The 71,835-nt window shown below is 43.9% G+C and overlaps 2 protein-coding genes, 2 non-coding genes and 3 pseudogenes across 6 annotated transcripts; all 7 read right to left on the bottom strand.

Annotated features, from left to right (window-relative positions):
- Positions 1-369: 369 nt before the first annotated feature.
- LOC125346582 lies at positions 370-1,354 on the bottom strand (annotated as a pseudogene).
- A 4,075-nt stretch (positions 1,355-5,429) lies between these two features.
- On the bottom strand, positions 5,430-5,534 carry LOC125347388. Its single transcript, XR_007210176.1, has one exon. It is a non-coding gene; the product is annotated as a U6 spliceosomal RNA (small nuclear RNA).
- Positions 5,535-9,783: 4,249 nt separating this feature from the next.
- LOC125346583 (olfactory receptor 13A1-like) lies at positions 9,784-16,743 on the bottom strand. Of its 3 annotated transcripts, none has more exons than XM_048339279.1 (2): positions 16,558-16,743; positions 9,784-10,715 (listed from the first exon to the last, which is right to left on the bottom strand). In XM_048339279.1, exons 1-2 carry the CDS (start codon positions 16,610-16,612, stop codon positions 9,784-9,786), a joined length of 987 nt encoding a protein of 328 aa, XP_048195236.1. In that variant the 5' UTR covers positions 16,613-16,743. The 3 variants fall into 3 exon arrangements, with proteins under 3 accessions (XP_048195236.1, XP_048195237.1, XP_048195238.1); XM_048339280.1 differs by lacking the exon at positions 16,558-16,743 and adding an exon at positions 11,959-11,972 and having other exon boundaries at positions 9,784-10,705; XM_048339281.1 differs by lacking the exon at positions 16,558-16,743 and having other exon boundaries at positions 9,784-10,716.
- A 21,447-nt stretch (positions 16,744-38,190) lies between these two features.
- LOC125344885 (olfactory receptor 13A1-like) lies at positions 38,191-39,123 on the bottom strand. The gene has a single exon (XM_048337191.1). The coding sequence runs from the start codon at positions 39,115-39,117 to the stop codon at positions 38,191-38,193; it is 927 nt and encodes a 308-aa protein (XP_048193148.1). The 5' UTR covers positions 39,118-39,123.
- A 13,083-nt stretch (positions 39,124-52,206) lies between these two features.
- On the bottom strand, positions 52,207-53,191 carry LOC125344874 (annotated as a pseudogene).
- Positions 53,192-57,263: 4,072 nt separating this feature from the next.
- On the bottom strand, positions 57,264-57,370 carry LOC125347391. The gene has a single exon (XR_007210180.1). It is a non-coding gene; the product is annotated as a U6 spliceosomal RNA (small nuclear RNA).
- A 3,969-nt stretch (positions 57,371-61,339) lies between these two features.
- On the bottom strand, positions 61,340-62,324 carry LOC125344852 (annotated as a pseudogene).
- Positions 62,325-71,835: the final 9,511 nt, after the last annotated feature.

The raw sequence follows: 71,835 nt of genomic DNA, 5'->3' as shown, positions 1-71,835 counted from the left end.
TACTTCTCTGCCACCCAAGTTCTGTGTCATATTCAGATTATCATATCTTCTGTCACAGAGGCCTGCAGTCTGACATCAACATCAGTCTTCCTTCAGCCAGTCTCTGACGTCCAAAATAGTGGGTCTTTGAGGCAGACGTTCTACTGAGTTGGAAGAGGCAGACTTGCTTAATTTCAGCCAACAAAACACCATCACATTACCCAGAAAGGCCAATCCATGGGAAGTGGAGATTCCCAGGAGAATATGCCCTGGAAAGATGTGCTAATTGATTTTTTAATATTTTATTATCATTAAGTAGTTTATGAATGCAATGCATCCTGACTCCTTCAACCTTACCCCTTTCAACATTCTCAGCCTTCCCAAGACAGATTAATTTCTGGAAAAGATGAAAACCTTCTTGAGGGCTGCTTTGACCTCCTTGTTCCTCAAAGTGTAGATGAGGGGGTTGAGGGTGGGGTTGACCATAGAGTACAACACTCCAACTAACTTGCTATTCTCTGCACTGTAGCTGGACACAGGACTTATGTATGCATAGAACACAGCCGTGCAGTACATGCATACCACGATGAGGTGGGAAGAGCAGGTGGAGAAGGCTTTCTGCTTCCCCTCTGAAGATCGCATCCTCAGGATGCTGGAGAGGATGAAGCCATAGGACACAATGATCATGAGGAAGTCAAACCCACCATAAAAAGCATCTGCCAGTGTGATCATGACATTGTTCACATAAGTGGAACTACAGGAGAGACGGAGCAGAGGAGGGATTTCACAGAAGAAATGGGTAATTACATTGGGCCCACAGAAGTTTAGCCGCATCATCAGCCCTGTGTGGATTGCCGTGTTGAAGGCACAGATCACCCAAACTGCAGCAGCAAGCACACTGCAGAATGCCTGGCTCATCATGGTGCTGTAATGCAGGGGGTGGCAGATGGCTACATAGCGGTCATAGGCCATGACCGTGAGCAGCAGTAGCTCTGAAGACAAAGCCCATGTAAGAAAATAAAGCTGGGCCATGCAGCCCCTAAAGGAGATAAAGTTCTTCTCTAACATCAGACCTGCCAATGTCTTGGGCATGATGGCTGAGGTGCAGATGATGTCCATCGTGGCCAAATTGAACAGGAAGAAGTACATGGGAGTGTGGAGGGCAGGGTTGAAGCTGATGGCCACGATGATGAGGGCATTGCCTGTGAGGGCCATGCAGTAGAGGGAGAGGAAAGAGCAGAACAAGAAGATCTGGTATTTGGGGTGCTCTGAGAAGCCTTGGAGGATGAACTCTGTTACCAAAGTCTGGTTGCTCATGGTGCTGGAGTGAGAGGCTTTCAAGAAGTATCAGGAGAATCTCCACCCAGAGTTGCATGAGACATCAGGGCGAGGATGAGAGATGGAAGATGGCCTGAGAAAGGCTGGCATGCTTTATTCATGCATAACAACATGGCATTGATGCTAATGTATGCCTACACTCAGCTTGATTAAAAAGGACATGGAATAGTCATCTGTGGCTCATCCTTGTAGTCCTAGCTACTTGAAAGGCTGACCTGAGGATTGAAGCTCAAAGCTATTCTCCACAGACAGGTCTGGGAGACTCTATCTCGCAATAATGCCTAACTGGAGATGGGCTCAGTAGGTAGAGAGCCAGCTGGGAGTGACAAAGTCATTGAGAATAAGTCCTGTGTTCAACATCCACTAGCATCATTAGAAATAGAGAACACAAACATATCAATACCTTGTAAGCCAAAAAACAAAACAAAAAACGAATCACACCACAAAAGACCAAAATGTGCAATATACACAAAGTACTAGGTAAAATCACAGGCTTTCCATATACTGTTCTTTCCAGGCTCAAGCAAGAGTGCCCTTCTCATGACCAAGAAGGCTCAGCAATCCCTTCTCTGGAGGAGAGCTCCCTCCTTTGTGTCTGTCAGGATTCAGTACAGATTTCTGCCCTAGGCTCTATCACTCACCACTACTGGATGACGTGAGATACACCGGAGTCCAGGTTGATATGTGTGCTTCCAGGGTCTCTGCGTGGTCTTTCTGGAAAGCACCAAAGAGGCTTGTGAAGATGATGCTGAAGAACAGTCTACAACCATTATTCTCTGTGAGCTTTTTAATTACAAGTCATTGCAGTCCATGTTGTTGAAGATAGTCCCATTGTGGGACCTACAGCCTTTGGTTTTCCTTCATTCAAACAAAAACAGGGAGGTGTTTGTTTTAAAGAAATCTGCATTCTTAGTCAAATATCAAGAAATACACTGGCCAGCAAAAATTAAAGGCTTCTACAAGAAGTGCAAAAATCCACGCAGGTCATGTTGCACATCAGTGGTGCAGCTCCTCTTTTACTAAAGGGCACCATGTCCCTGGGACTCAGAGCAAGGAGGCTGTGAGTGTGCAATCCTTTCACATGGATGGAGGAGCCAGCTTCCATCTGTCCTCCCAAAAGGGAGGGCAATGATCAGTCACTTGGTGAACAAGTGCACATAATGTGCTTAGCTCATAACATATGTACTAAAGACATAAATGAAACAATTGGCTCTGTTCAGTGTTGAGTTTGGGATCTGTGCCTTTATTTGCATCCTAATGACAAACTCACAAGGTAATTGCAGTTAAGCTCCAGGGAGACTGAAAACCTAGGGTGGGAAGCTGATTCCAGGTGGGAAAGAACAGAAGTGGCTTTACTCCTCTTAAACCCAGTGCAAGGTGACCCCAGCCATGGTGGTCCATTCCACAGCATTCATGACAACCAGAGCCATGCTACAGCGGCCATGCCTGGGTCAGAAGAGCTGCCCACTCCTTGCCAGTGCCCTTTCTGGCACCAGGAGAATCTACCACCCAGGGAAGACAGACCCAGCCTTTCTCTTAACTCAGCTCTAGAGTCAGGATAACATCAACCAATAAACCTCTGCTGGAATCAAATGGTGTGCACAGATGCTGAGCTCCCATAAGCATTCAGGGAACAGATAACCCTCAGAGAAAGGTGTACTTGCTGTGACTTTCAGGGCAGTGGGCAAGGTTCTCATCTCATCAAGAGTTGGAACTACAAGCAGACTACATGACAGTGACCATGAAACCTCCGATAGACCTCAGTCACTCCTTTGCTCTTCTCAGAAGAACAAAGAACTGTCTCCCCTGAGGTTCCTCAGGCACTGGCTTTAATTCTCATCAAGCTCACAGGATAATTACCAGGGACACAAGTGTAAAGAACAAGATTGCAGATAGCAATGACCAAGCTTAAAGTTGTATTATAGTCTCACAATATACACACAGCCAGGCATGGGGTGTGTAACCACGGTTGTCTTCATTCTTCTCAAACCTCCTGAAGTCCATTTGCAGCACTTAAATAGTGCACGGAGGATGCATTTCATCACCTTTGAAAGACAGCAGTTGGTGCCATCCAATTCCTTGATATAAGATATTTCTGGCTCATGTTGACATTTTTCTAAAAACAGGTTGAGCCTTACATGGAATTTAATTAACTTTTAGTGATCTTACCTTCGTCCAATTTATTGCTCATAAGTGGAATATTATTATTGTTTAAAGTAAAATTATTTAGTAATAGTGAGGAGGTTGAATACTTTATTTTTTTATTATTTAAGGTGTTCAGGATTTTCACAGACATCACATTGTTAATTCATTGTCATTCCCTTTTATATGTTCCTTTTTCCTAATGTAAACTTATTTCAAGAGTACCAAGGTAAAAACTCCAGGCAGGTCAAAATTTCTAATGTTCATCTTTGAAGCTGAATCATGTTTTGATAATTACTTTGTTAGATCGTTCCACTGGTGTTTCAAAAGTGAATTTGTGACTTACCTTAGTCACAGAGTGTATGTGAGAAAGTTCTATTCAAGTCCCAGGATTTGGAATTCCCCTTCACAGTTCTCTGCTGGGTAATTTCTCAGTTGCCCTTTTGAATTATACTCAGTGTCCAGGAAGAGCCAAGAAAAATAAGTATCAACCAAGAATTATTTGATGATTTTTGTGGCTGGAACATGCCACAATACAGTAAACTCTCAGCTCATTTCAGCACACTATTTGCTCTATGATTTCATTTACTTTGCAAACAGTGGTGTATCTAAAAAAAGAATTCTAATATTACTGGCTCCATGTTAAGAAATCTTGATAGGTCTTTGGACAAATCTAGTCAATAAAGCTATAAGCAGATTTTTCTAATTTCATATATTACCCAAGGGAATGAAATATCCTTAGAACATTCATAATTACCCTGGAAACATTTTTCTCCTTTTTGGAGCTGCCGTATGTATGTATGGTCTTGTTCTCTCTGTCAACCACAGTGGAGGTTGGAAACAGCAGGACCATGGGTATGGAATCTGTGACATCATCCATGTAGACACATGAAGGTTTTTGTGCCCAATTTAAGCCAATCATGAAAGGAACTTTTGACTCATCTGTAGCCAGAGTTGTCTTTATCTGTGGGAGACCCTTGGGAGGACTTCACAGATGCTGCTCTAAGTGGACCCTGAAGGAGCAATTAAATTACATCCCTCTACAGGGGACTTGACTGTCCTTGGTGATGGCCCCAAGGCCAGTGCAGGGTAAAGTCCAAACAGGTGACACAGGGTGTAAGCCCCAGGGGTAGTGGGAGACACACCCTTGGTGTACTACAGTGTTTTTATGAAGCTTCTTCACCCAATATGAGACTGAAAAGTGAAAAGCTTAAAGGAATTTTCCCTAAACTGAGGAACAAGACAGGACATACATGTCTTCATGCTTACTCAGAGTAGTGCTTTCCTTCTTAGAAGAGGAATGTGAGTCAAAGAAGTATACACATGGGAATGGAAGCAGTCAGTATTTGCACATCTCATGGTCCTACACATCAGTATTTGCACATCACATGGTCCTTCACTGAAGAGACCCCAAAGCCTCTATCATAGAAGTTGCATATGTGACAAACAGTTTTGGAAACAGTAGGATTGAAAATAATTACTTTTTAATAAATGCCAACCAAAAATTCTGAGAATGAAATCAAGAGAATGATCCCACTCAATAAAAAAAATCTAGGAATAAACTCAACCATGCCTATAAGTTATCTCTATGGTGAAAATTATAAACTACCGAAGAAATTGAGGAAGGCGCTGATGGTTGAAAGACACCCTCCTTTGAAAAGAAGCAGAATTCATTATTACTGAAAGCAATGTACAGACTCAGTGCATTCTCATCAACATTACAATTGTATTCATCACAGAAATAGAAAAACCTATCCTAACATTTTGCTTCCATAAGGAAGCAAAAGTGACCCTATGAGATAAAATAATCCCAAACAAAATGAAAAGAAGCAATGTTGGCGCTACCATAATACCTGACTTCTCATTATATGAAGGGTCCTAGGAACAAACTTGGATGGTACTTGCCAGGTGTTCATAATCCTGCAATCCAGGCTATGTAGTAGGCTGTAGTCTGAGGATCATGTTTTTTTTTTTTAATGGAAAACTTCATGAATTTGTATGTCATCCTTGTGCAGGGGCCATGCTAATCTTTTCTGTATCGTTCCAATTTTAGTATATGTGTTGTCGAAGCAATCATTATTTGAAGCCAAACGTGGCTGGAGGAGTTCATGGGGCTCTTATCTCCAATTAACCAGCAAAAAGTCAGAAATGAAGCTTTGGCTCAAGTGGATAAACAAAATGCAGAATAAGCATAAAGTGGAATATATTTAGTAGCGAGAAGGATTAAAGTTGTGGCGTAGGACAACCTTGAGAACATTAGGCTAAGTGACAGATGCCAACCATGAGGCCCTATGTTACACGATCTTAACTCTCCAAAATATCCAGAATGGACAAATACAGGGAGACTAAATGTACGTTTATTTTTGCCCTGGCTAGAGAGATGACTGTGTCAGTGAAATAGTTACGGATCATAGGATAATGTTCATAAGATATGTAAATGTTACTATAAAATACTGAATCGTACCTTTGAATGTATGGATGGCACACTATGCTATTTACACGTCCACTAAACTTCAAGAAAGAAACCAATCCTATAAGTCAGAGCTTTCCCGAGGAACAAAACTAATAGCTGATACACAGATATAAAAGGGGATTAATTAGATTGGCTTAGATGATTGGAGGCCACGCTGTCCAAAAATGAGTTCTGCACCTTGAAGAACTTTTCAATACAAGAATCGGAGAGCCTCAGGACCTTGGCAGCATCTGAGAGGTGTCCTCCTCCTCCTCCTCCTCCTCCTCCTCCTCCTCCTCCTCCTCCTCCTCCTCCTCCTCCTCCTCCTCCTCCTCCTCCTCCTCCTCTTCTTCCTTCTCCTCCATTTCCTCCTCCTTGTCCTTCTTTTTGGTTGCTTCTGATAATGTCTGAACTCCCACACAAATCTTTTGCCTTCCCAACCAAAGCTCCTTTCCATGCACACTTCATCTTTCAGGGTATGAGGCTCTGTGCCCTGCAACAACAGGAGCCCCTTGTGCCTTTCCCTCTGCATAGCCAGCATAGTTGCTATGTTGATGTAATCTGTTATCAAGTCTTGAATTTCATGACTTTTTTTGTAAATACACTTTCTATAATTTATTCATACATAACCTATTAATTGAACAAAGAGGTTTCCCTGTAATATGTTCGTTCATGCAGAGAATACACTGCTATTACTCTTTCTCATTTTTTCTTTTGTGAAAAAATACTTAACACATGCCATTATTATGTTTTCACACACACATACTGGATGTTTTAACCTCATTGACTGTATTTACCTCTGCTTTGCCATTTCCACCACTGGTCCTTATCCCCCCAAAATTCCTGCTTTCTTTTCCTGTCATTCATTTTTGAAGGATGAGATTCTGTATATGCAAAAATGCACTCTTCAAGTCTTCATAGTGTGTGAATTAAATTTATTTCTTCAAATACATTGTGAAATGTTCAAAATACAAAACAAAGAGGGTGGGCTGGGGATATAGCCTAGTGGCAAGAGTGCCTGCCTCGGATACACGAGGCCCTAGGTTCGATTCCCCAGCACCACATATACAGAAAACGGCCAGAAGCGGCGCTGTGGCTCAAGTGGCCGAGTGCTAGCCTTGAGCGGGAAGAAGCCAGGGACAGTGCTCAGGCCCTGAGTCCAAGGCCCAGGACTGGCCAAAAAAAAAAAAAAAAAAAAAAAAAAGGGTCATAGTGATACCCTTTAAAAAAAAAAAAAAACAAAGAGGAAAGTAAGACAAAACTAGGACAACCAGTCTTCATGAAAAGAAGAAAATCTATCAGTAGACACAGGGAGGCAATGTTGGTAGATTATTGAAACATCTTCACGACCACTGAAATCCTCAAGCTATTATTTATGGGTCCAAATTCCATCAGAAAGAACAATCTGGTCCATGACCATCCACAAGCCATGGCCAGTTAGCCACAACAAAGAAGAACAGAAGCCCATTCACTTATTCTTCATCAAAAACAAGCTCTACTTTCAGCTTCCTCGTGAAGTAGTAAAAAGATGGGTTTGGGGTGAATTCCAGAAGTATAGCTAAATATTTACTTTGGCTTCTGTCATCGCAATGGAGAGAAGAACTTTTCCAGTTCTGTTTTCTAATAGCACAAAGCATATGATCAAATCTTGTCTTTATTATTTCTTACAGGTGATTTTTGTGTCTGCTGTTGTTCAGGAGCAATGGAAGGACAACATTGCCTCCCCAGAACATCTGGTTTCAGCTCAGTCACATCCATGTTCCCCACTCTAGGGCAAGGAGACAGACCAGATCCTCTCCTACAGCAAGCTCAACATGAGAAGTCTCAGACTTTTCTAGGTTTTTACACCACAAATCCACTGCTAAAGGTGGAATTTCTGCCTTCAAGTCAAGGAATAATCCAAAAGTTAGTTTCATCTTGATGGTTAGTGAGAAGAAAAGGGAAGGACAGAAGAAACAGTTTGCATCACAGTTACCATAGGATTCTAGGGAAGATAGATGGGGTAAAATACAAAGTGCAGAATTTAACCATGAAAGAATTCTTCTGTTTGACAACTCACAGATGTTGTGGATGACCACACAACAGGTCACGGGTGTGATTTACAGATCTCTATCTTGAATATTTTTTCACAGTTGTAAAGAGTTTATTCAGTAAAGAGGAAATACTAGCCACTTAAGAGAGTGACCAGTGAGACCCAGAGACCGGTGGTCCCCATTCACAGTAAGTTTAAGTGAAGATGAGAACGACACTTTCACACAGTTGTAAATCGGAAGCACATTTGTCCTCCCTAAGTAAGGGTTGTCTCATGGCCAGAGAACTGGTTATGAGCTTCAGGCAGATCAACAGAACCAGTGTATTGGAGGCTTTCGATAACTACCAACTACAATCAGCCATTTTGGCAGACAGTACTTGGGGATCACCCAGGCAAGGGTGCTTAACTTCAGTCCTCAGAGAGCCAAGAAAGGCATCCTTACTAAAACTGCTACCTCCCAGTAGAAGAGCTTCTGTAATGATGCATATTTATTTATTTATTTATTTTTCCAGTTGTAGGGTTTGAATTTCAGGGCCTGGGTGCTGTCCAAGTCCTTTTTCCATTTGAGCTACAGTGCCATTTTCTGTTTTCGCACTTTAGCGACAGTGTCATTGCTCCCTTTTGCACTTGAGACACAGTGCCATTCCTGCTTTTACTGAGTGGTTTGTTGGAGACAAGAGTTTCATGGACTTTCCTACCGGGCCTGGCTTTGAAACAAGATGCTTATATTTCAGCCTCCTGAATAGCTAGGATTACAGGTGGGAACCAAAGTGTCTGCTGTTACTTAATAGCTATTATTAAGGTGATACATGGAAGCATTATAGTTACATAAGTCAGGTAAAGAGTTCCTTTCTTTTTGTACAATGTCACCCTTTCTCTTGCTCTCAGTTAGGTTTTTCTTCCTGACCCAACCCACAAATTGTATAACTCAGTTTTTACATCGTGTCTAGTGACTACCACTGCTAAATTTGCTCACCCTTTGCCCTTCTGTTTCTGTACCTTGCTCCCATTGCCTATGACATATAAATAAGACAAGGAAAAAATGCAGAACCTGAGCAGCTGTTGCACCTCCATATTGTAGCTTGGCCTTGACCGGGCCCTGAAGCTTCCTGGAAAAACTGCTGAACTTGTCAATGTGAAGCCTGAACAAAATGCAGTCTAAAATAATCAAGGTAGCCAGAGAGACTTCATTTGACCAGAGGTCAGTTAAAGTTAGAATGCTTTAGCCATTGTTTGTAAGACACTTCACTGCCTTGTTTGATAATTGTGCTGAGTGCTGGAAAGGTGTAAACTCCCCAAGCAATAGATCAGCAGTAAATACTTTAAGTGCCAGGTGTTTCACCATGCAATTAAAATATTCAATAATGGGACTCTGAGCAAGTTACTGCTCCAGTAAGTAACTAATGTATACATATCAGGAGGGGACTGACGCCAAAGTTGCTTGCAGTACCCCTCACTAACAGTCCCAAAGTCAATAACAGGAGATGGCTGAAACCAGATGTCTTTTGCAAATTTTGACTAACTGTATTGAGGTTAAGCAACAAAGCCCCAGCTAATCAGGAATAGATAACACACTAACAGTAAAACCAATTACATGTCTTTTAAACTAGAAATCCTCTGGTCTTGTTCGTTTGGCAGTATAAAAGCCCTTGGCTACATCCATGAGGGCACAAGCTCGAGCCTGCTAATAAATGGCTCTTGGCTTTCGCATCGAAATTGGCTTCCCCATGGTCTTTGGGGTAGGCGGTCCTCGAATTTTGGGCATTTCAAAAAGAAAACAAAACCAACAATGAAGACGAAAACCTACCTGTTGCTTCCATTTCCAGCAGTCCAAGATGAGTTAATTTTTGAAGAAAGGGACAAGTTTCCTGAGGGAAGCTTTGACCTCCATGTTCCTCAAAGTGTAGATGAGGGGGTTGAGGGTGGGGCTTGCAATGGTGTACAGTACTCCAGCCACTTTGCTCTTCTCTGCACTGTACCCGGACACAGGACTTATGTATGCATAGAACACAGCTGTGTAATACATGCACACCACGATGAGGTGGGAAGAGCAGGTGGAGAAGGCTTTCTGCTTCCCCTCTGAAGATCGCATCCTCAGGATGCTGGAGATGATGAATCCATAGGACACAATGGTCATGAGGAAGTTCACTATACCATAGAATGCATCTGCCAGTGTGGTCATGACATTGTTCACATAAGTGGAACTACAGGAGAGACGGAGCAGAGGAGGGATTTCACAGAAGAAATGGGTGATGACATTGGGCCCACAGAATTTCAGCCGCACCATCAGCCCTGTGTGGATGGCTGAATTGAAGGCACAGATCGCCCACACTGCAGCAGCAAGCACACTGCAGAATGCTTGACTCATCATGGTGCTGTAATGCAGGGGGTGGCAGATGGCCACATAGCGGTCATAGGCCATGACCGTGAGGAGCAGTAGCTCTGAGGACGCAGACCATGTGAGAAAGTAGAGCTGGGCCATGCAGCCCCTAAAGGAGATAAAGTTCTTCTCTAACATCAGACCTGCCAATGTCTTGGGCATGATGGTTGAGGTGCAGATGATGTCCATTGTGGCCAAATTGAACAGGAAGAAGTACATGGGAGTGTGGAGGGCAGGGTTGAAGCTGATGGCCACGATGATGAGGGCATTGCCTGTGAGGGCCATGCAGTAGAGGGAGAGGAAAGAGCAGAACAAGAAGATCTGGTATTTGGGGTGCTCTGAGAAGCCTTGGAGGATGAATTCTGTTACCAAAGTCTGGTTGCTCATGGTGCTGGAGTGAGAGGCTTTCAAGAAGTATCAGGAGAATCTCTACCCAGAGCTGCATGTGACTTGAGGGCTAGGATGAGAGATGGAAGATGGCCTGAGAAAGTTTACCATGTTTTATGCATACATGAACACATGAGGTGAACATTGAGTAGTTGCTGTAGATTTGTTTAAGGCACATGTAATCCCAGTAAACTCAGAGTCTAAGCTCTGAAAATTGTGGTCTAAAGCCAACCCAAGCAAGAAAGCCTATGAAACCCTTACCTCCCATGTAACTACCCCAAAGTTAGAAGTGGATTTGTGGCTGAAGTGATCTACCACTAACATTGAGCAGAAAAGCTCAGGGATGGCACCCAGGACCTGTGTTCATGCCTCAGGACTGGCACACTGTTAGACACCTGCGCACTCGAGTAAGCATGTATGTACACACTCACCCTGGTCAACACATACACATACATTATCTTCAAGCGAGGTGATGGTGGCTCACACTTGTAAGCCTAGATATTCAGGAATCTGATCTGAAGTTCTCGGATCACAGTGAGAATGGGCAGGAAATCCATGCAACTCTTTCCTCAATTATCTAGCACAACACCAGAATGGAGCTATGGCTCTAGTTGTAGACAGACAGCCTTTAGAGAAAAAGCTAAGAGAGAGTGCCAGTCCCAGAGTTCATGCCCTAGGACTGTCATTTAAAAAACCTTCAAAGTATCTGTGTGGCACTATTTATGACGTAAATATTTTTAAATAATCTATATTCTTAAAGATGAGTTTCCTGTGACATAGGGACATAATGCTATATGGTGTTTTTGAGGTGTCTTAGTGACAAATTTTAAAAGAGTATAAAAAAATTAAAACATTGTGATCAGATTTGCGGGCGTAATGGACATCAGCATATGCATCTTAAGCAAAGTCACCAGGCACATGAGACCAGAGTTTCATGGTGGGGACAGATTGTGGTTGATTTTCCTTTCCCTCCTAGTCAGTGTGATTTCTGTTCTTTCTCTGGAGTGTCCTTTGTGAGATGCATCATGGATTCTCCCTCTAGGAGCCCTTCTACACCCCCAGATCACCAAGGAAGAATCTTTCTCAACAGTTCCTCCTAGAGCTCCCTCTTCTCCAGTTCCTGTCTTCCCACACAGCTTAACCAGTATGATACCATTCGCTTTTTCCTCCACCTCTTCATTTAAAGATAAAAATGAGTAATGATTACTTTTTATTAAGAATTCCACTTCAGGCCAAACTTCAAGACACACATTTCCCATCATAAATGAGGGCTTACACAAAAAGCCCAAACATAACCTCCCAATCAAGTTATGTCACATATTTGTAAGGTACAACTATTCATGTGTGTGTGTGAGAGTGAGTATGTGTGTGTGTACCAATCCAGGCTCTTGCAATTAGGGCTTGGGCACTGTCCTCAAACTTTTGTTCTCAAAGCTAGCATTCTACTCCTTGGGCCATAGCTCCAGTTTCAGCATTTTTGGTGCATAATTGGAGATATGAGTCTCAAAGGCTTTCCTTCCCAGGTTGCCTTCCAACTGTGATCCTCAGATTTCAGCCTCCTGAGCATCGAGGATTACAGGCATAAGCCATCAGTGCAGCTGTTGTTTGACTGAAGGGCACCACATCCTATGCCTTCCAGCCACGTTGGTCCAGTCCATAGCACATATTAGTGGCAAGCCAGAGTCATGCTGCCACAACTGCAAGTGGGGCAGGCAAGCCCATTGTCACTTATGTCCACAGGATGATCGGATGCCATGTGTTGGGCATCAGGAGCCGCCATCACGCTGGAAAGGCAAACCCCGTCCTTGTCACCACTCAGCTTCAGAGACAGATAAGGAGGCACCTCCCATGCATATGCGGTCTGCCCAGGTTCTGAATATAAGAGATTGCAACGGCCATCCACATTTGAAGAATAAATTGCCCTCAGATAAAGGCATACTTGCTGTGACTTCCAGGGCAGTGGGCAGGGTCCTCATCCCATCAAGAGTCAGGACTACAAGCAGATTGCATGACAATGACTGTGAATCCTCTGGTAGACCTCAGCCAGTCATTTGCTCTTCTTAGAAGAACAAAGACCTGTCTCCTGTGAGGTTGTTCAGGCACTGCCTTTAATTCTCATCAAGAACACAGGATAATTACTAGGTGCACAATTAGAAAGAACAAGATTGCAGATAGCAATGACCAAGCTTAAAGTCGTGCTACAGTCACACAACACAGTGGCCCCTGCAACCAGGCATGGGGTGTGTAAACAGAGTTGTCTTCACTCTTCTGAAACCTCCTGCCGTCCATTTGCAGGACCTAAGTAATGCATGGTGGATGCACTTCATCCCCTTTGAAAGACAGCAATACATGCCATCAACATTACCGACACTAAAAGACTCATATCGTTGAGTTTTTCTTAAAGTCAGATTGAATTTTCCTAGAACACAATTTACTTTTAGTGAATCTCATCTTAGATGTAATTTATTCTTCACAGTTTCACAACTGGAATATTATCACTGTTTTTTTTTATTATTATCACGGTTTTAAAGCACGTGAATAAGAGTGGAGAATTTAATCTTTTCATTATTTTATCTTTGAACTAATCCAAGATTTTCACAGACACCATATAATTCAGCTACTATCTATGAAAGAAGTTATTCCTATTATAAACATTTTAGAAACAGAAAATTAAAAATCGTTAGAATAAAAACTTCTAATCCTTGCTTGGTGCTGGTGGCTCCTAGCTACTCAGGAGCCTGAGATCTGAGGATCAAGGTTCAAAGTCAGCCCTGGCAGGAAAATCCATGAGACACTTATCTATAATAAACTACAAAAACAAAAAAACAAACAAAAAACAAACACGGGGCTGGGGATATGGCCTAGTGGCAAGAGTGCTTGCCTTATATACATGATGCCCTGTGTTCGATTCCCCAGCACCACATATACACAAAATGGCCAAAGTGGCGCTGTGGCTCAAGTGGCAGAGTACTAGCCTTGAGCAAGAAGAAGCCAGGGACAGTGCTCAGGCCCTGAGTCCAAGCTCCAGGACTGGCCAAAAACAAACAAACAAACAAACAAAAAACAGTGCAAGCGGAGGTGTGGCTCAGTGGTAGAACACTAATATTAAGCACAAAAGCTCAAGGATTGCTCAAAGGTCCTGAGTTCAAGCCCAGGACTGGCACAATTAAACCACCTGCAAAAGTTTCAATGCTCATTTTTCTGTCTGAAAGATGTTGTCCTGATGACTTTGTTCCTTTTTTTATTGGAATTTTACAAGAGAATCTGTGACTTAGTCACGCACAGAATTAGCGACCAAATCAGAGTCTTGTCCCAAGGTTTTAGAACTTAGTCTACAATTCTCTGCTATTAAATTTTCAGTTCCCCTTCTAGATCTAACATCATCATATGCCCAAAGAGCCACAAAGTAGGATTGTCAGTCAGGAATCAGAATAACATTTATGGTTTTGACATGACAGGTAAACCTTAAACTCCCAGCCCATTTGGGGCACAGCATTTACTCAATTATTTCATTTGCTGATTGAATAGTGATAATGCCTAAGAAGGAATAATATACTATTGCTGGCTTTAGGCTAGCTAAATGAAAGCCAGCAGGCATTTTATACCCATGCTAAGCATACGGAAGCATTAAGTGAACTTCCTCACTTTTTCATATCACACAATGAAGCACAGAATCCTCAGAACAATAACAGCTACCTTGAAAGAATATGATTCTACCGTTGTGGTGCTAGCGCATTTTATGTGTGATCTTCCTCTTTCTGTCAACCACAGCTGAGGATGGAAACACAGGGAGACTCAGTGCAAGCTCCGAGGACATCGGTTCAGACAGACAAAGCTGTCCTTGCCCTATTTAAGTTGATCTTCCAGTTATTTTTGACTCATCTTTGGTAAAAGTTGTCTCTTTCTGTGGGGGACTCTTGGGAGAGGTGTTCACAGCCACTGCTGCTCTAAGTGGACCCTGAAGGAGCAATTAAATTAAGTCCTTTATGCAGGGTGCTGGGCTATCACTGATGATCACACAAAGGCCAGGTCAGGCTAATGTCCAATTAGGTGAAAAGGGGGTATAAGCCCCAGTGGAGAGTGGGCAACATCCTGTCCCAGGCCGGAGGATCTGGGCAGGGCACAACCAGGCTCAGGTGATCATTCACATAGTCCTTACTCTGGACTTTGATGAAAATGGCGGGTCAGAGCTAGCCCTTCTGATCTCTCTTGCCAAGAAGACTAGAGCCATGGGCAAGCACCCTTGTGCTGCCCTCCATGAACCACCTAGACAGCACAGTGTCTGTTTCCCCTCCCTCCACCACACAGCACCCTCTCTATCTCTCTTCTCCTTCCTTTCCACTCTCCCATACCTTCTTCTTGTCCAAATCCCACCCAGATTGAACTCCATCTCCTCAATCAAGCCTTCTTTGTCTCCCTAGAGAAAACGACCATTCTTTTGGCTCAGCCTCTGTTTTAGTCAGTTCTTTGTGGGATTTGGTGGCAATAAAGCAATCTTCATAACCTCATAGACACCAAATCCTATCTGGGCCCAAATGGTAATGGTTGTCTGACCCTTTGTGACATTTTACTCACTAGAATAAGAATAAAATGATTTATCTTGTTACTCTAGCCCCCAATACAGGAAAGGGACTTGGAACTATTTCATTTTCTCTTCCCTCAACATTAGCACAGCATATGCCTGCACAAACACACATTTCTCTTCCGTTAGTTAGCAAGCAAGAACAGGCTAAAAACCAATTACCTATCATTCTAGGGCTATGCCCAAATGTTTTGGGCCCCTCAACCAATAACTTTTTACTTATTCCCCGAGTCACTTGGAAAAGTTTTACATTGAACACTACAGAACAGTATTAGCAATACTCTGTGGTTGAAAACTAGCATAGCAACATATTATCTTTATCACCATATTTCCTACTTTTTTTTGTTTGTCGGGAGTCATATCTTTGACTCCTGAGGGTCCTCATTTAGGGGCATGTATTGGGAGCATAAGACCATGAGCTTTAACTCAACTTTTAACATCTTTACCATGCTTCCCAGATCAGTACAGAAAATTTGCAGTTTTCACTCTTAGTCACAATGGCCATGTATGCGAGGCAAGCACTCTTGCCACTAGGCCATATCCCCAGCCCCTAAATCTTAGCCTTTTAAGTAGCTAGGATTACAGGCATGAACCACAAAAGCCTGGCTAGAATTTCATTCTTTTAATATATACATGTACATATATTTATTCTGAAGGTGATATACAGAGGGGCTACAGTTCCATGAGTTAGGTAAAGAGTATATTTCTTTTTGGACAATGTCACCCTTACTCTCGTTCTCCCAGCTATTCCCTCCCATCCTCACCCACAAGTTGTGTAGTTCATCTTCAACATAGTGTCCAGTGAGTGCTACTGCTGCATTTGAATTTCATTCTCTTTATGGCTGAATAGGATTCCATTGTAAACATATCCACATTTCCTTTATTCATCCATCTGAGATGTTGACAGACACCTCAGGTGATTCCTTATCTTTTGCCACAATTCTTAATGAACTCCTCAAATTAACTCTTTAGTTTATTTAGCCAAAATTTTCTTGTTAATATGCACTCTGAGCCTGTCCTGGACAGCTCAGTGCTGGGCCAGACATCAGCAGATGAACTCCATTGACTTTGGGACTGTCCACAGACCACTCATGGCTCAGGATGAGGAAGGGAGGTGCCTAGGCCCTGGCTGGTACCTGCCAGGCTCAGCCTGATGAAGGTCACCTTCAACTGCCCCTCTGGGCTGGAAGCCCTCCAGTGGGGGCTGTCCTTTACAACTCAAATAGTCTTGCTGATGGTGACTGTGGGTTCCATGGAAGCTTGGCGAGGTGAGGGGAGAGATTCTGATACAGTAAATCCTAATTCAGCCATTAACTTCATCCTCACCTTGAAACCAAAAGATGCCTGGCAGGACAGGGGGCCTTTCTCAGAGGGGATGGGAGGCTGGGTGATTTCAGTTCTCTGCTCTGGGCACAGATGGTTCACATCTGCATGTGGCAATGAGGCTGTGGCCAGACACTGTTGTCAGAAACAGGAAGCTTCCTCCCCACACCCCGTGGTCTGGACCCTTAGCTAGGAACAGTTTCAGAGTGCAGAGTAGCCAAGCCCCTGGTGGGGATGATGGCATACAGGGGTCCTTCCACCATCGTAGCCTATGTCCTTCCAGAATGCTCCCTCTGCAGGGGGGGCTGTCCTGTCTGGCTACCTGAGGGCCACTTCTGCCCCACAGTGTGTTCCGCAGGACAACTGGGGCCACTGGCCATCTTGCACAGACAGAACTGACCCCAGACCCTGTAGGACCTGAGGCAGGTTCTATCTGAACTGTAGGCTGGTGACTAATGGGGAAAAGTCAGCAGGCTCCAGGGCACAGAACTGGGGAGAGGATGACCAGGAGAAGAGGGAGGAGGAAGAGTAGAGGAAGGGTGAATCTCTGGAGGGGTGTCTTCTAAGGATGGGAGAAATGAGAGCTCTCCATGGAGGCAGTCAGTGGTTCAGGCAGGCTCTGATGAGATAAGAGGCCCTATACCCACAAGGCTGGCCATGGAGCTGTGTGAGACAGGATGGCCCTGACTGGAGCATGAAGAGATGGACTCTTATAGCAGGCGCAACACATGGAAGGGATCTGTAGAGGTCTCAGTCCACCTGTGGCTGAGATGAAGATTCCTAATGCCATGGAGGAATGGTGAGAGGGCGGCAAGGGTCACAAAGCCAGAGCATCAGATGAGCTCTGCTGTCTGGGGCTTTACATCCAGCTCCAAAATTACTGGGCCATATGGCCTGGCCCAAACTGCCTCACTCTCTGAGGTTGTTTCTTCATCCTTTAAGGGAAGATAACACCTAGCTTACAGGACCATTGAGCAATCTGAATGGGGCCATGCCTGTGTGGCCTCCTCCCTCCAAGGGTGTAGGTCATCAGCTATGTGCATCAGCCACCTGGCCTTCAAGTCCCAACTCTGGGTGGAATCACAGCCCTGCACTGTGAGCAGCTGGGAATCAGGACAAGTTCTGCACTGTGGCTCACAGATGCCCAGCATAGGATCCATGAGGACAGGTGAGAGGAAGATGCTGAATCTGTGTGCTCAGATCCTTGGCTCATAGCCTAGAAAGTTCCCTTGAGGCCAGGAGGGGTGTGAGTATGCAGAGAGAAGGGGGCCTTTGGGCATTAGCAGAGCAGGCAGAGCAAAGGGAAGTGAGTGTGTGGTCAGAACAACAGGGGAAGTGGCTTTCCTGTGGCTCTGAGGGTCAGGAGGGACTGATGTTAGGAGGGCTGAGTGAGGGGGAGAGAGGGTGCCAGGGCTAGACTAACAGGGAACAAAGGAACTGAGGCAGACACCTTAAATGGGAGGGAAAACTCATGGAAGAGAGGAAGAGACCTAGTAGCTTCTCTAAGGGACAGCAGGCTGACTATTCAGCTCATTGGGGTACAGTGAGAGGAGAATGGGACCCTCTAAAACCCCACCCCCACCCATGCTTTCAGGCACAGAACAAAGGGCCCCCAGTTGCACCTGGGATGAAATCACTAGACTGTTTTCTGCAATCTGAAGGGCTTTTCCACAGCAAAAGTGGGTCAGGCTTGCAAACTGGTCATGCCAAAGGGTTTGCTGGTCTAACTTCATGCTACAGGAACAAGGGAAAATCATAGGTACAAAGTCTGGTGGTCATGGTTCTAGCATCTAAGGGGGCAACTACTGGAAGAATCAGCAGGACAGAAACAGGCTTCCCACGAGGAAGATACCAGGCAGGGTAACAGGAAAATAAAGCCCCAGGGAGATATGTGGGACTAGCAGTCTCCTAGGTTTTTCTGCCCTAGCTGGCTTTGAACCACAGTCCTCTGATCTCAGCCTTCTGAGTAGCTAGGTTTACAAGCCTGAGCCACCAACATCTGGCTGTCCTTCCTTTTAACTATCACTTTCAAAGGAGTGTTTTCAGATAATCTACAAACCTTGAGTGGCTAGGTGTGGTTGTATATGATTGTAATCCCAGCCACTCAAGAGGCCGAGATAGAAGGATCTTGCAGAGTTTCCTCTCTCCAGGAGAGGGTCAGGTGTGTTAGGACAAGGTTGTATTCATTGTCTGTGTGTCCACAACATTAGGTTCTCGTGTGATGTAGTAATTCTGCATGTGGACACTAGAAATGGTGTACACCAGGTGCTGGGTCCATACCACATATGTGAATGGCCACATGGATGTTCCTCCCATTCTATAGATGGAATTGGAGCTTAGAAGTCGAGCAATTCTGGTGTCAGTGAGCAGTCATGCCCCACGACAAGAAGTCACACTTATATGCGACAGCCCAGCATGATAACTCCTGTTCATTCCGGTGGCCATGCCATCATCATCATCATCATTATTTTTATTATATTAATGAATATTATGTTGCTATATGAAGTTGTGATTCTAAAAGTCAGGTTATGAGTACAATGCTTCTTGGTCAATGACACCCCTTCCTTCACTCTCCACCATCCCCTTCTTGCCCCATCTTCAAGTTAGGCAGTCCAATTTTTGTATAATGTACATTGGCTATAATGACTACATTTACCCACCCCACCTCCCTCCCTTCCCCTTCTCCCCACCACTGTCCTCCCCTCCAAACATGAATCTACTTCTTGGTATTCATTCTGATAAAGAGTGCATTTGTTCAGAGACACCTATGGACTCATCCCCTAATTATATCACCCTTTAGTCATTTTGTTCATGTGTATATGCATACAGCCATGTCTATGTTATCACACAATGTTGTATTTTAGACCTAGCTTCCACACATGAGAGAAAACATGCAGTTTGTCTCCCTGACCCTGGTTTACTTCACTTAATATGATTTATTCTAGCGCTATCCATTTCCCTGCAAATGACATATTATTCTTCCTAATGCATGAGTAAAATTCCCTTGTGTATACATATCGCTTTTTCTTGAGCCACTTGTCTCACGTAGGGCATCTATTTTCATGACTTGATTACTGTGGATAATGACAATGACTTTATCATACCCTGACTTGGAGTGACTTAGGTAGATGCCCACAAGTGCTATCGCACGATAGTTCTATGTTTAGTTGTGTGTATGTGTGTGTGTGTGTGTGCATGCACGCACACCTGTCCTGGAGTTTGAACTCAGAGTCTGGGTATTGACCCTGAGCTTTTTCACTCAAGGCCAGCACTCTACCACTTCTGCCTCTTTCAGGTGGTTAAGTAAGAGATAAGAGAGAGGCCTATCTATGGACTTTCCTGCCCAGGCAGGCTTTGAACCACCATCTTCAGATCTCAGCAGCCTGAGTAGCCAATATTACAAGTGTGAGCTACCAACACCTGGCTATATTTAGCTTTCTGAGGAATCTTCAAACTGTGTCTTGAAAGAAGACCTAGACTAAATGCAGGAGACCCAGCCCTGAGCCAGGGAGCCTTGGTAGATGTACTGGGGAGTAATGGGAAGACATGGGAAGGCTTCCTAAGACAAAGGCAGTGTGGGGATGCTGGTCAGACTTAGTGGAAAGGAGGGGGTAGGCTGGCATTTCATATGTAGACAGCATCAGTCCCAAGACAGCTAGGTGCTGGTGGCTCACACCTGTGGGCCTAGCTACTCAGGAGACTGAGATTTCAAGATCCTGGTTCAAAGCCAGCCTGGCCAGGAAAGCTCGTAAGACTTATCTCCAATAAACTAGCAAAGAGCCAAAAGTAGAGGTGTAGTTCAAGTGGTAAAGCACCCTACTTGAGTGAAAAAACTAAAAGACTGGGCCCAGACCCTGTTCAAGCCCTAGTACTGACACAATAAACAAAGCACCAAGACAGGACTCCACACACAAGAAAGAAAGACTGGAGACAGAGAAGAGGCCCATGTGCTGGCCAAGATGCTAGCCAGACACAAGAAGCATGGAGTTCACCAGCCTCAAGTTGGGAGAGGCCTGGTGGCTAATTATATTCATTGCTTTCAATTCTGTATTGAATATATGGTTTCAAGCTTCCCACTAGAGTTATGCATCCCATGATATGATTGACAGGATATGTTCTAAGAAATGTATTGTGAGGCAATTTTGTCTTTGTGCAAGTACCACAGTGTGATGTCACACACGCCTACATAGTGTAGCCTTCTGTATACGCTGGTTATTATATGGCAGGGGTTCTCTTAGGCTGTGAACCCAAACAGTACATCACTGCACTGAATACCATGAGAGCTATATACAATGATGTGTATATATATGTATATATCTTCACATATATACATACATATATACATACATATGTGTATCTAAACACAGAACATGTAATAGTAAAAATACTGTGATAAGATTTATCAGCTTCAATATAATCTCTCTCTCTTGTGTCTTTCTCCCTCCCTCCCTCCCTCTCAAATTGTTCTGGTCTTGGGGCTTCAACTCAGGGTCTAGGTGCTGTCCCTGAGCTTATTTGCTCAAGGCTAGTATTCTACCAATTGAGCTGCAGCTCCCTTACCAGCCTTTCTGGTACTTAATCAGAGATAAGAGTCTCAGGGATTTTCCTGCTCAGGCTGGCTTCTCAACCAGGTTCCTGAGATCTCAATCTCAGAGTAGCGAGTATTACAGGCATGAGTAACCAGCATCTGACTCTGTCAACATTTTAAGAAAGACCAGGCATTCATGAGTCCCTACCCCAGACTCCACTGTTGCTGGGTGGGGTTGGGAGAAGGATTTCTGCAGGACCAAGGAGGCAGCCCACTGGGGAGCATATCTTGGGGGTGGGGGCTAATGAGAAGCTGAGTGGAAGGAGGGGGAAGCTTGGGAGCATAAAAAGAGAGACAGGTAGACTGCTGGGCAGACAAGAGATGGATTGGGGCAAGAGATGAGGAGAGACTGCAGTACAGTAGTTAGGAAGGCCTGGAGTAGAAGGAGAAAAAATGTGACCCAGGAAGCTGGGGACTGGGGAACCAGAGACGGAGGAGTAGGGAGAGGCCGGAGGACAGAGGGAAAAGGACGTTGGAGAAGAAAGAAGGGAGAGTTGTAGAGGTGCCAAACAGGGCCCTTGAAGAGACAGGGAGCAGAGGAAGATGAGGAGGCAGAATGCAGGAGAGAGGTGGGACTGTGAGGGAAGGCTAGTTCTTAAGAGATACTGAGGATGAAAAGAAATACAGTAATGGATTAATATTATCAGTATTATGGTATTAGTAAGACAGAATATATTATTCTAATTTATTCTTTATACAGTGTGTTACATATGATGTATCTTAATATGTTCTTTCTGGATATATAACATATCCTATTTGGGGAGGATCTTTGAGACTTTCATCTCATCTCTAATTACCACCAAAATACTGGGACTGGCTCAAGTGGTAGATTGTTTGGAGTGAAAAGCTAAGGGACAGTGTCCAGACTTGAATTCAAGCGCCAGTACTAATGCAGAAGAAAAAAATTAGTCTTTATTATTCAATGGAATTGTACATTGGGGAAGAAGATATTGGCTATCCATCACCTGGAAGCCATTGTGTGGAAATAATCTTTATTGTGGTTATTCTTACTGGTTTTGGTTCTGATGGTAACATTTTTCAGTGTTTCAATGATACTCATGTGCTATGCAAGTACTTATTCTAAGGTTTCTCTTCTCTACCTTACCTCAAAAGGGCAGCTTGTCTTGATTTACTTTTTATTTTTTGTGTGCTGTTATTGGGGCTTAAATTTGGGGCCTTGTGCTCTCACTTGGCTTTTTCTCTCAAGTTTCATGTTCTGTCACTTGAGCCATGTCTCTACATCTGGCTTTTGCTGGTTTATTGGAAATAAGAGTCTCCTAGACTTTCCTGATCACGTTGGCTTTGAAACATAATCCTCAGATTTCAGTTTCTGGAGTAACTAGGATTACAGGTGTGAGCCAAGGGTGCCTGCTTAATATATTGGTGTGTGTGTGTGTGTGTGTGTGTGTGTGTGTGTGTGTGTGTGTGTGTGTATTGAAGCTTGAATTCAGGACCTGGGTGCTATGTCTTCGTTTTTTAGCTTAAGGCTGGCGCTCTACCACTTGAGTCACAGCTCCCCTTCCAGAGCTTGTCTTTAAGAGATTCTAGCTGCAGGAGGAAGTAACTCAGGGCTGTGCAAGACAGTGTGAAGTAACTTTGCATCAACAGGAACTTTCTCAAAAGCTGACTATTTTCCAAAGTACCTTTTGCACCCAGCTGGTTCCGGTGCAGCACAGTAGCCCTCTTTACCCACTGCTTTGTCAACTCAATGGAAATGTGCTTGCAAATCTCTCCTGAAATTTGCCTCTAGGATTCTTGAGGAGATACTTAATGGCAATGTTATTTGAATGAGTGGCCAGGTGAGAAGACAGCACAGGAAGGGAAGTAAAGAACAGCACACATCTTTTATTTTTCATCCAATGATCCCACGATGGCGACACCAGTGTCTGCTCCAGGGAGGAGCCACCCAGGGTGTGCTGTGCACAGTTTTGAGCACACTGGTGGCTCATGCTTCCAGAGCCTGTGGTATGCAGAGGAGAACAAGCTCCACGGCAGCCTCCTCATAAAGAGGAAGCAGTCTGCCCTCTGCCCTCCTCCCTGAGCTATTGGAGGAGTCCAGTGAACCCTGAAACTAAATGAAAGGGCTGTGGAAATGGCAGTGGGCTACCAACATCCGAAAGCACGCCACATCCACTGCGCTGAGCAGGGGGCTCAGGGCCAGTTCTCAGACTGCAGAAACAAAGCAACAGAAATCATTCTTATGCCCAACAGCTAACTCTTCTTACAGGGAGTCGGCCAGATTAAGAGTCTGCCTAGGTTAGCTAAGTTTCAGGTCTGATTACAGCAAGGTCCTAAGGCTGCAGTGTAGGAATCAGAGTTGGGAATCCAGAAAGGGACTTGACCACAATTTCCTCTCCTAAGGCTGGGCACACTCTGGAATGAAGTCATGAACTTTATGTTGAAATATATGAACCTGTCAGCTGTGTTCCTCACAAATAGTCAATTCTGAGTGATTTTATATGGGTTGACCTAATAATAAGCTAAATGGTGGTGGGAAGGAAGCATGATATAGTATGTATTTTTTGTCTGGTTCAGGAACTACAGGTGGTGGTGGCAGGACACAGATAATCTCTGAGCACCCGCAGTCCCTCCCTCCCTCCCTCCCTCCCTTCCCTCCCTCCCTCCCTCCCTCCCTCCCTGCCTCCCTCCCTCCCTGCCTCCCTCCCTCCCTGCCTCCCTTCCCTCCCTCCCTCCCTCCCTCCCTCCCTCCTCGTGCTGGGTTCCAACTCCGGGTGGGGGGCACTATCCCTAGGTTCATTTGCTCAAGGCTAGCTCTCTGCCAGTTGAGACACATGCCACTTCTGGCTTTTGTTTTCTGTGATTAATTGGAGCTAAGAGTCTTACAGACTTTCCTGTCCAGGCTAGCTTTGAATCGCGATCTTCAGACCTCAGCCTCCTGAGGAGCTAGGACTGCAGGCATGAGCCACTGGTGCCCGGTTCAGGGGCACTTTCTAGGCTCCAGGAATTCGGTAAGACGCTGTGAAGCAGGCTCAGAGAAAGCTTCCCAGCATCTGAGGCTAGCAACCTGTTCACCCAGCCAGCTATTCTCTCCTACACTCACTAGCGCCTTCTTTTCTTTTTTGAGGTCCAAGGCCAGGACTCAAGCTCAGAACCTGATGCTCTGGCTCCCTGGCTAGCGCTCTTTCCCCGGAGCCAGGCTCCCACAGCCCTTAGACCCTAAGGGAGGCTCCCAGGCTCCCAGGCTCCCACCGCCCTCCTGTGACTGCCCTCGGGCGGTGCCTGGCGCTCCAGCCAGCCGCGGTGCCCATATCCGGAGTTGCCTTGGTTCCCCAAATGCTCAGGGTCCGGTTCTCCACCGAGTTCTGACCCCTGGGACCGAGTGTTGCTCCCTGGCGTCCAAAACACCGCGAGTTTCCTAAGACCTCTCTGCGCGGGTTCTCCGGTTATTCGGTTCAGATTCCTTGGGGGCGGCCCGGAACCTCAGGAATGGGCCTGAGCTCCCAGGTCTCCCGGACAGGGAGACACGGACCTGCTCGACAGCGGTGCTGCCTGAGGCTGAAGTCAGGCCGGCGTGGGCCTTGCGCTCCCCGCCATCGAGCAGGGGACGCCCGAGGCAGGGCGCAGGGGACGCGGCCGTGGCCCTGGTCACAGAAGGGGCCTCTGGTGACCGTGGGGCCCTTGCGAAATGGAGAAGTCTGGCGCTTTCTCCTCGCGTGGAGGAGGCGGGACGCCCAGTTGACCCACGGTCCCCGCCGGGTGCCACCTTCCCGGGCGCGGGGCGGGCCTCACTCCCGTGCCGTCGGCCTCGATGGCGCCTCTGGTGCCCACAGCCCAGTTCTGGGGGCGTCGGAACCTGTTCCCGCCTGCCCCGGGCGACCCGGCCGCCCGCCCGCCGCCCGCCGCCGAGCGTCCTCACCGCGCCGCGCTCAAAGTCGTTGTAGAAGGCCTTGTCCAGCAGGTGCTTCTCGCTGCAGCCGGCCGAGCCCACCAGACTGAGGTAGATGTAGTCGTCGGTGCCCGCAAACCACTGGCTGCCGGTAGCCACAGTCACGGTGTAGGAGGGCATAGTGGACCCAGCGGGCGCCTAGGACCCGCGCACCAGTGCCGAGGTACAGGCGCTACAGCTGGCGGCTCCAGCCCCGAAGCCCCTCAACTCCTAACTCCACCCACTCATGGCTCCACCCAGGCCGCGTCCCGAACCCCACCTTCTTTCATAAGCACACCCACTCATGGCTTCCCCTGCCTCTCTGCTCCTTAGCCTTGGCCCTAGAGCCAGGCCCCTGATCTCCAGCTTCAGTCTGCAGGGCTGCACCCTGCTTCGACTAGCCGGGGTCCTGTATTCTACGTCCAGTCATAGGTATCTACGGCAGCATAGGTATCTTAGCAGCCCCGGCCCGGCAACCTAGCTCTCATCCCCTTAATTCCTGCCCTCATTAGACAATCTCTTACTCATCACCTTTGCCTCGCTTCTGTCTGCCTCCGCTTCCCTCAGTGCCAGGCTCCTGCAAGGCGCTGGGACTGGGCTCTGAGGTCCCCAAGAAGATTATCTGTAGCCCCAGCCCTCACCAAGTTCCCATGGTTAGTGGAGGGCTTAGGCACCACATTTGCTCTTACACAGATAAATTGGAGCAGGGGCACTCTGGATGTCTGAGGACTGGGAGGAGGGTGAGGAGGAACCTGCCTGCGCAGGCTGGAAGTCTTCCTGGAGGAGGACACCTGAGCTGATGCTGATACTTAGGATGAATGAATTTGGAACACAGAGTTCTGTCTTCCTTCTTCAGTGGCTGAGTTGAGCTTCTCTCTGGAGACAGCTGCGGGTGGAGGCACTGAGGCAGGACAGTCCCTTCTGCGCTATGGTCGGTGGAGAAATAGAGACAGGGAAGAACCCCTGATGGGAACCTCTGGAGGATTTGGGCGCTCCTGAGGAGTGGTGAGGGGGTGGAGGAAAGGAGCTAGTCTTGTTTGAAGATGGTAGGGGAATGGACAATGGATAGGCGTCCTCTGGAATTTAGAGCCTTTCTTTTTCATTAAAAAAATTTTTATTTTTGCCATCCTGAGGCTTGAACTCAGGGCTTGTGTGCTGTCCCAGAGCCTCTTTGTGCTCAAGGCTAGCATTCTACCACTTGAGCCACAGCATTACTTCCAGCTTTCTTTTTTCTGAGTAGTTTACTGGAGGTAAGAGTCTCCCTGCCTGGGCTGGTTTTGAACTGAAATCCTCAGATTTTAGCATCATGAGCAGGCTAAGCTCCTGAGGATTATAAGCTTGAGCCACTGGTACTTGATGATTTATTATTTTTAAGTAGTTGTACAGAGGTGTACAGAGTTTCAGTTCAACAAACCACTTTATGAGGGTATTGCTCTGTGTGTGTGTTTGTGTGTGTGTATGCCAGTCCTGGGGCTTGAACTTGGGGTCTGGATGCTGTTCCTGAGCATTTTTGCTCCAGGCTGGCACTCTACCACTTGAGCCACAACTCCACTTCCTACCTTTTGGTGCTTAATTGGAGATAAAATTTGCATAGACTTTCCTACCTGGGCTGACTTCATCACAATCTTAAGATTTCAGCCTCCTGAGTAGTTAGGATTACAGACATGAGCCACCACACCTGGAAAGCTTTGCTAGTTGTTTTCACAGAATGCACATTCTGTGAGAGGCAGTGGGTCTGTAATCTATGTATCACACTTCGTACACTAGATCTAGTGAATGGGGTACTAGGAACCAAGCATAGGAGCCCCATTTTGGAGAGCCGGGACCCCATCTGGTGGCAAATTTGGCTTCCTACTCCACTGGCCAGGACATAGCCAGGGCAGAGGCTGACCATGCCCTTCTGCCACTGCACATGAGATGAAAGCAGATTCCAGTGGGACTGACTTTATTCATCAACAGGCAAACACCAAGCAACCACCAGGAAACCAAGAAGAGCCGCTGTGGTGAACAAAAGAAGCTCGGGGATAGCGTCTAGGCTCTGGGTTCAAGCCCTGCCACCAACAAAAAAATAAAATAAAAATCAAGCGCCAAAGGGGTTTTCTGGGGATTAGATTCTAAGATAGGAAAATCTCTGGGTACATTTGTGGTAGATCAAGTGAAGGCTGCCTTTGAGTGCACAGAGGCTCTGGCACTCAATTGTGCCAAAGAAAACACATGCTCCAGAAGGTAAAGCTATAGGATTGCCCCTTATAAGGAAACTGGAAGAGAAAGGAATAGGCCAGACTCTATCTCAACAGGTAAGGACTGTTTACTGAGGCACAGTGAGTGCAACCTTCGTGTGGATTGGAGGTTGTGCGAGGAGGTGGAGCTGGAGTTAGGCTTTTATGGGGTCTGTCAGGTTGCTGGAGGGCTCACAGGTGCCAAGAATAAACCACCAGAGGTCGCTGGAGGGCTTACAGGTACTGGGAATAAATCACCTTCCTATTGGGAAACACCATCTACATCAGCCGTTCCTAGATGCAGGAGCCTGAGACCAACTGGAACCACCTAAACTTGTAGAACAAGTGGTGTGCTCACTACTACCACTGACCAATTGCCTTTTGCCTCTGCCACATAAACCCTGCCTGAGCCAGGCCCAGGTGCGACCTTTCTGATCCTGACCAGAGGGGCGCCTGGGAGCGTACCCCAATTAACTCTCTTTCAATCACCTCTACTTCTCTCTGCATGCTCTCTCCTCGCCTAGAACCTCTCAGGGTCTGAGCAAGGAGACAGAAATTATCAAGGAAGCTATTAGGGCTAGTGGAGGTGGGGACTTTTAGTTGGGACCAAAATGGAAGGTTGACAGTCAGGCTTATGTTGGATTGCTCTTCCTGCCTCAAGCAAGTCTGTGTATACCTGGGGTTTTGCCTGAAATTCATATGCACCTAGGATAATAGGGTAGGGGTCCTTTTTCATATCCAATCTTTAGATACATAGATCAGGCCAAGAGGGAGAGGTAAGGCCTTCACCCCTTAAACCTAAAAACGAAATGGCTAGTCAGGCTCCTGGTAGCTTACACCTGAAATCCTAGTTACTCCTGAGGCTGAGATATGAGGTGTTTAGAAGCCAGCTGGAGTAAGAAAGTCTGCATGTTACATGGAAATTCAATCAAGACAGAGAGAAGCACATTTTGAGAGGTCTAATTGGGAGTCTTTATTCGAAAGCCAGCAACTGCGAACAGACTCAAGTCCCAAAGAACCTGCAGCCCCAAATGTAGCGAGCACAAAGCTTATAAAAGCAAGACCACAAGATTGGGGTGGGGAACTAAACCTAACAAAAGTGTTATACATAAGCAAAGCAAACTATCTAGGGGAATAATCACGGGGCAATCAATGGCCAGTTATCTGGGGGGGAACAATCAAGGGCAAGTATTTCCTGGAGCTAAACAACATGACACTTCTGCAATTGGAACAATAACCCATTTCACCTCTAGGGTTTTGGGAACTGAGTGAAAGTCCCTACCATCTGTTAAGACACCTAGATGGCAGTGAGGACAAGACGGCATTACTTAGACTCGGTATCCATATTTTGTTCCCTACTGGTTTCATATACATAGAGTCAAATCATTGATTCTTTAGTGAGAGGGCTGTATTGGGCACTTAGGAGCAAGAATTTAGCTGAGTTAATATGATTTTGAACAGAGTTTACAAAGCAATTGAGAAGACATGAACCTATGGTTAGAGAAGTAGAATTAAAGGCCCCATGGCTGCAGATATCAGAGATGTTAGCCTTTGGGATCAAATAGACAATTTTTTTGGAACCAGTTCTGGGAATTTGCTAACCTTTGCTTTATTGTTTCTATGTTTTTTTTTTTTTTTTTGGCCAGTCCTGGGCCTTGGACTCAGGGCCTGAGCACTGTCCCTGGCTTCTTCCCGCTCAAGGCTAGCACTCTGCCATTTGAGCCACAGCGCCCCTTCTGGCCGTTTTCTGTATATGTGGTGCTGGGGAATCGAACCTAGGGCCTCGTGTATCCGAGGCAGGCACTCTTGCCACTAGGCTATATCCCCAGCCCCTGTTTCTATGTTTTGTCTCACCAGAGAGATGCTTTCTTGTATTCAACCTTTTGACTAGCATTAAAACCATGTTTCTTCTAAGGCTGCATGGAATCCCCCCTTCAGCTTTTGCTTTGGCTGACTCCAACTGCAACCTGAGGAGTCTCCAGAGCTAAAGTTGGCTCTGTATGACTGATACCCATGTGGTCAGGATGCTTTCTGTGGAAAGCAAGTGAAAGGTGTGGGGAACCCCCCTTTTTTTTGAGTCCCTAGAAACAGCAGGCTTAGACAAGGTAGTGGGCCTAGGGAAGGGCAAACCTAAGCCAAATAACACATGCCCAAAGCAGCTTGACCTAGAGCTGCTTGACCATGGCAAAAGAAAGGAATGAGGAAGACCACTCAGTTTATGGGAAGATCCAAGAAGAGAAAGATTTAAGGCTAATTAAGACCAGTCACATCCAGAACCAAGAATTGTATTGCTTTGATTCCTTTGTTTACTGGAGTTTACAGGAATTGTAATCACTAACAGCAGTTCTGCTTTTGTATGTCTGCCTGCTTGCTTTGCCTAACTTGCCAGACCACCTGCGAGTAGTACATGTGATTTTTGCCTTTAAAAGCCCAGCCCTATTTTGCGCCCCCTCCCGCCCCCCCCCCCCCCCCGGGCAGCAGACGCTGTGCACAGCTAAATAAAGACTCCTAGTCCAATTGACTGAGTGCTGGTGACTATTGTCATGGGTTTGAGACCCATCTGGGTATCTGGTATACAACAGTTTCAGCTAACACATCACCAGCAATCCTTTCCCAGGTCAGGGTGGGTAGGCTTCACAAAGCTATGTACCCCAGAAAGAATGTCACACAAAGAAGGCTCTGGGGAGGAGCTGAAAGAAAAAGGGTGAAGGGTCAGTGCAAAGCAAAAAATCTTAGCTTCAGCAGATCTGAAGTGGTGCTTGCCTTTAATCCTTGAGCCCGCAGGTTTTAGTCATATGTGGTGGATCCAGGCAGAGATCCAGTCTACTTTTGCCATGGTTGGAATGGTCAGGATTGTTAGAATTTTTTGGGGCCAGTCCTGGGGCTTGGACTCAGGGCCTGAGCACTGTCCCTGGCTTCTTTTTGCTCAAGGCTAGTACTCTGCCACTTGAGCCACAGCGCCACTTCTGGCTGTTTTCTGTATATGTGGTGCTGGGGAATTGAACCCAGGGCTTTATGTATATGAGGCAAGCACTCTTGCCACTAGGCCATATCCCCAGCCCAGGATTGTTGGATTTTTAAAGTAGCTAGCCTGTAAAGGAGAACGCCACGCGGTCATCAGGCAGGAGAGAAAAGTTTATTCTGCTGACCTGCTCCCAAGTTCAAGGTGCATGAGGTAGGCAAGAGAGTGAGCCACCCTGGGGGGGGGGGGCCGGGATGCCTTATGTAGGGCAGGGATGGGGAGGTGTGGCCAGGATGTGATCTCAGGGAAGGGGGAGGCAATCGCCTCCAGGTATGGGAGTTGTCTAGGTAAAGCATGGAGACAATCAGGTGGGGGCACCTGCATGTGGCCCTCAGGGAGAGGACCTTACAAGGATGATGTTGTAGGGTCCCTTCCAGGTGGGAGTAAGGCTGTCTTTGATGGACTTCTTAACTCAAACCAAGATTCCAGGTTGGAAGGGATAGGCTGGATCTAGATTGGGCAGTGGTAGTGTCTCCCAGACCTGCTTATGCACCTCCCACTGAGTTGCCTCTAAGTTCTGCAGAAACTGAAGTAAGGAAGCATTATTAAGTTAACTTAAGGTGGGGGTCTGGCTTCAGTGAAATCTATCTCCCACAGCTTCTGCTGGCCCTTACTAATGGGGGCGGCATTTTACCCTCTTCTGTGTTGATGTGTATACAAGCAGAGCATCTCTTTCACAATGTCTGCACGGGCATGTAATAGCAAAAGCGTATATTTAGAATCTGCACAGATATTTATTAAGACCTCTTTACATGAGTGTATGAGACCTCTTAGGCCCAAATGGCCAGTGTCCAGAAGAGTTTCTTGATCTACTAACACTCTAGCCTTACCCTCTTTCTCGGACCAGATGAATTCATGTGGTTGGTGCCAGATCAAAATTCACTGCCAGTTAAGACCTTGAGCATATACTGGGGGCTGGGACTTTTGTTAATTCTGAACTCTTCCCCACTTGACAGCCCTAGCATTTTACTACCCACTATATCATGTGAGTGATACGCAAGGGTGGATGTTCCTGCCCAGTTACAAAGTACACAGGTATGAGCATGAGATAGGCATGCTTATAAACTATTTTCTGATGATCCCCCCAGCTCTGATTACTGTTGAAGGGACAAGCACAAGTGACTCCATTCAGGATCTGACACCACTCCCATTTATCTGAACAGTTATTTTTCAAACTGCCTCTGGATGGTCACTCATCTCCACATCACCAGGACAAGCGTTGTCCTGGTAGGTGTCTTCTTTTTGCTTGGATAATGTCCCAAGTTGGCACGTTTGTTCCTTGCTGGGATGGTGTGTCCCAGTTGGTTGAATCACATGTTGGAGAGGGGTGACCGACAAGTAAAATGAGAGTCTTTGCTGATAACCCCTTTTATTTCCAATTGAAACAACAAGGAAATCAATAGCAATAGTTCTTAAGCAGGGCTATGTGGAATTTATTAAGCATCAAGATTAAATCTGGTAGACTTTTAGGAGCCATCTGTCCCTTTGTGGGCCTGATTGTAATTGCTATAGAAAATTAAACCTGTAAAGGTAAAACTCAATAGTAGTCATGATGAAAGTTTTGAAACAGAAATTGATTAAATAATCTAGTGAATTTTTAACTCAATATAGCATTTTAGGCTATTAATTAAGATAGAAACCATTGATACTAGGTCAAACCCAGGGTAGTCTTAATTTCTCCAATTGAAACATCTGTGAGCACCATTTGCTTTCAGCAGAGGTTTATTGGTTGATGTTATCCTGACTCTAGAGCTGAGTTAAGAGAAAGGTTGGATCTGTGTTCCCTGGGTGGTAGATTCTCCTGGTGCCAGAAAGGGCACTGGCAAGGAGTGGGCAGCTCTTCTGCCCCAGGCATGGCTGCTGTAGTGTGGCTCTGGTTGTCATGAATGCTGTGGAATGGACCACCATGGCTGGGGTCACCTTGCACTGGGTGTAAGAGGAGTAAAGCCACTTCTGTTCCTTTCCACCTGGAATCAGCTTCCCACCCTAGGTTTTCAGTCTCCATGGCGCTTAACTGCAATTACCTTGTGAGTTTGTCATTAGGATGCAAATAAAGGCACAGATCCCAAACTCAACACTGAACAGAGCCAATTGTTTCATTTATGTCTTTAGTACATATGTTATGAGCTAAGCACATTATGTGCACTTGTTCACCAAGAGACTGATCATTGCCCTCCCTTTTGGGAGGACAGATGGAAGCTGGCTCCTCCATCCATGTGAAAGTATTGCACACTCACAGCCTCCTTGCTCTGTGTCCCAGGGACATGGTGCCCTTTAGTAAAAGAGGAGCTGCACCACTGATGTGCAACATGACCAGCGTGGATTTTTGCACTTCTTGTAGAAGCCTTTAATTTTTGCTGGCCAGTGCATTTCTTGATATTTGTCTAATAGTGCAGATTTCTTTAAAATAAGCACCTCCCTTATTTTGTTTGAATGAAGGACAACCAAAGGCAGTAGGTCCCACAATGGACCTACCTTCAACAATATGGACTGCAATGACTTATAATTAAAAACCTCACAGAGGATAACGGTTGTAGACTGTTCTTCAGCATCATCTTCACAAGCTGCTTTGGTGCTTTCCAGAAAGACCACTCAGAGACCCTGGAGGCACACATATCAACCTGGAGTCTGGTGTGTCTCACTTCATCTAGTAGTGGTGAGTGATAAAGCCTAGGGCAGAAATCTGTACTGAATCCTGACAGACGCAAAGGAGGGAGCACTCCTCCAGAGAAGGGGTTGCTGAGCCTTCTGGGTCATGAGAAGGGCACTCTTGCTTGAGCCTGGAAAGAACAGTATATGGAAAGCCTGTGATTTTACCTAGTACTTTGTGTATATTGCACATTTTGGTCTTTTGTGGTGTGATTTGTTTTTTGTTTTGTTTTTTGGCTTACAAGGTATTGATATGTTTGTGTTCTCTATTTCTAATGATGCTAGTGGATGTTGAACACAGGACTTATTCTCAATGGCTTTGTCACTCCCAGCTGGCTCTCTACCTACTGAGCCCATCTCCAGTTAGGCATTATTTCGAGATAGAGTCTCCCAGACCTGTCTGTGGAGAATAGCTTTGAGCTTCAATCCTCAGCTCAACCTTTCGAGTAGCATGCCAGAAAGGCCACGCAGAGATCCCGGAAGCACACATATCAACCTGGAGTCAGGTAGATCTCACCTGAGCCAGTAGTGGTGAGTGGTGAGTGGTGGGGCCTAGGGCAGAAATCTGTACTGAATCCTGACAGACACAAAGGAGGAAGACTTGAAAGGAAGATTCTGGGCCAGAAAACTTCCCATCTCCATCAATCCAGTGGTCAGGGTTATTTATGATTTTGTAATGTTTTAGGGGGATTTTAATAATTTACTTCTTAAATGATTAAAGTGTTTGGTATAAATTTTAACACAAAATGTGCTCAGTGTGGTAGGGTACTAAGTCTTCTTTGGTCAATAGCAACCTCTTTAAAATATGCCCTTTATATGCTTTATAAACAGAAAAGAAAACACAATGTACAGAAAATGGTCAATCTTGCTTTATCACAAACCCACTAGTAGAAAGCCCTCAGCACTTCTCTTCTTCCCTCCCTGAGCTGCAGCAAACACCATTCATACTGCTTAGAGAAGTGGTTTCATCAGTCTACTTCCCAAAGACAAATTTCAGCATGGATTTTTAGCAAAGCAATTTCTATAAAATGAATTATTTAATGCCTCTACTTTCAACATACATTGTGTACTTCTAAACATCCATAGAACCAGATATTCCAAATAAGGACTTAATTGTCCACTACGTATACAGTAGTGTTGAATAAACCCCACACATATAACAATGGAGGTAAGGGAAAGACTAGATCTAAGTAAGCTACCATGCTCTCACAGCTATCCTGGAGCCTAACCAGGTGATGGGGGCTCTTCAACTGGGTTCAAAGGCCTAGAATGAGACCAGTCATCCTTTGAATTGCAGATATACCATGTTGTTTAGACCCAGAAAGGATATGTAAACAATCAGTCTCACCTCCCAGTTGTGCCTGAATTCCTAGAGGCAGGGGCGGAGACTTGAATGCTAGGTTATTGGATCTGTCAGTCCTGTGTCTTGAACTTGGGAGGCTCTGGAGTTTCCTGTGACCCTGCCTCCTGACCTGACTCTGTTTTAGGGTCAAACCAGCTCAGACGCTATTATGCCAAGGCCTGGTGTGCTGTGTCCTGTCTCCTGTCTCTACTCTGGTCAACATTCACTTCAGCTCCCCATTGAATTGTTTGCATTGTTTTTCTGCTCTTTCTTTATCCTCCTGCCCTTTGGCTCTGTTTCCTGACAGTGTAAGTGCATTTTTGGGACTGCAGGTCTTTGTGACAATAGTCTGCTTGCAGATGCCAGCCTTTTAATAAAGACACCCAGTTCAACCTCTCAAAATGTGGCTTCACTGTATCTCACTGACTGGAATCACCCTTACAACTTTATCTGAAAGTGTCTGCGAAGTGGGAGCATCTAGCCCAGAGCCTTTTATTTCTTCAACTCCTCCTCAGTATCACATTGGTACGGGTATTACAATATTGCTAAAGTCCTTTTCAGAAGATGGCCTTTCTATGACTTTTAACACAAAGAGGATAGCAGATGTTAGTTTACTAACTACTTTTGTCATATGTGGCAACCCCTTTAATATTTAGAGAATGAAAGCAACCATCCCACAAGACCACACAGACACAATCAGGTACAGCTAGAGGAGTTTTATTGTCAGCACCACCTCCCTCACCAGAAAAGGGAGAAATGATGCCAGTTCTTTGTTCAGGAGTGATTTTATAGTCAGGGGATTACAGGTAAGAACTTTTATTAGGGGGCAGGAAGTATTCTGCTGCATACCCAGCTGAATGCTAATAGTCAGGGTGGTGTTTTCTGATTGCAACAGTTAGGCCAGATGTAGCTGGGGCCAGAGATATGAATAGAGATTACACATTACAAAATTAGGAATCGTTTGCCTAGTCTATATATAATATACACTGTACAAAGTATAGCAAAGTTAAACAAAATGTACATGACCTATAGGGGAAGGGATAAGCTGAAATTTTCTCTCACACAGTAACATTCCTTTGCAGCAGTTCCTTTTCAGGCACCTTCCTCAATCCAATGAAGAAGTGCGGCCAGCACACTGCTCACAGAGGCGCTTTAACAGCTCAATTCCCCACATTTTGCAAAGCTATTTACAGCATTGCTCTACTTCTACTTCTAAGTACACCAGCACATATAAGTGTGTAGGACTGGTCATTTCATAGGTGAACCTGTCTGCTGTTCTCACAGTCCTGGTGAATACAATTGCACATGCAGCATTGGTTATTATCCAAGATGTCTTCACCTCGGTATTTTGGCTCTGGGCTGTTCTCTCAATTCCTCTTGCTGCCTTCCAATGAATGGACAAGCACAGGCACACATAGTGCTTATAGACAGCTGAGCAAATTCATACTTGAATGTCATTTACAAGCTTCCTATGAATTTCACGCCACGTATACAAAATGTGCTACCATTATTAACTACTTTGTCATACACTGGCAACCTCTTGAACATCAAGAAAGACTAGGTTAAGTCAGTTCACCTCTGTATTCACTAGGATCTAAGAAAGTAGAACAAAATGGGCCCGGTGTCTCTTCATTGTAAGCATTGGCATAGCCCTCTTTGCATTTCTTCCTCCCAGAACCAGGTCACAAGGACCAGCCTGCAACTCAAGGAGTCCACCCCTCCCCCCAAAGTACATTCCATGGGAATTTCACAAAAAGGAATTTATAGACAGTTTCATTTCCTACTCCTTCTTTAAAAATACACCAGGCACTTCAGAACATGAAAGGTGCTTAGCACAGTCAACTCTGTACAGCAAGAAGGTGAGATGCAAGAGCGATGGGTGCCTGGGGGTCCCCTGAGGGGTCCCCTCCTCTTCCCTCCCAGATGGACCCATCCTCTTCACTCTTAAATGGGTCCCCTCCTCTTCTCTCCCCACGCTGTCCCCTCCTTTTCCTTCCCACACAGGTCGTTTCCTCTTCCCTCCCAAATGGGCCCCCTCCTCTTCTTTACCCACGTGGTCCCCTCCTCTTCCTTCTCCACGCAGGACCCCTACTCTTCCTTCCCACTTGGGTGTCCTCCTCTTTCCTCCCATGTAGTCCTCTCATGTTTCCTCCCACGGGAGTCCTTCCTTCCTTCCCCATGTGGATCACCTCATCTTCTTTCCCCACATGGATTCCTCCTCTTCCCTCCCCAAGCAGGTGCCCTTGTCTTCCTTCCCAAGCTGTCCCCTCCTCCTCCTTCCTCATGCAGGTCTCCAAACTCAACTGGATGGCATGGGGCCTACAATGGTGGTGTGAGCCTGCAGGGCCACCCACCTTCTCCATCCTCCATCTCCCAGAGTCCTCGATGTGCTCACGGCCACCCAAGGGTGCCAAGGCCTGGGCAGTTTGTGGAGCCATGGTCTAGGGCCCAGCAAGGCCGGGCCAGGCTCACCCTCCCACCTGGGGCTGAGCAGGAACTCCAGTGGTGTTTTCAAGTAGCACAAAGTGCACAGTCAACATGAGTCTTTATTAAAGGTGATTTTTGAGCCTGCTGTTGTTCAGGAACAATGGTAGGACAGCATTGCCTCCCCAGAACAACTGGCTACAGCCAATCAAATCCAAGTTCCCAATTCTAGGGCAAGGAAGCAGACAAGATCCTCACTGACAGCAAACTCAACATGAGAAGTCTCAGACTTTTCTAGGTTCACTGAGCACACATAAGGGATACCTGTGTTGGATTTTTTACTTTCAAGAAATAGTTGCCAAACTGTGTTTTACCTTGAGTTTTGGTGAGAAGACAGAAAACCATAAGAAACAGCATGCATTACAAACTGCAACAAGTTTTGAAGTTAAATAACCTCTAGAGATGTGATTCCAAGTATACAATGGGTAGAATTTTTGCTAGACACCTAGAATCACCCAAAAGCTATTCAGTGTACATGTGTCTCTGTGTGCCTATCTCTGTGTGTGTGTGTGTATGTATACATATGTGTGCTTGAGTGTATGTTTGTGCTGGTCCTGAGGCTTGTACTAAGTGTTGGTGAGCGGTCCTTGAGCTTTTTTGCTCAAGGCTAGATTTCTACAGCTTAAAACACGGCTCCTTTCTGCATTTTTTGATTGTTAATAGGAGGTAAGAGTATTAAGAAATTTCCCACCCAGGCAGCTTTTGAACCACGCTCCTCAGAATACAGCCTCCTGACTAGGTAGGATTACATGGGTGAGCCACTACTACCCAGGTCTGAAAGCTATTCATTAACAGATTTCCAAAGGCTTTGAGGCTCATACATCCTGCCTAAATACTTCCAAACCCATGCATTTAAATTCTAAGTGTGATTTCCAGATTTGTGTCTGGGAGGCTTTGATGGAAAAAGAAAGATTAGACTACTTATACAGATATAAGCCTTAAATATGGCCAAAGCCAGCCTCAACTTACACATGTGGACACCCACAGGAGCACGCACACCTGCACACACACAATCTTACTTCTCTGCCACCCAAGTTCTGTGTCACATTCAGATTATCATATCTTCTGTCACAGAGGCCTGCAGTCTGACATCAACATCAGTCTTCCTTCAGCCAGTCTCTGACGTCCAAAATAGTAGGTCTTTGAGGCAGACGTTCTACTGAGTTGGAAGAGGCAGACTTGCTTAATTTCAGGCAACAAAACACCATCACATTACCCAGGAAGGCCAATCCATAGGAAGTGGAGATTCCCAGGAGAATATGCCCTGGAAAGATGTGCTAATTTATTTTTTAATATTTTATTATCATTAAGTAGTTTATGAATGCAATGCATCCTGACTCCTTCAACCTTACCCCTTTCAACATTCTCAGCCATCCCAAGACAGACTAATTTCTGGAAAAGATGAAAACCTTCTTGAGGGCTGCTTTGACCTCCTTGTTCCTCAAAGTGTAGATGAGGGGGTTGAGGGTAGGGCTGACCATAGAGTACAACACTCCAACTAACTTGCTATTCTCTGCACTGTAGCTGGACACAGGACTTATGTATGCATAGAACACAGCCGTGCAGTACATGCATACCACGATGAGGTGGGAAGAGCAGGTGGAGAAGGCTTTCTGCTTCCCCTCTGAAGATCGCATCCTCAGGATGCTGGAGAGGATGAAGCCATAGGACACAATGATCATGAGGAAGTCAAACCCACCATAAAAAGCATCTGCCAGTGTGGTCATGACATTGTTCACATAAGTGGAACTACAGGAGAGACGGAGCAGAGGAGGGATTTCACAGAAGAAATGGGTAATTACATTGGGCCCACAGAAGTTTAGCTGCACCATCAGCCCTGTGTGGATGGCCGAATTGAAGGCACAGATCACCCAAACTGCAGCAGCAAGCACACTGCAGAATGCCTGGCTCATCATGGTGCTGTAATGCAGGGGGTGGCAGATGGCTACATAGCGGTCATAGGCCATGACCGTGAGCAGCAGTAGCTCTGAAGACAAAGCCCATGTAAGAAAATAAAGCTGGGCCATGCAGCCCCTAAAGGAGATGGAGTTCTTCTCTAACATCAGACCTGCCAATGTCTTGGGCATGATGGCTGAGGTGCAGATGATGTCCATCGTGGCCAAATTGAACAGGAAGAAGTACATGGGAGTGTGGAGGGCAGGGTTGAAGCTGATGGCCACAATGATGAGGGCATTGCCTGTGAGGGCCATGCAGTAGAGGGAGAGGAAAGAGCAGAACAAGAAGATCTGGTATTCTGGGTGCTCTGAGAAGCCTTGGAGGATGAACTCTGTTACCAAGGTCTGGTTGCTCATGGTGCTGGAGTGAGAGGTTTTCAAGAAGTATCAGGAGAATCTCCACCCAGAGTTGCATTAGACATCAGGGCGAGGATGAGAGATGGAAGATGGCCTGAGAAAGGCTGGCATGCTTTATTCATGCATAACAACATGGCATTGATGCTAATGTACGCCTACACTCAGCTTGATTAAAAAGGACATGGAATAGGCATCTGTGGCTCATCCTTGTAGTCCTAGCTACTCGATAGGCTGAGCTGAGGATTGAAGCTCAAAGCTATTCTCCACAGACAGGTCTGGGAGACTCTATCTCCAAATAATGCCTAACTGGAGATGGGCTCAGTAGGTAGAGAGCCAGCTGGGAGTGACAAAGCCATTGAGAATAAGTCCTGTGTTCAACATCCACTAGCATCATTAGAAATAGAGAACACAAACATATCAATACCTTGTAAGCCAAAAAACAAAACAAAAAACAAATCACACCACAAAAAGACAAAAATGTGCAATATACACAAAGTGCTAGGTAAAATCACAGGCTTTCCATATACTGTTCTTTCCAGGCTCAAGCAAGAGTGCCCTTCTCATGACCCAGAAGGCTCAGCAACCCCTTCTCTGGAGGAGCGCTCCCTCCTTTGCGTCTGTCAGGATTCAGTACAGATTTCTGCCCTAGGCTTTATCACTCACCACTACTGGATGAAGTGAGATACATGAGACTCCAGGTTGATATGTGTGCTTCCAGGGTCTCTGCGTGGTCTTTCTGGAAAGCACCAAAGCAGCTTGTGAAGATGATGCTGAAGAACAGTCTACAACCGTTATTCTCTGTGAGCTTTTTAATTACAAGGCATTGCAGTCCATATTGTTGAAGGTAGGCCCATTGTGGGACCTACTGCCTTTGGTTGTCCTTCATTCAAACAAAATAAGGGAGGTGCTTATTTTAAAGAAATCTGCACTCTTAGTCAAATATCAAGAAATGCACTGGCCAGCAAAAATTAAAGGCTTCTACAAGAAGTGCAAAAATCCACGCTGGTCATGTTGTACATCAGTGGTGCAGCTCCTCTTTTATTAAAGGGCACCATGTCCCTGGGACTCAGAGCAAGGAGGCTGTGAGTGTGCCATCCTTCCACATGGATGGAGGAGCCAGCTTCCATCTGTCCTCCCAAAAGGGAGGGCAATGATCAGTCACTTGGTGAACAAGTGCATATAATGTGCTTAGCTCATAACATATGTACTAAAGACATAAATGAAACAATTGGCTCTGTTCAGTGTTGAGTTTGGGATCTGTGCCTTTATTTGCATCCTAATGACAAACTCACAAGGTAATTGAAGTTAAGCGCCAGGGAGACTGAAAACCTAGGGTGGGAAGCTGATTCCAGGTGGAAAGGAAGAGAAGTGGCTTTACTCCTCTCACACCCAGTGCAAGGTGACCCCAGCCATGGTGGTCCATTCCACAGTATTCATGACAACCAGAGCCAAGCTACAGCAGCCATGCCTGGGGCAGAAGAGCTGCCCACTCCTTGCCAGTGCCCTTTCTGGCACCAGGAGAATCTACCACCCAGGAAACACAGACTCAGCCTTTCTCTTAACTCAGCTCTAGAGTCAGGATAATATCAACCAATAAACCTGTGCTGGAATCAAATGGTGTGCACAGATGCTGAGCTCCCATAAGCATTCAGGGAAGAGATAACCCTCAGGGAAAGGTGTACTTACTGTGACTTCCAGGGCAGTGGGCAAGGTTATCCTCTCATCATGAGTTGGGACTACAAGCAGACTGTATGACAGTGACCATGAAACCTCCGATAGACCTCAGTCACTCCTTTGCTCTTCTCAGAAGAACAAAGAACTGTCTCCTCTGAGGTTCCTCAGGCACTGGCTTTAAATTCTACAAATTCAATGCAATACCCATTAATATCCCAACACCATTTTTTGATGAAATAGAGGAAGCAAACCAGAAATTCATATGGAATAATAAAAGACCTAGAATAGCAAACACAATCCTAAGCAGAAAGAACAGTGCTGGAGAAATTACAATACCCAACTTCAAGCTGTATTATAAAGCTATAGTAATGAGAACAGGTTGGTATTGGCACCGACCGGAACAGGCCTGAAGACCAATGGAACAGAATTGAAGACCCGGGAATGAACCCACAGAACTACGCCTACTTAATCTTTGATAAAGGGGCTAAAACAATAGTTTGGAAGAAAGATAGCCTCTTTAACAAATTGTGCTGGAAAAACTGGCTCAACACATGCAACAAACTAAAACTAGATCCTTATATATCACCCTGCACCAAAATCAATTCCAAATGGATTAAAGACCTTGAAATCAAAACAGACACCCTGAAAACACTAAAGGAAGGAGTAGGAGAAACACTTGGGCTCCTTGGTGCAGGACGGAACTTCCTTAACAAAGACCCAGAAAGGCTACAAATCAAAGAACGGTTGGACAAATGGGACTGCATCAAACTGCAGAGCTTCTGCATGGCAAAAGACATAGCTTGCAAGATAATCAGAAAGCCCACAGGCTGGGAGAAGATCTTTACCGGCCATTCAACAGACAAAGGGCTCATATCTAAAATATATGCAGAACTAAAAAAATTACCTTCCTCCAAAACAAAACCGCAAAGAACTAATAGCCCACTCAACAAGTGGGCTAAAGACCTACAAAGAGACTTCTCTGATGAGGAAATGAGAATGGCCAAGAGACATATGAAAAAGTGCTCTACATCACTGGCCATAAGGGAAATGCAAATCAAAACAACATTGAGATTCCATCTCACCCCAGTAAGAATGTCATATATCAAGAAAACCAACAATAACAGTTGTTGGAGGGGATGTGGCCAAAAGGGAACCCTACTTCATTGTTGGTGGGAATGTAAACTGGTTCAGCCACTCTGGCAAGCAGTATGGAGATTCCTCAGAAGGCTAAATGTAGTACTCCCCTATGACCCAGCAACCCCACTTTTGGGTATTTATCCAAAAAACCACAAACAAAATCACAGTAAAGCCATCAGCACAACAATGTTCATTGCAGCGCAATTTGTCATAGCGAGAATCTGGAACCAACCCAGATGCCCCTCTGTAGACGAATGGATCAGGAAAATGTGGTACATATACACAATGGAATTTTATGCCTCTATCAGAAAGAATGACATTGCCCCATTTGTAAGGAAATGGAAGGACTTGGAAAAAAATTATACTAAGTGAAGTGAGCCAGACCCAAAGAAACATGGACTCTATGGTCTCCCTTACTGGGAATAATTAGCACAGGTCTAGGCAAGTCACAGCAGAGGATGACAAGAGCCCAATAGCTATACCCTTATGATCACATAAGATGATGCTAAGTGAAATGAACTCCATTTTCTGGAAATGATTGTTATATCACAGTTGTAACTACTTTCAACATCCCATGCATATCTGTAGTTTCTACTATTGATGATGTTCGTGTATCACCTTCTTGTGATTGTATCTACACTATCTCTGTAATCTTATCTGAGTGTATGGGAAACAGTGTGTACTGGTTTAGAATTAGGAAATTAAAAGGGAATACCAAAATAACAAAGGGTAAAATAAGAGAAGCAACAACAAAAGCAATACTTGCAAAACTGTTTGGTGTAAGTGAACTGAACACCTCAGGGGGGGAAAGGGGGAGGGGGAGGGGGTATGAGGGACAAGGTAAAAAACAGTACAAGAAATGTATCCAATGCCTAACGTATGAAACTGTAACCTCTCTGTACATCAGCTTTATAATAAAAACTTAAAAAAAAATTCTAATCCTTGCTTGGTGCTGGTGGCTCACACCTGTAATCAGGAGCCTGAGATCTGTGGATCAAGGTTCAAAGTCAGCCCAGACAGGAAAATCTATGAGACTCCTATCTATAATAAACTACAAAAACAAAAAACAAACAAACACGGGACTGGGGATATGGCCTAGTGGAAAGAGTGCTTGCCTTATATTCATGAGGCCCTGTGTTCAATTCCCCAGCACCACATATACACAAAATGGCCAGAAGTGGCGCTGTGGCTCAAATGGCAGAGTACTAGCCTTGAGCAAGAAGAAGCCAGGGACAGTGCTCAGGCCCTGAGTCCAAGCCCCAGGACTGGCCAAAAACAAACAAACAAACAAAAAAACAGTGCAAGCGGAGGTGTTGCTCAGTGGTAGAACACTAATATTGAGCACAAAAGCTCAAGGATTGCTCAAAGGTCCTGAGTTCAAGCCCAGGACTGGCACAATTAAACCACCTGCAAAAGTTTCAATGCTCATTTTTCTGTCTGAAAGATGTTGTACTGATGACTTTGTTCCTTTTTTTTATTGGAATTTTACAAGAGAATCACACACAGTATTAGGGACCAAATCAGAGTCTTGTCCCAAGGGTTTAGAACTCAGTCTACAATTCTCTGCTATTAAATTTTCAGTTACCCTTCTAGATCTAACATCATCATATGCCCAAAGAGCCACAAAGTAGGATTGTCAGTCAGGAATCAGAATAACATTTATGGTTTTGACATGACAGGTAAACCTTAAACTCCCAGCCCATTTGGGGCACAGCATTTACTCAATTATTTCATTTGCTGATTGAATAGTGATAATGCCTAAGAAGGAATAATATACTATTGCTGGCTTTAGGCTAGCTAAATGAAAGCCAGCAGGCATTTTATACCCATGCTAAGCATACGGAAGCATTAACAGAACTTCCTCACTTTTTCATATCACACAATGAAGCACAGAATCCTCAGAACAATAACAGCTACCTTGAAAGAATATGATTCTACCATTGTGGTGCTAGCGCATTTTATGTGTGATCTTCCTCTTTCTGTCAACCACAGCTGAGGATGGAAACACGAGGAGACTCAGTGCAAGCTCCGAGGACATCGGTTTAGACAGACAAAGCTTTCCCTGCCCTATTTAAGTTGATCTTCCAGTTATTTTTGACTCATCTTTGGTAAAAGTTGTCTCTTTCTGTGGGGGACTCTTGGGAGAGGTGTTCACAGCCACTGCTGCTCTAAGTGGACCCTGAAGGAGCAATTAAATTAAGTCCTTTATGCAGGGTGCTGGGCTATCACTGATGATCACACAAAGGCCAGGTCAGGCTAATGTCCAATTAGGTGAAAAGGGGGTATAAGCCCCAGTGGAGAGTGGGGGACATCCTGTCCCAGGCCGGAGGATCTGGGCAGGGCACACCCAGGCTCAGGTGATCATTCACATAGTCCTTACTCTGGACTTTGATGAAAATGGCGGGTCAGAGCTAGCCCTTCTGATCTCTCTTGCCAAGAAGACTAGAGCCATGGGCAAGCACCCTTGTGCTGCCCTCCATGAACCACCCAGACAGCACAGTGTCTGTTTCCCCTCCCTCCACCACACAGCACCCTCTCTATCTCTCTTCTCCTTCCTTTCCACTCTCTCATACCTTCTTCTTGTCCAAATCCCACCCAGATTGAACTCCATCTCCTCAATCAAGCCTTCTTTGTCTCCCTAGAGAAAACGACCATTCTTTTGGCTCAGCCTCTGTTTTAGTCAGTTCTTTGTGGGATTTGGTGGCAATAAAGCAATCTTCATAGCCCCCAAATCCTATCTGGGCCCAAATGGCAATGGCTGTCTGACCCTTTGTGACATTTTACTCACTAAGAATAAGAATAAAATGATTTATCTGAATGATTTAACTGAATACTAAATGATTTAACTGAATACACCAACTATACTTAATACACATTTAGAGAATATTTCACTGACCATCATCAGAATATCTGTTCTTCTCAGCAGCACATGGAACATTACTCAAAGTAGACCACATTTTAGGTCACAAATAAAATCTGTACAAGTCAACAATATTAAATTATTCCCTGCATTCTCTCAGTCCACAATGGAGTAAAATTAGAGCTCAATACCAAAAGCCACAATAGAAAATCCTGTAACTCATAGAGACTGTAAAACACATTGTTGAATCACCAGTGGGCCATTGAAGAGATCAGAAAGGAAATTTCAATGTTTATGATATTTAACAAAAATAAACACACAAAATGCCAGCTTCTATGGAGCACCAAAAAGGCAGTATTCAGAGGAAAATTTATATTTCTGAATATCAGCAAGTTGGAGACATCTAAAATCCACAATTTAATTATACACCTTAAGCTCCTTGGAAAAGAACAATAAGCCAAACCCCAATCCAGTGGATGGAAACAAATAATTAAAATCAAGTTAGAGTTAAATGAACTAGAGCTCCCCCCCTCACACAAACCCCATAGTAAGGATCACACAAAAAAAGAGTTGGTTCTTTGAAAAAATTAACAAAATTGACAGGTCCTTAACAAAGGTGACCAAAAGAAAGAAGAGAACACACACAAAGAAATTAAATCAAGGGGCTGGGGATATGGCCTAGTGGCAAGAGTGCTTGCCTAGTATACATGAGGCCCTAGGTTCGATTCCCCAGCACCACATATACAGAAAATGGCCAGAAGTGGCGCTGTGGCTCAAGTGGCAGAGTGCTAGCCTTGAGCAAGAAGAAGCCAGGGACAGTGCTCAGGCCCTGAGTCCAAGGCCCAGGACTGGCCAAAAAAAAAAAAAAAAAAAAAAAAAAAAAGAAATTAAATCAGAGATGAGAATGGGGACATAATGACAAATAAGACTGAGAAAATTATATGGAATACTTTGCAAACCTTTATCCTAACAATTTCAAGAATCTGGACGAAATGGAAGAATTTCTAGCAAATATTGGTATGCCCAAACTAAACCAAGAAGATTTAAACCAACTAAACAGACCTATATCAAGTATTGAAATAGAAATGGCAATAAAAGGCCTCCCATCCATGAAAAGCCTAGGACCAGTCGGATTCACTGCTGAATTCTATAAGGCCTTCCAAGGATAACTCACTCTAATACTCCTCAAACTCTTTGATGATATCGAAAGGGAAAGATGAATGCCAAACCCGTCGTATGAGGCCAGGATAACCCTCATCCCCAAACTAGATAGGGACCCATCAAAGAAAGAGAACTACAGACCCACTTCTTTGATGAACATCGATGCAAAACTTCTCAATAAAATTCTTTGCAACTGACTTCAACAACTAATCAAAAAATCATAGCGCATGATCAAACAGGATTTATTTCAGGGATGCAAAGCTGGTTCAATATATACAAGTCAATGTAATTCACCTCATCAATAGGAGGCAGGACAAAAACCACATGATCATCTTAATAGAAGCATGAAAAGCATTTGACAAGCTCCAACACCCATTTATGATGAAAGCTCTGGAGAAACTAGGAATCCGTGGAGTATCCCTCAATATAACAAAGGCTGTGTATGACAAACCTACGGCCAGTTATACTTAATGGTGAAATGTTAAAGCCATTTTCTCTAAAATCAGGAACAAGACAAGGATGACTACTCACTCCTCTCCTCTTCAATATCATATTGGAATTCTTACACAGAGCAATAAGTAAACATAAAGAGGACCCAAATAGGAAAAGGAGAAGTAAAACTCTCTCTCTTTGCAGACAACATGATCCTGTATTAAAGAACCCCAAAGACTCCTCTCCCAAATTACTTGAGCTGATCCCAAATTTTGGCAAAGTAATAGGATATAAAATTAACTCTCAAAAAGCAATGGCTGTTCTGTATGCCAACAATGACAAGAGGGAGGCTGAAACAAAGAAAAGCAACTCCTTTTGTAATAGCCTCAAAAAAATAAATACCTAGGATTGAACTTAACCAAAGATGTGAAGAAACTATGATGAAAACTTTAAATACCTGCAAAAGGAAATTAAAGCAGATTTAAGGAAGCAGAAAAACCTTTGATTGGCCCCTGGATTAATGTCTGAAATGGCAACACTGCCAAAATCTATCTGCTAATTCAATGCAATACCCATCAATATCCCCAAACCATTGATTAATGGACTAGAAGAAGCAATCCAAAAATTCATACGGAATAACAGAAGATCCAAATAGCAAAAACAACCCTTAGCAGAAAGAACAGTGCTGGAGGAATATCAATACCAAACTTCTGTTGCAACACCCTGATTATAAAAAACAAACAAACAGTGTGGTTCTGGCACATGAATAGGCCTGAGGACCAGTGGAATAGAATTAAAGGCCTAGAAGTGAACCCACAATCATATGGCTCCCTAGTCTCTGATAAGGGAGCCAAATAGACAGGATGGTAGAAAGACAGCCTCTTTAAGAAATGGTGCTAGCAGAAGTGGCTACACATGTGCAGAAAATTGACATTGGATCCTTATATATCCTGCACCAGAATCAACTCCAAATGGATCAAAGACCTCAATGTAAAAATCAGATAACCTGAAAGTGTTACAGGAAGGAATTGGGGGGAAACTATGGCTCCTTGGCACAGTCCAAACTTTCTTTTTCTTTTTTTTTTATAAGCCTAAGGAATTATCTTTAAATATATATATGTATATATATATGTATATATATGAATGAACAGGGAAGAATGGAACCCAGCTACTCAGTAACACTGGCTAATATATTGGATTTTTTAGAATTCCAGCTATGTACTATTCACAAGAAGCATATCTAAAGCAAAGTAACATGGAAAGGCTGTGAGAAACCCTATACTTGTTTTCTCAGTTATCCATTGCAAAGTAACCAGCCAGTTCATTGCGTTAGACACCTTTGGATGACAACCAGTTCCTAATGCAGTGGGTGTTGATATGACTAGCATTCAGCTGGGCAAGTCTGTGTTCTCCCAGGTCAACGCCTGCAGTCAGCTAAGATGGCTTGGCACGGTTGCTGGCTCTTGGCCCCCTTCTCTACATGGCCACTCATCCTCCATCCGCTAGTCCAGGCTTCTTGCACACGGTGGCAGCAGTGTAGCAGATAATTCAGCCTTTGAGAGAACTCCTGAGGTCCAGTCTCCAGCTGAGGTAGCAGCATTAGGCCAAACTTTCTTAATAAAGACCCAGGAACACAACAACTCAAAGGAAGGTTGGATAAAGGAGTTTAAACTGCAGAGCTTCTGCATGGCAAAGCAAGATAAAAAGAAAGCCCACAGATTGGGAGATCTTCAGTAGCTATACAACAGATAAGGGCCTCATATCTATAGTATAGTTAGAGCTCAAAAAGTTAAATCCCTAAAGAACAAATCCTCAAAGAACAACTGCCCCATTAGTAAGCGAACTTAAAGGAGACTTCTCTGAACAGGAAATAAGAACAGGTAATAGACTGAAGACATGTTCGACATCTCTTGCCATAAAAAAAGGCAAACCAAACTACATTGAGAGTAAACATTACCCCAGTTAGAATGGCCATTATTAAGAAAACTACTTACAATAGATGCTGGCAGAGATGTGGACAAAAGGGAATTCTACTACACTGTTGTAAACTTTACACTGAGTGTAAACTTGTTCAACAATTCTGGAAAATACTATGGAGGTTCTTCCAAAGGCTGAACATAGAGCTCCCCTATGGCCTAGCAATCCCACTTCTGGACATTTCCCAAAAAAATCACATACAGGCCATAGTAAAGCTACCAGCACAACTATGTACAATGCACCATTATTTACAATAGCCAAGATATGGAGTCAAATTTTACACTTCCATCAGAAAGAATGAATTCTCCCCATTCACAAGTAAGTGGAAAGACTTGGAAAAAAAATCATATTAAGTGAAGGAAGCCAGATCCAAAGAAATACCGGCTGCCTAGTGTTCCTCATTTGTAATAATTAATAATAATGTCTAGAAAAGTTCTAGCAAGAATTACAATAGCTCATTAGCTATGTACATATGACCTTATACAACAATGCTAATTGAAATTAACTACAAGATATAGCAACAAGAGGTTCTTTTCCTTAGTGTACTGCATGCCTTTTTTTTCCCCGTTTTTCCCCTTTGGTTTACCCTCTGTTGTCACTGTTTTTTATTTCTGTACCCTTCGTATTGTATATAAGTTTATCTGATTTAGGGATGCGAAGGGGAATAATAGAAATCGTGAGACAAAGGACAAAGGGTTAACGAATGCAACAGTGATACTCACAAGATACTACATTGGAAATGAACTTTACATCTTGGGGGGAGGGGAGTCATGGGAGGGAAAGTGGGAGAAAAGAAGGGAGGAGGTAAAAATGATCAAGAAGAATTCTACTCATTTCCTAACTCATGTAACTGTAATCCTTCTGTGCATCATTTTACAAGGGGAAAAAAAAAGAAAAACTAGACACATCAGAAAAAATAAAGCAACACATGCTAAGCAGTTTCTAAGCTCATTAGTAGGTCTATGGAATACCATTTAAATATTAACAAGAAAGTATGTTTCCACTGAAATTTGTACATGCCTGTGGTACAGCACAACCACATACAACAATGGCTGTAATCAATGTCTAAGTCTGAACACACTTTTCCCTGAAGGCTGCTGCTTTCTCTCCTCTGCTGCCAGCCTCTAATTAAGTCCTGATTCCATTGCACTCATGTGGGCCAGTTCTACATCCAGGTGCTCACAAGTTAGTTACTCCACTTGTGACACTTTTTATCATGCACTGCCACTCAGAACATCTATAAAGATTAGATGGGATGAAATAATGAACTTTGAACATAGATACAGTTTTTTTTTATTTTTTTTTTTTTTACTAAAAATGCACATGTAGACTAATGGCTCTAACTGAAATCTGTTTTGCAGATGTGGAGATACTAGCTAAGAGCCTCTTCCTCACTCCCTCTTATCCCTCTCTACCACCACAGACAATACCTCCAAGATAAGGACTTAATATTCAGTTCACTATCACAAGACAGTTTTTCCTACATACTAAGTAAAGGACATTTATGTAGGGACTATTTTCTACTATGTTCTCTTGGCATTAGGACTTACCCTTAATATTTAGCAATATTAGTCAAATACACACATAGAGCAAAGTCTAGGCAACATGAGCCACCTGGACAGGCACAGATATCCCACTCTTCATACCTTCCTCCCCACCCACCCCTGCCACCACCCAGAAACACACAGCCTCTGACATGTCAACCATTTCTTCCACAAATACAACCACAAAGGATACTTCAAGGAAATTCATAATGTTAGCCTTTTACTTATACAAAGTTGTGAACATTCAGGTATCCGGAAAGACTAGATGCTTCCTTCAACATGCAGTCCCCTTCTTTCCTCCCCTGTAGGCAGGGAGGGAACCAGAGCAGTGGCACGTGTTATACAAGGGGGCATCCAGGGCTTGGTGGGCACCTGGCTGCCCTCCACCAGTCCCTGCTGGCACCAGCCCAGCCCAAGTAGGTGCCAACCTTCCCACCTGCTACGTCCGGGCTCCGCTCTCCTTCCAGGCCTATCAGGGCCTTGGCAGGCCCTTATGGCCAGTGGGCTCTCCCGCTCTAGGGAAGGGTGGTCACCCCAAACTCGACTGGCTAGCTTGTGGCCAAAAATGGTGGTGTGAACTGGCAGGGCCGCCCACCTTCTCCATCCTCCATCCCTTGAGGCCTCGCTGTGCCCACGCCACCCAAGGGTGCCATGGCCTGTGCAGCTTGTGGAGCCATGGTCTAGGGCCCAGCAAGGCCAGGCCAGGCTCACCTTCCCACCTGGGGCTGAGCAGGAACTCCAGTGGTGTTTTCAAGTAGCACAAAATGCACAGTCAACATGAGTCTTTATTAAAGGTGATTTGTGAGCCTCCTGTTGTTCAGGAACAATGGAAGGACAACATTGTATCCCCAGAACAACTGGTTACAACTCAGTCACATCCACATTCCCCACTCTAGGGCAAGGAGGCAGACCAGATCCTCACCAACAGCAAACACAACATGAGAAGTCTCAGACTTTTCTAGGTTCATTGAGCATACAAGGGACACCTGTGCTGGATTTTTTACTTTCAAGTCAAGAAATAATTCCCAAACTGTGTTTCACCTTGAGTTTTGGTGAGAAGACAGAAAATCATAAGAAAGCATGCATTACAAACTGCAACAAGTTTTGACGTTAAATAGCTTCTAGAGATGGTGATTCAAAGTTTACAATGGTTAGAATTTTTCCTAGACACCTAGAGACACCCAAAAGCAATTCTGTGTGTAATGTGTGTGCATGTCTCTCTCTCTCTGTGCCTATCTCTGTGGGTGTATGTATGCATGTGTGTGCTTGTGTGTGTGTTTGTGCTGGTCCTGAGGTGTGTAGTAAGGGTTGATGAATGGTCCGTGACCTTTTTTGCTCAAGGCTAGATTTCCAAAGCTTAAAACACTGCTCCTTTCTGCAATTTTTGATTGTTAATTGGAGGTAAGAGTATTAAGAACTTTCTCACCGGGGCTGGGGATATGGCCTAGTGGCAAGAGTGCCTGCCTCATATACATGAGGCCCTGGGTTCGATTCCCCAGCACCACATATACAGAAAATGGCCAGAAGTGCCACTGTGGCTCAAGTGGCAGAGTGCTAGCCTTGAGCAAAAAGGAAGCCAGGGACAGTGCTCAGGCTGTGAGTCCAAGGCTCAGGACTGGCCGAAAAAAAAAAAAAGAACTTTCTCACCAATGCAGCTTTTGATCCACGCTCCTCAGAATATAGCCTCCTGACTAGCTAGGATTACATGGGTGAGCCACTACTACCCAGGTCTGAAAGTCTAACAGATTTCCAAATGCCCTGAGATTTATACTTTGCAAGCCCATGCATTTAAATTCAAGGTGTGATTCCAGATTTGCATCTGGGAGGCTTTGATGGAAAAATAAAGATTAGACTACTTATATAGATATAAGCCTTAAATATGGCCAGCATCAACTTACACATGTGCACACCCACACAAGCACGTGCACATGCACACACACAATCTTACTTCTCTGTCACCCAAGTTCTGTGTCACATTCAGATAATCAGATCTGTCACAAAGGCCTGCAGTCTGACATCAACATCAGTCTTCCTTCAGCCAGTCTCTGATGTCCACAATTGTGGGTCTTCAAGGCAGATGTTCTACTGAGTTGGAAGAGGCAGACTTGCTAAATTTCAGCCAAGAAAATACCATCACATTACCCAGGAAGGCCAATCCATGGGAAGTGGAGTTTCCCAGGAGAAGATACTCTGGAAAGATGTGCTAATTTTTTTTTAAGTATTTTTACCATTAAGTAGTTTATGAATACAGTGCATCCTGACCAATGTCACCCCTTTTAACGTTCTCAGCCATGCCAAGACAGATTAATTTCTGGAAAAGATGAAAACTTTCCTGAGGGCTGCTTTGACCTCCTTGTTCCTCAAAGTGTAGATGAGGGGGTTGAGGGTAGGACTCACCATGGAGTACAGCACTCCAACTAACTTGCTATTCTCTGCACTGTAGCTGGACACAGGACTTATGTATGCATAGAACACAGCCGTGTAGTACATGCATACCACGATGAGGTGGGAGGAGCAGGTGGAGAAGGCTTTCTGCTTCCCCTCTGAAGATCGCATCCTCAGGATGCTGGAGAGGATGAAGCCATAGGACACAATGATCATGAGGAAGTCAAACCCACTATAAAAAGCATCTGCCAGTGTGGTCATGACATTGTTCACATAAGTGGAACTACAGGAGAGACGGAGCAGAGGAGGGATTTCACAGAAGAAATGGGTAATTACATTGGGCCCACAGAAGTTTAGCCGCACCATCAGCCCCGTATTTATGGCTGAGTTGAAGGCACAGATCACCCAAACTGCAGCAGCAAGCACACTGCAGAATGCCTGACTCATCATGGTGCTGTAATGCAGGGGGTGGCAGATGGCCACATAGCGGTCATAGGCCATGACCGTGAGCAGCAGCAGCTCTGAAGACAAAGCCCATGTAAGAAAATAAAGCTGGGCCATGCAGCCCCTAAAGGAGATGGAGTTCTTCTCTAACATCAGACCTCCCAATGTCTTGGGCACGATGGCTGAGGTGCAGATGATGTCCATTGTGGCCAAATTGAACAGGAAGAAGTACATGGGAGTGTGGAGGGCAGGGTTGAAGCTGATGGCCACAATGATGAGGGCATTGCCTGTGAGGGCCATGCAGTAGAGGGAGAGGAAAGAGCAGAACAAGAAGATCTGGTATTCGGGGTGCTCTGAGAAGCCTTGGAGGATGAACTCTGTTACCAAGGTCTGGTTGCTCATGGTGCTGGAGTGAGAGGCTTTCAAGAAGTATCAGGAGAATCTCTACCCAGAGTTGCATGAGACATCAGGGCTAGGATGAGAGATGGAAGATGGCCTGGGAAAGGCTGGCATGCTTTATTCATGCATAACAACATGGCATTGATGCTAATGTACGCCTACACTCAGCTTGATTAAAAAGGACATGGAATAGTCATCTGTGGCTCATCCTTGTAGTCGTAGCTACTCGAAAGGCTGAGCTGAGGATTGAAGCTCAAAGCTATTCTCCACAGACAGGTCTGGGAGACTATCTCCAAATAATGCCTAACTGGAGATGGGCTCAGTAGGTAGAGAGCCAGCTGGGAGTGACAAAGCCATTGAGAATAAGTCCTGTGCTCAACATCCACTAGCATCATTAGAAATAGAGAACACAAACATATCAATACCTTGTAAGCCAAAAAACAAAACAAAAAACAAATCACACCACAAAAAGACAAAAATGTGCAATATACACAAAGTGCTAGGTAAAATCACAGGCTTTCCATATACTGTTCTTTCCAGGCTCAAGCAAGAGTGCCCTTCTCATGACCCAGAAGGCTCAGCAACCCCTTCTCTGGAGGAGCGCTCCCTCCTTTGCGTCTGTCAGGATTCAGTACAGATTTCTGCCCTAGGCTTTATCACTCACCACTACTGGATGAAGTGAGATACATGAGACTCCAGGTTGATATGTGTGCTTCCAGGGTCTCTGCGTGGTCTTTCTGGAAAGCACCAAAGAGGCTTGTGAAGATGATGCTGAAGAACAGTCTACAACCGTTATTCTCTGTGAGCTTTTTAATTACAAGGCATTGCAGTCCATATTGTTGAAGGTAGGTCCATTGTGGGACCTACTGCCTTTGGTTGTCCTTCATTCAAACAAAATCAGGGAGGTGCTTATTTTAAAGAAATCTGCACTCTTAGTCAAATATCAAGAAATGCACTGGCCAGCAAAAATTAAAGGCTTCTACAAGAAGTGCAAAAATCCACCCAGTTCATGTTGCACATCAGTGGTGCAGCTCCTCTTTTATTAAAGGGCACCATGTCCCTGGGACTCAGAGCAAGGAGGCTGTGAGTGTGCAATCCTTCCACATGGATGGAGGAGCCAGCTTCCATCTGTCCTCCCAAAAGGGAGGGCAATGATCAGTCTCTTGGTGAACAAGTGCACATAATGTGCTTAGCTCATAACATATGTACTAAAGACATAAATGAAACAATTGGCTCTGTTCAGTGTTGAGTTTGGGATCTGTGCCTTTATTTGCATCCTAATGACAAACTCACAAGGTAATTGAAGTTAAGCTCCAGGGAGACTGAAAACCTAGGGTGGGAAGCTGATTGCAGGTGGGAAGGAACAGAAGTGGCTTTACTCCTCTTACACCCAGTGCAAGGTGACCCCAGCCATGGTGCTCCATTCCACAGCATTCATGACAACCAGAGTCACGCTACAGCGGCCATGCCTGGATCAGAAGAGCTGCCCACTCCTTGCCAGTGCCCTTTCTGGCACCAGGAGAATCTACCACCCAGGGAACACAGATCCAGCCTTTCTCTTAACTCAGCTCTAGAGTCAGGATAACATCAACCAATAAACCTGTGCTGGAATCAAATGGTGTGCACAGATGCTGAGCTCCCATAAGCATTCAGGGAAGAGATAACCCTCAGAGAAAGGTGTACTTACTGTGACTTCCAGGGCAGTGGGCTAGGTTCTCATCTCATCAAGAGATGGGACTACAAGCAGACTGCATGACAGTGACCATGAAACCTCCGATAGACCTCAGTCACTCCTTTGCTCTTCTCAGAAGAACAAAGAACTGTCTCCTCTGAGGTTCTTCAGGCACTGGCTTTAATTCTCATCAAGCGCACAGGATAATTACCGGGACCACAAGTGGAAAGAACAAGATTGCAGATAGCAATGACCAAGCTTAAAGTTGTATTATAGTCTCACAATATACACACAGCCCGGCATGGGGTGTGTAACCGCGGTTATCTTCCCTCTTCTCAAACTTCCTGAAGTCCACTTGCAGCACTTAAATAGTGCACGGAGGATGCATTTCATCACCTTTGAAAGACAGCAGTTGGTGCCATCCAATTCCTTGATATGAGATTTTTCTGGCTCATGTTGACATTTTTCTAAAAACAGGTTGAGCCTTACATGGAATTTAATTAACTTTTAGTGATCTTACCTTAGTCCAATTTATTGCTCATAAGTGGAATATTATTACTGTTTAAAGTAAAATTATTTAGTAGTAGTGAGGAGGTTGAATACTTTATTTTTTTTATTATTTAAGGTGTTCAGGATTTTCACAGACATCACATTGTTAATTCATTGTCATTCCCTTTTATATGTTCCTTTTTCCTAATGTAAACTTATTTCAAGAGTACCAAGCTAAAAACTCCAGGCATGTCAAAATTTCTAAGGTTCATCTTGAAGCTGAACCATGTTTTGATAATTACTTTGTTAGATCGTTCCACTGGTGTTTCAAAAGTGAATTTGTGACTTACCTTAGTCACAGAGTGTATGTGAGAAAGTTCTATTCAAGTCCCAGGATTTGGAATTCCCCTTCACAGTTCTCTGCTGGGTAATTTCTCAGTTGCCTTTTTGAATTATACTCAGTGTCCAAGAAGAGCCAAGAAAAATAAGTATCAACCAAGAACTGTTTGATGATTTTTGTGGCTGGAACATGCCACAAAACAGTAAACTCTCAGTTCATTTCATCACACTATTTGCTTTATGATTTCATTTACTTTGCAAACAGTGGTGTATCTAAAAAAAGAATTCTAATATTACTGGCTCCATGTTAAGAAATCTTGATAGGTCTTTGGACAAATCTAGTCAATAAAGTTATAAGGAGATTTTTCTAATTTCATACATTACCCAAGGGAATGAAATATCCTTAGAACATTCATAATTACCCTGGAAACATTTTTCTCCTTTTTGGAGCTGCCGTATGTATGTATGGTCTTGTTCTCTCTGTCAACCACAGTGGAGGTTGGAAACAGCAGGACCATGGGTATGGAATCTGTGACATCATCCATGTAGACACATGAAGGTTTTTGTGCCCAATTTAAGCCAATCATGAAAGGAACTTTTGACTCATCTGTAGCCAGAGTTGTCCTTATCTGTGGGAGACCCTTGGGAGGACTTCACAGATGCTGCTCTAAGTGGACCCCGAAGGAGCAATTAAATTACATCCCTCTACAGGGGACTTGACTGTCCTTGGTGATGGCCCCAAGGCCAGTGCAGGGTAAAGTCCAAACAGGTGACACAGGGTGTAAGCCCCAGGGGTAGTGGGAGACACACCCTTGGTGTACTACAGTGTTTTTATGAAACTTCTTCACCCAATATGAGACTGAAAGGTGAAAAGCTTAAAGGCATTTTCCCTAAACTGAGGAACAAGACAGGACATACATGTCTTCATGCTTACTCAGAGTAGTGCTTTCCTTCTTAGAAGAGGAATGTGAGTCAAAGAAGTATACACATGGGAATGGAAGCAGTCAGTATTTGCACATCTCATGGTCCTACACATCAGTATTTGCACATCACATGGTCCTTCACTGAAGAGACCCCAAAGCCTCTATCATAGAAGTTGCATATGTGACAAACAGTTTTGGAAACAGTAGGATTGCAAATAATTACTTTTTAAATAAATGCCAACCAAAAATTCTGAGAATGAAATAAAGAGAATGATCCCACTCAATAAAAAAACTAGGAATAAACTCAACCATGCCTATAAGTTATCTCTATGGTGAAAATTATAAACTACCGAAGAAATTGAGGAAGGCGCTGATGGTTGAAAGACACCCTCCTTTGAAAAGAAGCAGAATTCATTATTACTGAAAGCAATGTACAGACTCAGTGCATTCTCATCAACATTACAATTGTATTCATCACAGAATAGAAAAACCTATCCTAATATTTTGCTTCCATAAGGAAGCAAAAGTGACCCTATGAGATAAAATAATCCCAAACAAAATGAAAAGAAGCAATGTTGGCGCTACCATAATACCTGACTTCTCATTATATGAAGGGTCCTAGGAACAAACTTGGATGGTACTTGCAAGGTGTTCATAATCCTGCAATCCTGGCTATGTAGTAGGCTGTAGTCTGAGGATCATGTTTTTTTTTTTTAATGGAAAACTTCATGAATTTGTATGTCATCCTTGTGCAGGGGCCATGCTAATCTTTTCTGTATCGTTCCAATTTTAGTATATGTGTTGTCGAAGCGATCATTATTTGAAGCCAAACGTGGCTGGAGGAGTTCATGGGGCTCTTATCTCCAATTAACCAGCAAAAAGTCAGAAATGAAGCTTTGGCTCAAGTGGATAAACACAATGCAGAATAAGCATAAAGTGGAATATATTTAGTAGCGAGAAGGATTAAAGTTGTGGCGTAGGACAACCTTGAGAACATTAGGCTAAGTGACAGATGCCAACCATGAGGCCCTATGTTACACGATCTTAACTCTCCAAAATATCCAGAATGGACAAATACAGGGAGACTAAATGTATGTTTATTTTTGCCCTGGCTAGAGAGATGACTGTGTCAGTGAAATAGTTACGGATCATAGGATAATGTTTATAAGATATGTAAATGTTACTATAAAATACTGAATCGTACCTTTGGATGTATGGATGGCACACTATGCTATTTACACGTCCACTAAACTTCAAGAAAGAAACCAATCCTATAAGTCAGAGCTTTCCCGAGGAACAAAACTAATAGCTGATACACAGATATAAAAGGGGATTAATTAGATTGGCTTAGATGATTGGAGGCCACGCTGTCCAAAAATGAGTTCTGCACCTTGAAGAACTTTTCAATACAAGAATCGGAGAGCCTCAGGCCCTTGGCAGCATCTGAGAGGTGTCCTCCTCCTTCTCCTCCTCCTCCTCCTCTTCCTCCTTCTCCTCCATTTCCTCCTCCTTGTCCTTCTTTTTGGTTGCTTCTGATAATGTGTGGAGTCCAACACAAACCTTTTGCCTTCTGAACCAAAGCTCCTATGTACGCACATTTCATCTGTGAGGGTCTGAGGCTCTGTGCCCTGCAACAACAGGAGCCCCTTGTGCCTTTCCCTCTGCATAGCCAGCATAGTTGCTATGTTGATGTAATCTGTTATCAAGTCTTGAATTTCATGACTTTTTTTGTAAATATACTTTCTATAATTTATTCATACATAACCTATTAATTGAACAAAGAGGTTTCCCTGTAATATGTTCGTTCATGCAGAGAATACACTGCTATTACTCTTTCTCATTTTTTCTTTTGTGAAAAAATACTTAACACATGCCATTATTATGTTTTCACACACACATACTGGATGTTTTAACCTCATTGACTGTATTTACCTCTGCTTTGCCATTTCCACCACTGGTCCTTATCCCCCCAAAATTCCTGCTTTCTTTTCCTGTCATTCATTTTTGAAGGATGAGATTCTGTATATGCAAAAATGCACTCTTCAAGTCTTCATAGTGTGTGAATTAAATTTATTTCTTCAAATACATTGTGAAATGTTCAAAATACAAAACAAAGAGGAAAGTAAGACAAAACTAGGACAACCAGTCTTCATGAAAAGAAGAAAATCTATCAGTAGACACAGGGAGGCAATGTTGGTAGATTATTGAAACATCTTCACGACCACTGAAATCCTCAAGCTATTATTTATGGGTCCAAATTCCATCAGAAAGAACAATCTGGTCCATGACCATCCACAAGCCATGGCCAGTTAGCCACAACAAAGAAGAACAGAAGCCCATTCACTTATTCTTCATCAAAAACAAGCTCTATTTTCAGCTTCCTCGTGAAGTAGTAAAAAGATGGGTTTGGGGTGAATTCCAGAAGTATAGCTAAATATTTACTTTGGCTTCTGTCATCGCAATGGAGAGAAGAACTTTTCCAGTTCTGTTTTCTAATAGCACAAAGCATATGATCAAATCTTGTCTTTATTATTTCTTACAGGTGATTTTTGTGTCTGCTGTTGTTCAGGAGCAATGGAAGGACAACATTGCCTCCCCAGAACATCTGGTTTCAGCTCAGTCACATCCATGTTCCCCACTCTAGGGCAAGGAGACAGACCAGATCCTCTCCTACAGCAAGCTCAACATGAGAAGTCTCAGACTTTTCTAGGTTCTTACACCACAAATCCACTGCTAAAGGTGGAATTTCTGCCTTCATGTCAAGGAATAATCCAAAAGTTAGTTTCATCTTGATGGTTAGTGAGAAGAAAAGGGAAGGACAGAAGAAACAGTTTGCATCACAGTTACCATAGGATTCTAGGGAAGATAGATGGGGTAAAATACAAAGTGCAGTATTTAACCATGAAAGAATTCTTCTGTTTGACAACTCACAGATGTTGTGGATGACCACACAACAGGTCATGGGTGTGATTTACAGATCTCTATCTTGAATATTTTTTCACAGTTTTAAAGAGTTTATTCAGTAAAGAGGAAATACTGGCCACTTAAGAGAGTGACCAGTGAGACCCAGAGACCGGTGGTCCTCATTCACTGTAAGTTTAAGTGAAGATGAGAATGACACTTTCACACAGTTGTAAATCGGAAGCACATTTGTCCTCCCTAAGTAAGGGTTGTCTCATGGCCAGAGAACTGGTTATGAGCTTCAGGCAGATCAACAGAACCAGTGTATTGGAGGCTTTCGATAACTACCAACTACAATCAGCCATTTTGGCAGACAGTACTTGGGGATCACCCAGGCAAGGGTGCTTAACTTCAGTCCTCAGAGAGCCAAGAAAGGCATCCTTACTAAAACTGCTACCTCCCAGTAGAAGAGCTTCTGTAATGATGCATATTTATTTATTTATTTATTTTTCCAGTTGTAGGGTTTGAATTTCAGGGCCTGGGTGCTGTCCAAGCCCTTTTTCCATTTGAGCTACAGTGCCATTTTCTGTTTTCGCACTTTAGCGACAGTGTCATTGCTCCCTTTTGCACTTGAGACACACTGCCATTCCTGCTTTTACTGAGTGGTTTGTTGGAGACAAGAGTTTCATGGACTTTCTTACCGGGCCTGGCTTTGAAACAAGATGCTTATATTTCAGCCTCCTGAATAGCTAGGATTACAGGTGGGAACCAAAGTGTCTGCTGTTACTTAATAGCTATTATTTTTATTGCTATTATTAAGGTGATACATGGAGGCATTATAGTTACATAAGTCAGGTAAAGAGTTCCTTTCTTTTTTTACAATGTCACCCTTTCTCTTGCTCTCAGTTAGGTTTTTCTTCCTGACCCAACCCACAAATTGTATAACTCAGTTTTTACATCGTGTCTAGTGACTACCACTGCTAAATTTGCTCACCCTTTGCCCTTCTGTTTCTGTACCTTGCTCCCATTGCCTATGACATATAAATAAGACAAGGAAAAAATGCAGAACCTGAGCAGCTGTTGCACCTCCATATTGTAGCTTGGCCTTGACCGGGCCCTGAAGCTTCCTGGAAAAACTGCCGAACTTGTCAATGTGAAGCCTGAACAAAATGCAGTCTAAAATAATCAAGGTAGCCAGAGAGACTTCATTTGACCAGAGGTCAGTTAAAGTTAGAATGCTTTAGCCATTGTTTGTAAGACACTTCACTGCCTTGTTTGATAATTGTGCTGTGTGCTGGAAAGGTGTAAACAACCCCCTTCTTGCAGTAAACTCCCCAAGCAACAGATCAGCAGTAAGTACTTTAAGTGCCAGGTGTTTCACCATGCAATTAAGATATTCAATAATGGGACTCTGAGCAAGTTACTGCTCCAGTAAGTAACTAATGTATACATATCAGGAGGGGACTGACACCAAAGTTGCTTGCAGTACCCCTCACTAACAGTCCCAAAGTCAATAACAGGAGATGGCTGAAACCAGATGTCTTTTGCAAATTTTGACTAACTGTATTGAGGTTAATCAACAAAGCCCCAGCTAATCAGGAATAGATAACACACTAACGGTAAAACCAATTACATGTCTTTTAAACTAGAAATCCTCTGGTCTTGTTCGTTTGGCAGTATAAAAGCCCTTGGCTACATCCATGAGGGCGAAGGTACAAGCTCGAGCCTGCTAATAAATGGCTCTTGGTTTTCGAATTGAAATTGGCTTCCCCATGGTCTTTGGGGGGGGCGGTCCTCGAATTTTGGGCATTTCAAAAAGAAAACAAAACCAACAATGAAGACTAAAACCTACCTGTTGCTTCCATTTCCAGGAGTCCAAGATGTGTTAATTTTTGAAGAAAGGGACAAGTTTCCTGAGGGAAGCTTTGACCTCCATGTTCCTCAAAGTGTAGATGAGGGGGTTGAGGGTGGGGCTTGCAATGGTGTACAGCACTCCAGCCACTTTGCTCTTCTCTGCACTGTACCCGGACACAGGACTTATGTAGGCATAGAACACAGCTGTGTAATACATGCACACCACGATGAGGTGGGAAGAGCAGGTGGAGAAGGCTTTCTGCTTCCCCTCTGAAGATCGCATCCTCAGGATGCTGGAGATGATGAATCCATAGGACACAATGGTCATGAGGAAGTTCACTATACCATAGAATGCATCTGCCAGTGTGGTCATGACATTGTTCACATAAGTGGAACTACAGGAGAGACGGAGCAGAGGAGGGATTTCACAGAAGAAATGGGTGATGACATTGGGCCCACAGAATTTCAGCCGCACCATCAGCCCTGTGTGGATGGCTGAATTGAAGGCACAGATCGCCCACACTGCAGCAGCAAGCACACTGCAGAATGCTTGACTCATCATGGTGCTGTAATGCAGGGGGTGGCAGATGGCCACATAGCGGTCATAGGCCATGACCGTGAGGAGCAGCAGCTCTGAGGACGCAGACCATGTGAGAAAGTAGAGCTGGGCCATGCAGCCCCTAAAGGAGATAAAGTTCTTCTCTAACATCAGACCTGCCAATGTCTTGGGCATGATGGTTGAGGTGCAGATGATGTCCATTGTGGCCAAATTGAACAGGAAGAAGTACATGGGAGTGTGGAGGGCAGGGTTGAAGCTGATGGCCACGATGATGAGGGCATTGCCTGTGAGGGCCATGCAGTAGAGGGAGAGGAAAGAGCAGAACAAGAAGATCTGGTATTTGGGGTGCTCTGAGAAGCCTTGGAGGATGAATTCTGTTACCAAAGTCTGGTTGCTCATGGTGCTGGAGTGAGAGGCTTTCAAGAAGTATCAGGAGAATCTCTACCCAGAGCTGCATGTGACTTGAGGGCTAGGATGAGAGATGGAAGATGGCCTGAGAAAGTTTACCATGTTTTATGCATACATGAACACATGAGGTGAACACTGAGTAGTTGCTGTAGATTTGTTTAAGGCACATATAATCCCAGTAAACTCAGAGTCTAAGCTCTGAAAATTGTGGTCTGAAGCCAACCCAAGCAAGAAAGCCTATGAAACCCTAACCTCCCATGTAACTACCCCAAAGTTTGAAGTGGATTTGTGGCTGAAGTGATCTACCACTAACATTGAGCAGAAAAGCTCAGGGATGGCACCCAGGACCTGTGTTCATGCCTCAGGACTGGCACACTGTTAGACACCTGCGCACTCGAGTAAGCATGTATGTACACACTCACCCTGGTCAACACATACACATACATTATCTTCAAGCCAGGTGATGGTGGCTCACACTTGTAATCCTAGATATTCAGGAATCTGATCTGAAGTTCTCGGATCACAGTGAGAATGGGCAGGAAATCCATGCAACTCTTTTCCTCAATTATCTAGCACAACACCAGAATGGAGCTATGGCTCCAGTTGTAGACAGACAGCCTTTAGAGAAAAAGCTAAGAGAGAGTGCCAGTCCCAGAGTTCATGCCCTAGGACTGTCATTTTAAAAAACCTTCAAAGTATCTGTGTGGCACTATTTATGACGTAAATATCTTTAAATAATCTATATTCTTAAAGATGAGTTTCCTGTGACATAGGGACATAATGCTATATGGTGTTTTTGAGGTGTCTTAGTGACAAATTTTAAAAGAGTATAAAAAAATTAAAACATTGTGATCAGATTTGCGGGCGTAATGGACATCAGCATATGCATCTTAAGCAAAGTCACCAGGCACATGAGACCAGAGTTTCATGGTGGGGACAGATTGTGGTTGATTTTCCTTTCCCTCCTAGTCAGTGTGCTTTCTGTTCTTTCTCTGGAGTGTCCTTTGTGAGATGCATCATGGATTCTCCCTCTAGGAGCCCTTCTACACCCCCAGATCACCAAGGAAGAATCTTTCTCAACAGTTCCTCCTAGAGCTCCCTCTTCTCCAGTTCCTGTCTTCCCACACAGCTTAACCAGTATGATACCATTCGCTTTTTCCTCCACCTCTTCATTTAAAGATAAAAATGAGTAATGATTACTTTTTATTAAGAATTCCACTTCAGGCCAAACTTCAAGACACACATTTCCCATCATAAATGAGGGCTTACACAAAAAGCCCAAACATAACCTTCCAATCAAGTTATGTCACATATTTGTAAGGTACAACTATTCATGTGTGTGTGTGTGTGTGTGTGTACCAATCCAGGCTCTTGCAATTAGGGCTTGGGCACTGTCCTCAAACTTTTGTTCTCAAAGCTAGCATTCTACTCCTTGGGCCATAGCTCCAGTTTCAGCATTTTTGGTGCATAATTGGAGATATGAGTCTCAAAGGCTTTCCTTCCCAGGTTGCCTTCCAACTGTGATCCTCAGATTTCAGCCTCCTGAGCATCGAGGATTACAGGCATAAGCCATCAGTGCAGCTGTTGTTTGACTGAAGGACACCACATCCTATGCCTTCCAGCCACGTTGGTCCAGTCTATAGCACATATTAGTGGCAAGCCAGATTCATGCTGCCACAACTGCAAGTGGGGCAGGCAAGCCCATTGTCACTTATGTCCACAGGACGATCGGATGCCACGTGCTGGGCATCAGGAGCCGCCATCACGCTGGAAAGGCAAACCCCGTCCTTGTCACCACTCAGCTTCAGAGACAGATAAGGAGGCACCTCCCATGCATATGCGGTCTGCCCAGGTTCTGAATATAAGAGATTGCAACGGCCATCCACATTTGAAGAATAAATTGCCCTCAGATAAAGGCATACTTGCTGTGACTTCCAGGGCAGTGGGCAGGGTCCTCATCCCATCAAGAGTCAGGACTACAAGCAGATTGCATGACAATGACCGTGAATCCTCTGGTAGACCTCAGCCAGTCATTTGCTCTTCTTAGAAGAACAAAGACCTGTCTCCTGTGAGGTTGCTCAGGCACTGCCTTTAATTCTCATCAAGCTCACAGGATAATTACTAGGTGCACAAGTAGAAAGAACAAGATTGCAGATAGCAATGACCAAGCTTAAAGTCGTGCTACAGTCACACAACACAGTGGCCCCTGCAACCAGGCATGGGGTGTGTAAACAGAGTTGTCTTCACTCTTCTGAAACCTCCTGCCGTCCATTTGCAGGACCTAAGTAATGTATAGTGGATGCACTTCATCCCCTTTGAAAGACAGCAATACATGCCATCAACATTACCGACACTAAATGACTCATATCGTTGAGTTTTTCTTAAAGTCAGATTGAATTTTCCTAGAACACAATTTACTTTTAGTGAATCTCATCTTAGATGTAATTTATTCTTCACAGTTTCACAACTGGAATATTATCACTGTTTTTTTTATTATTATCACGGTTTTAAAGCACGTGAATAAGAGTGGAGAATTTAATCTTTTCATTATTTTATCTTTGAACTAATTCAAGATTTTCACAGACACCATATAATTCAGCTACTATCTATGAAAGAAGTTATTCCTATTATAAACATTTTAGAAACAGAAAACTAAAAATCGTTAGAATAAAAAATTCTAATCCTTGCTTGGTGCTGGTGGCTCACACCTGTAATCCTAGCTACTGAGGAGCCTGAGATCTGAGGACCAAGGTTCAAAGTCAGCCCAGGCAGGAAAATCCATGAGACTCTTATCTATAATAAACCACAAAAACAAAAATCAAACAAAAAAAAAAAAACAGTGCAAGCGGAGCTGTGGCTCAGTGGTAGAACACTAATATTGAGCACAAAAGCTCAAGGATTGCTCAAAGGTCCTGAGTTCAAGCCCAGGACTGGCACAATTAAACCACCTGCAAAAGTTTCAATGCTCATCTTTCTGTCTGAAAGATGTTGTCCTGATGACTTTGTTCCTTTTTTTATTGGAATTTTACAAGAGAATCTGTGACTTAGTCACGCACAGAATTAGCGACCAAATCAGAGTCTTGTCCCAAGGTTTTAGAACTCAGTCTACAATTCTCTGCTATTAAATTTTCAGTTACCCTTCTAGATCTAACATCATCATATGCCCAAAGAGCCACAAAGTAGGATTGTCAGTCAGGAATCAGAATAACATTTATGGTTTTGACATGACAGGTAAACCTTAAACTCCCAGCCCATTTGGGGCACAGCATTTACTCAATTATTTCATTTGCTGATTGAATAGTGATAATGCCTAAGAAGGAATAATATACTATTGCTGGCTTTAGGCTAGCTAAATGAAAGCCAGCAGGCATTTTATACCCATGCTAAGCATACGGAAGCATTAACAGAACTTCCTCACTTTTTCATATCACACAATGAAGCACAGAATCCTCAGAACAATAACAGCTACCTTGAAAGAATATGATTCTACCGTTGTGGTGCTAGCACATTTTATGTGTGATCTTCCTCTTTCTGTCAACCACAGCTGAGGATGGAAACACGAGGAGACTCAGTGCAAGCTCCGAGGACATCGGTTTAGACAGACAAAGCTGTCCTTGCCCTATTTAAGTTGATCTTCCAGGAATTTTGACTCATCTTTCTTAAAAGTTGTCTCTTTCTGTGGGGGACTCTTGGGAGAGGTGTTCACAGCCACTGCTGCTCTAAGTGCACCCTGAAGGAGCAATTAAATTAAGTCCTTTATGCAGGGTGCTGGGCTATCACTGATGATCACACAAAGGCCAGGTCAGGCTAATGTCCAATTAGGTGAAAAGGGGGTATAAGCCCCAGTGGAGAGTGGGGGACATCCTGTCCCAGGCCGGAGGATCTGGGCAGGGCACAACCAGGCTCAGGTGCTCAATCACATAGTCCTTACTCTGGACTTTGATGAAAATGGCGGGTCAGAGCTAGCCCTTCTGATCTCTCTTGCCAAGAAGACTAGAGCCATGGGCAAGCACCCTTGTGCTGCCCTCCATGAACCACCTAGACAGCACAGTGTCTGTTTCCCCTCCCTCCACCACACAGCACCCTCTCTATCTCTCTTCTCCTTCCTTTCCACTCTTCCATACCTTCTTCTTGTCCAAATCCCACCCAGATTGAACTCCATCTCCTCAATCAAGCCTTCTTTGTCTCCCTAGAGAAAACGACCATTCTTTTGGCTCAGCCTCTGTTTTAGTCAGTTCTTCGTGGGATTTGGTGGCAATAAAGCAATCTTCATAGCCTCATAGACCCCAAATCCTATGTGGGCCCAAATGGTAATGGTTGTCTGACCCTTTGTGACATTTTACAAGCATAAAATGATTTATCTTGTTACTCTAGCCCCCAATACAGGAAAGGGACTTGGAACTATTTCGTTTTCTCTTCCCTCAACATTAGCACAGCATATGCCTGCACACACACACATTTCTCTTCCGTTAGTTAGCAAGCAAGAACAGGCTAAAAACCAATTACCTATCATTCTAGGGCTATGCCCAAATGTTTTGGGCCCCTCAACCAATAACTTTTTACTTATTCCCCGAGTCACTTGGAAAAGTTTTACATTGAACACTACAGAACAGTATTAGCCATACTTTGTGGTTGAAAACTAGCATAGCAACATATTAATTATCTTCATCACCATATTTCCTACTTTTTTTTGTTTGTTGGGAGTCATATCTTTGACTCCTGAGGGTCCTCATTTAGGGGCATGTATTGGGAGCATAAGACCATGAGCTTTGACTCAACTTTTAACATCTTTACCATGCTTCCCAGATCAGTACAATTACTCTCCAGAAAATTTGCAGTTTTCCCTCTTAGTCACAGTGGCCATTACATCAACACTGCTATTTCCCATTTAAGCAAGTACCTAGTTACAGAAGCAGAGTTAGCAGGGTAGTAGAAAAATAACATTTTACATCTCTCGTTTTTCCAGTTTCAATAAGGGCTTGGGTGACATTCACCAGAACATGTCCATGCTATCTGGCCTAAGTTATTTTATATTTTAGGCCCCACTACTCTGCCTCAGACTGCCATCTTTAGGGACTCAAAACATTTTGTTTGTGTTTTTTGTTGTTGTTGTTGTTGTTTTGTTTTGTTTTAACACTTTTTACTTGGTTTCCACATTATGAAGTCTTCTTATTTTGGGATCTGCCAAATCATTGGGAAGTTTCTTGTTCCCTCTGAATGAGAGAACAATAGGGGTGCTGGTAATGGAGAACTGTAAGCTTTACTGCCTGTACTCACTTCTGTACATAAGTAGTTAGGCAGTTTATAAGGCAAGGCCCCAGTTAGCGCCAGCAGGAGAAGGGCTATGGGCCCAATGAGGGATGATATAAGCGTGGTGGCCCACAGCGACCATGAAAGTAGGGAGGAGTACCGATTTTTCCTTCTTTACTTCTGGCATTTAGATTTTTTTTTCTTTGCCACCTGGTTACTCAAGGGTCTGAAGTCTAAGCCATTTTTCACTAAGGCTGACACATAAGTGCAGCAGAACCAGCTATACCAAGACCTACTAGCAACACAGGGACAGCTCTTTTCTGCCTTTGGCTCCCAGCTTTTATGCCAAAGTGGACTTGTCCCTTGACCTCATTGTAGATATAAACCTGGGAAGAATGTGGACCAAAGCACAAAGGACCTGACCAGTCTTAAACTGGTCAGTTGTCGGGCCGCAGGTTACTACAGGGATCTTTTTTTTTTTTTTTTTTTTTTTTTTTTGGCCAGTCCTGGGGCTTGGACTCAGGGCCTGAGCACTATCCCTGGCTTCTTTTTGCTCAAGGCTAGCACTCTGCCACTTGAGCCACAGCACCTCTTCTGGCCATTTTCTATATATGTGGTGCTGGGGAATTGAACCCAGGGCCTCATGTATAGGAGGCAAGCACTCTTGCCACTAGGCCATATCCCCAGCCCTACAGGGATCTTTTTAATGTTTCAGTATGTCATAACAAAACAGATTCTTCAACCCCGCAGATGCAGATAAACCTAGAGAATAGTTTGACATTAATGCACAAATTTTGACCCTGTTTATATGATAGGCAGCTTTATCCCATACCAGCTTTATTCATAAGCTCCTATTTTAAGACATACTGATACCGTTTGCTACATACACAACTTTCTGGGGTTTGTCTTGTCCCTTTTAATAGAATACACCAGAATAATTTTTTTAAGAAATGAGGCAGAATAGAGTAAAGGAAAAGGCATAGGAACTAATGGTAACAAGTGTGCAAGTGTGGAGCCTGCACTAATAGGCTTGAGCCTTCTATGTCTGCCTAGAGAATCCTGGCCCTATTTAAAAATATCTGGTTACCAAAAGTTATTGCCCTGGCAAAACTACCCAAGGGCCATTGCCTAACACTGTTTTAAAAACAGTGGAGTGCCAGCCTGCAAAAACCAGTGTACTTAAAAGGCAACCAAGAAAATATTAGGAGATTTCACTAAAGTCAGGCCTTATGTTAAGCCCCTTTATCCAGTCTGTGCAGAAAGTTTCAGGGAACCTAGCCGAATGTGTGACATTATATTGGAGCCACTGGGAGCCACTGCCACCGCCATGTCCCATGCCCATTCCACTTGTGGTAAGATCAAAGACGGCCTGACAATCACCTGGAGGAATCTACATCTTCATCCTGACCACCTCTACTGGTAAGAGCAGACGGGACTCTATCACACACAGCTGATTTCTGGTGGAAGTCTGCTTTGGATCTTCTGAAACTAAGATTTTTTGGGGACATTCTTTCTGTGCTAACCTTCTTACTCCTCTGAGTTGGCTGGAGTTGACTAGTTCTGTAAAGAATATTGGAGATCACTGGCCAGCCTTAGGCACTTGGAGGCACAGGAAACTGGAGAAATCCACTCTAAACTACTAACATCCTCATGAAAGTTGGCTCTGGTATGGTAGTAACCTGTTTCCTTCTGGGTGTGAGCTTAGGACCAGAAGTCTCACAAGACTGGCCCTTGTCTCATCTTTGCTCTCCCCAGCACCCTGTGGTGGAGTCACAGTGAATTATCTTGAGGCAGTTTGAGATAACCTGGTTCCATAAGGCAACGGAAAAATGGGAATGGTTTGTAAATGCAAGCCGCAAAGAAGCTCAAGAAAATATTAAAAAAGAGGAGAGTTAGTAAAGAAAACCTTGTGAAAGGGATTGAGGAAAGAAAAATGGTTTCCTCTGTACAAATAGGGGATTTAAAAAATAAGGATTATTTTTTAATTCCATGGTTGGTGCACCTTCAATACACTGATTAATCTTGTGGACCTGTAAAATAAAGAATTTGGAGGATAATTATGAAGGTCGCTTTTAAAAATTACCAGCCTCTGAGTCCAAGAGAAAGTTACTACAAAACACAAATATTGTGATAGTAAAGGATAATCTTATATGAATTAGTAGTAGCAGTCTTGAATTAAAATCTTTTATAGTGTGGCATTCCTCTGCAAAATATACTCAATGTATCTACCAATAGCATATTTTTGTTGTTATTGCCTTATAAGCTTCCTCAGAAACACCCGTCTTTAGGACTAGTTAGATGGTTCTGTAGAATACCTGCCTAGCACGTGAATGTTCCTGAAATCAAACTGTAGTTCTGCCAAAAGTAAAGAAAAGAAATTCTAGGCTCTAAACATTCAAACTGCTGTAATTTCAGTGCTCAAAAATTTATTAGTGAGTTCTTTGAAAGCCACAAATGATCTTCTTGCATAATATTAATCTGTGAGTTTTAAATATAGATAGATAGACAGACAGACAGACAGACAGACAGATAGATAGATAGATAGATAGATAGATAGATAGATAGATGTGAAGAATGGAACAAAAGGAAACTTGGTGCTTATTCTTGGAAGTTTCATATCCAGAATGCAGTGCTTCCAAGAATGATCGCACACTGTTTGCAAATTGGTGCTGCCAGTGCCGCCACATTGTTCCCAGAAGAGCATCTGTGAGTTTGCCGAGGTTAGGCAATCCTTCTGTGAATGGTGCCCAGAGCTTACTTGCTTTCATGTCACTGAACAAGTTAAAGTGAAGACAATGCGATCTTTACTTGCTGCAATCTTTTATGTGCAATCAGCATTTCGTGGGTTAACAGTTTCCATATACATAGGCAGGTGATTTTTAAGGGCATCTTTCTAAAATTGAATTATGATATATTCTGTGCATTCTTCTCTTTAGTCCACAGCACATGCATGCTTGATTGCTTCTTTGGTCATCCTCCTTCCTCCCTCCCTCCCTCCTTCCCTCCCTCCCTCCCTGCTTTCTTTCTTTCTCTCTTTCTTTACATCTTTCTTTCTTTCTTTCTTCTCTTCACTTTTCTTCTTTTTTGCATCACAGCATTTTCAAGGGGATGACAACTTAGGTACTGGTAATGACCAAAGGCACCGCTAAAATAAATGATATGCCTAAACAGTGTGCAACCAATCTATCTCCTTAGATCAACAAAAATAAAAGGACCTAGTAATTATCAGAAGATTTTTATAGACAACTTGTACACTTTTTAAAAAGCTTTATCCTGGCAATATTTAAATATTTAGGTAATTATTTTTACACACAGTAGAGATATGCAATAAACATATCCAGCCTTGGATGTAGTGGGTTTGCTGCTTTAGGGTATAGCTTAGGAAACAGTAACATAGAAAATAATTCTCCTTAGGGGGACCATGTGATTCACAGATATGGTGCTGAGAAAACCCATGAACAGGCAGCAATGCCTCCAGTCCTGTTTATTCATGAATTGAAATAGCAACAACAAAAACAACAATGACAAGAACTGCTGAAACTGGAAATTACACCATTATAGTTTGTAAGTGCATCTAATAGAGTGATGAATATTTATCATAGCCTGATTTTTGCACTAGTAACAACTTATTTCAGACTTTTCTTCAGGATTTTGGAAGTCTATTTCATGAGGGCAACTGTAAAATCTGTCAAATCTAGACAAATAAAATAAGTACATAAACTGATTCTTGAGGTATACATATACACATTTAAGCATGTTAGTTCTCCTTTTTTAGGTTCTTGCAACAACATTGCACAAATTAAGTTGTTTGTAAGCACCAGACATTTGTCACAATTCCAAGATTGAGAGGTTCAATCAAGGTGGTAGCAGATTCACTGTCTGGTGAAGTTGTCTTCCAATTTATAGAAGGCATCTTCTCGAGGTATCTTCACATGGGAAAGAGAAAATTATATTTTGTCTAAGCTTCTAAAGGGCACTCACTTATCCCATTCACAAAGGCTCAGCAGCCACTGTGTAATCACCACCTGCAAATGGAGAACAAGACTACACATATAAAATTTTGATGAACATACAAATCCAGACCACAGCAGTAAACACATACATACATACATAAAAATTATATATATATGCATATATGTGTATAACAAAACAAAAAAGGAATTTGGATGCACTAAGTGTATATCTTAGTTTTTCCTCTACTGAATTTACTTAAAAAGCAATAAGTAGAATTTCCAATGTATTAAAATTTACTCTGTTCACTCTAAATTGCTCATTAATTTTCTTATGATACAACTTCAGTATTTGATACG

This window comes from Perognathus longimembris, chromosome 2 (assembly GCF_023159225.1).
Source record: "Perognathus longimembris pacificus isolate PPM17 chromosome 2, ASM2315922v1, whole genome shotgun sequence".
NCBI lineage: Eukaryota > Metazoa > Chordata > Mammalia > Rodentia > Heteromyidae > Perognathus > Perognathus longimembris.
This window is presented reverse-complemented; position numbering and strand designations above follow the sequence as displayed.

Excerpts from the sequence above, each read along its gene's own strand:
- LOC125346583 (XM_048339279.1), bottom strand. The coding sequence starts at position 16,612 with ATGAAGTTAATGGCTGAATTAGGATTTACTGTATCAGAATCTCTCCCC. Across the intron at positions 10,716-16,557 it reads AGAATCTCTCCCCTCACCTC|GCACCATGAGCAACCAGACT; the intron begins GCCAAGCTTCCA and ends CCTCTCACTCCA.
- LOC125344885 (XM_048337191.1), bottom strand. The coding sequence starts at position 39,117 with ATGAGCAACCAGACCTTGGTAACAGAGTTCATCCTCCAAGGCTTCTCA.